Below are 72,089 nucleotides of genomic sequence, written 5' to 3'. Positions count from 1 at the left end.
CTCGGTGCACTGACTGAGGGTGGGTGGTTCACGAAACCAGTGTCTGAGCAAACATTGAGTTTTGACTACATACGATATTGCAGTGCCTGTGTTGTTCAGAAGTACGATGCAATGTTCCTTCGGATTGCTTGCTTGTCCAAAGAACATTACATCTTTCTGAACAATACAGGCATTGCAATGTCATATTTATCCACCGAAACCAGGCAACGACATTCAGTTAAAATGTCCTCGCCTGTACAGGAATTAAATAATGTGAAAGAGTGCAGGTTGTGACGTTTCAACGATGACATAGGGAGTTTGGATCTGGAAGTGGTTGGATAGCCTGTGGTAAGACAGCCGCTCGGGATAAGCGGAAATCCGGGTTCGAGTCCTGGTCCGGAATGAATTTTCATTGTCGTCATTCCATAATACAGTTGATGGTTCTCAGTATTCGCAACTGCGAATACATTTCAGGCACTGAGCTTCGGCGGGCTGTGTTTCCTGAATTCGTCTTAATATTGTTCTCTGTGCGTGTATTTCGCGCACATGTTTGCGTATCTACTTTATGTTTTTGCCTTGTGGTGATCAGTGTCTGCCTTGACCATTCTTGTGTTTGTTTTGTCTTCACCTGTGTGGTCTGCTGAACACACGTCTGTGTAACCATTTTGAGTTGTCGCCCTGTGTTGCTCACTGACTGCTTTGTATTCCATCGTATATTTTGGTATTACTTGTACTATGAAAACACGCCTGCCTATCTATTTTAAGCGTCTTGTGTTGATCAGAGTCTCGCTTGAGTTTTGCCGTTGTGCGTTTCGATGTTAAGATTGGCTTGTAAGGAACAACGTATATCTGTTATCTCGGTTCATCCATTAGGCTGAGTCGGTATCTTGAACCGTTAATTGCAAAAGCCTCCAACTAGAGCTGTTCTCATTGTGTCAGTGATAGTTAGTGCCCTGATTACCAGCAAGCCTACTGCCGTATTCTTCTATTCTCTTGTTAGTATTGGCCAGGCTGAAGTCCGCGGAGTTATAAATGGGCTACTTCCCCATCCTACACTGAGAACGTGGATAAGCTACGGCTAGTGCTGTCTTAGGATACTGGCTCAGTTGTAAATAGCTCTATTGTCATTGAAGCTAAGATCATCGAATGAGCGCCCTATTATAAGAGTTAGCTTGGGTGTAGCTTAGTGAAACGGCCGCTACTGTGTTTGCTAATTCATAGCAATCATTATTACGAACCGGCTACATGGTAATATCTGAGTGGGGTAACTAACTGTGCTATGGGTGTGGTTTGGTAATGGTAACCGGCGTTGATAATTTGGCCTGTGTGGTAATCAATATCATTAGGTGGCTGCATCTTTGTGAAGTGCCATACATCGTTTATGAGAATCTTAGTTATTACCAAGCGTATGATTACCATGTAAAATGCATTGTTGCGTTGACATTTAATGTTCACTGATTTTATAACTTTAACTTCTTGAACTGTTTAATTAAGAGTGGTCAGTTTCTGCATTCATGCTTGGATATTTATCAGTTGTGAATTGTACTTGGTGCATTTTAAAAATAACAGTTGCCAGTCAGCTGTGCTGTTAGCGAGATTACATTAGTTATTCAAGTCTCTGTTTTAGCACAAGATCCCTTGCACATTCCTTTCGTCTTCCACCCTCCGCAATTCAGAGGTTCACGCCGACATTGTAACCATCGCAGAGCTGATACAGGTGGGTCAAGTTGTGACGTATGGCGCCGGGTTCACTTTGAAGACGTCAGGTTTTCGAAATTCGTGTCAGATCCCGAAGACCGAAAACTACTTTTTCATGAAATTTGAAACTGAGAAATAAAAATAATAGATAGTCTTAGTCTGACCGACTCTCAGTCACAAATGACACAGCTTATAACATTCGTAAGAGTCGCAGACCTCGCCCATATCAAATAACATGGCTCAAGGTGTGTGTCAGTTTCTTGTGTGGGCAGCAAGCCCTCTATCTGCGTTATTATATGAAGCTGCTATAAAAATATTGTTGCTTATTATATCTGAATACTGTAAAATCGTTAGCGCAATTATCATGCAAGAACATCTAACTAACTTATAATCCTAGGGGAAATCGACTCTCCCTAGAAAGTACACAGATCTATAATTACACAAGACAGGTTACCGCAAATGGGTTCAAATGGCTCTAAGCACTATGGGACTTAACAACTGAGGTCATCAGTCCCCTGGACTTAGAACTACTTAAATCTAACTAAACCTAAGGACATCACACACATCCATACCCGAGGCAGGATTCGAATTTGCGACCGTAGTAGCAGCGCGGTTTCGGGCTGAAGCGCCTAGAACAGCTCGGCCACAGCGGCCGGTGGTTAGCGCAATGTTCGTTACCCTCTCTAAACGATGACCGATGGTAATCAAGGACCATTGTACACAACATCAACACTGAAACAGTGAGAAAAACAAACTTAGGTACACAGCAGATTGTATTTGTTATTAATAGTTCGTGTAACCATGAATAGTTGTAGGACAATTAAAGTATCTTGAAATCTAAATGGAATGTAAGTATAGTAGGTTCTGATTTGGTCTAAGTATTGGACGCAGTTCTCAAGAAATTGACAGGAACCAAAGTTCCCTAATATTTCGATTGAACTGAAGCAAAAGGACGCTGACACTGTGCGGAGATGCCAAATTACATGGAAGACTGCACGGAGAATACGCAACAAGGTCTCTTTACCACAGCAGGTTTGGAATTCAAAGTTAATGACACAAAATAATAACATATAATCACATAGACAACTCAAGTTTCATGCCAAAATAATTACGAAGCTAGCTGTCAGAATATGGATCAAGCTACTACGGAATGCAACACATAGACTTCTTAAGAACAGAAAAGTCTGCATCCATCAGCATCTTATGGCGCTGGGAGACCCAGTAGAGTGGCGGTCAGGAGACGAATGGCTGCCAACCTTCCTTCTCTGCCCTGAACTCCACCCTTTCAAACATCCTACATTGAGGGACGACTCATTGCTGTTGCCAAGGAAACAGACGAGAATATCACTTATTTCACGAAAAAAATCCACTTCAAAAAGCATGCGGTTGGTACCAGCTAGGAGCAGTGTCTCTTCATTTGATCGGCTTTTTCGCGCGAAGCACAGTGGAGGGACGACATAGTCAATCGGATAAACACGATTTTTTCAAGTGAAAGCAAATGACATTTTCGTACTGGGAGTCTTGCGTCCCATCGTTTGTTGTTTACGCAGAAAATACAAAAAGAAGATGAATTATGCTCTGGGGCCAGCAGTAATGGCACACTGCCTATCCGTAGTGAGGGCAGGTGCCAGCTCTGCCCACAAAAGTATGAAACGACTTGCATCTTCTCTTCCTTGAAAACTGCCCATCTCCCTGAGGAGGCTAGCCTTTCCTTATGAGATTCACTGATTGCCTTCTGCTGACAAAGAGGAACCTGAGACCACACACTGAGTGGATCTTCCCAGGCAGAAACATGAAAAGCTTTCCACGCACGCTCCAATGTCCAGTACTCTCAATAAAATAACTACGAAATATTGGCAAAAAAAATAGCGCTTAGCGATACGTAACAGTAATGTTACAACACCCTTTTATCCCTTTTTTAAAAAGTGTCAAAATCCCCAAAATTGCGTTCCTCGTTGGTGACCTGGCTTAGGTGTCCTAGTAAAAATGGTTCAAATGGCTCTGAGCACTATGGGATTTAACATCTGAGGTCATCAGTCCCCTCGAACGTAGAACTACTTAAACCTAACTAACCTAAGGACAGCACAACATCCATGCCCGATGCAGGATTCGAACCTGCGACCGTAGTGGTCGCGCGGTTCCGGACTGAAGCGCCTAGAACCGCTTGGCAACAGCGGCCGGCGGTGTCCTAGAAATTAAGTAACTCATATACCTACTGGAACCAAAAAAGATCTGCCAGCAGTCTTCTCACAGGATAAAGAAAACGGCAAGGCATCATATTGCCTTCTTGGTTCATAATAAACATATTACATCAGGATAAATATTGTAGTTTGAACATAAATAACATATATTAGCAATACTAAAATACAATAGAGTGTTGATTATCCTAACTAATTGGAAGAGATGAGTGTTCGGAAAACTGATTCATTCAAATAATCCAATGGTATACTTTTATTTACCAAATTCTACATACATTTATAATAACATGAATCTCTCTTATTATTACAAAAGTAAGTACAGTAGGAACGTGTTTGGTACAACAATGTAATCAAAAACCAAAATTTTGTATGTACAGTACATACATATAGAATTAACACTTTAAAAATCCTTTATTTTGGTCTGCCTTAGCAAACGTACTCCCTTACAGGCAGCTATGTCATGCCCTTTTCTTGGGACCGGCATCTGATACTGATCACTTTCATCTTGAGCTTCAAAGAATAGCAAGGCAATATCTAAACGTCTAAACGCTTAAGGAACATCCAGTTTATTTTCATCTTCTTCTTGTGGACCACTAGTTGATGAGATTTCTGGCAGTCTCATAAGTGATGAGGTTACAATTTCGCTATCCTAAAAAAATTTGGTGCCCTGGATCTGCATCGTTAACAGTCATCCATTCACATTCACGGCAACTGAGTTCATTTAGCATATTTAACATGTTGAGCATTCTGTTCGTCTTTTTCAACCGTTCTTTGAGAACTTTCCGCTGTATTTAAAAATTTATTCCAGCTTTTTTTCAGATTCTGTACCTTTACACTATCCCATGCTGAACCAATCGCGTGGGACGCATCTGTTAAATCAATATTTTTATGATTTTTAAGATAGTTGCTTCTCCTTGGTCTTCTCTTTCTAACAATAACTCACGTAACAATTCTTCTCTCTAATACTGTTTGAAAGTGTCAATAACGCTTTATCCATAGGCTGTAATAGGGATGTTACGTTATGCGAAAGAAACATTTTTATTATCTCGTCCTTTTTGTTTAATATATTACATTTTTTTCCTTTTGCTATTCTTTAACTGATGAAGGATTTACAGAGGGTACTAAATTTCCATAAACCATTCCATGAAAATCGTACTGTCCATCCAGGTGCTCTTTTGTGAGGTGCAAACAACAGGCCAGTTATATTAAATTGTTTAAAACAATGCGCTTTCTTACTTTTATCAATGACGAACATAAGCAATCGATGGCTGCCAGTAGCATTAACACAAGGTAAAACAGTAATACCATCGTTGCATATTTTCTGACCAGGTGCTAGTAATTCACAACTTAAAGCAAGAGTTTTTCTTGGCAAAGCTTTCCAATTTCCCGTTTTGTCAGAATTATAAACGTCTTTGAGATCATAATCTTCTTCCCTCAGTTCGTCCCTCAGCTTGATTTTAATAGAATAAGCTGTTGAAGAATCAGCAAACAGTTTTTTCTGCTTGTATTTGAAGCTCACGAGCATCCTGTCTTGGCTTAAAGCTTTTTAACGAGCCCGATCTTGCTTTAAAATACGATGGCCTTTTCACATAGAATAGGACCAGAGACTGGGTCTCCTTGTGTGTGTGTTTTTTTTTTTTTGTGTAAACCACTCGTAAACAGCATCATCTAGATCCTGTACGAAATGAGCTTCAAGGCTATAAACTACACTCCTGGAAATTGAAATAAGAACACCGTGAATTCATTGTCCCAGGAAGGGGAAACTTTATTGACACATTCCTGGGGTCAGATACATCACATGATCACACTGACAGAACCACAGGCACATAGACACAGGCAACAGAGCATGCACAATGTCGGCACTAGTACAGTGTATATCCACCTTTCGCAGCAATGCAGGCTGCTATTCTCCCATGGAGACGATCGTAGAGATGCTGGATGTAGTCCTGTGGAACGGCTTGCCATGCCATTTCCACCTGGCGCCTCAGTTGGACCAGCGTTCGTGCTGGACGTGCAGACCGCGTGAGACGACGCTTCATCCAGTCCCAAACATGCTCAATGGGGGACAGATCCGGAGATCTTGCTGGCCAGGGTAGTTGACTTACACCTTCTAGAGCACATTGGGTGGCACGGGATACATGCGGCCGGCCGAAGTGGCCGTGCGGTTAAAGGCGCTGCAGTCTGGAACCGCAAGACCGCTACGGTCGCAGGTTCGAATCCTGCCTCGGGCATGGATGTTTGTGATGTCCTTAGGTTAGTTAGGTTTAACTAGTTCTAAGTTCTAGGGGACTAATGACCTCAGCAGTTGAGTCCCATAGTGCTCAGAGCCATTTGAACCATTTGGATACATGCGGACGTGGATTGTCCTGTTGGAACAGCAAGTTCCCTTGCCGGTCTAGGAATGGTAGAACGATGGGTTCGATGACGGTTTGGATGTACCGTGCACTATTCAGTGTCCCCTCGACGATCACCAGTGGTGTACGGCCAGTGTAGGAGATCGCTCCCCACACCATGATGCCGGGTGTTGGCCCTGTGTGCCTCGGTCGTATGCAGTCCTGATTGTGGCGCTCACCTGCACGGCGCCAAACACGCATACGACCATCATTGGCACCAAGGCAGAAGCGACTCTCATCGCTGAAGACGACACGTCTCCATTCGTCCCTCCATTCACGCCTGTCGCGACACCACTGGAGGCGGGCTGCACGATGTTGGGGCGTGAGCGGAAGACGGCCTAACGGTGTGCGGGACCGTAGCCCAGCTTCATGGAGACGGTTGCGAATGGTCCTCGCCGATACCCCAGGAGCAACAGTGTCCCTAATTTGCTGGGAAGTGGCGGTGCGGTCCCCTACGGCATTGCGTAGGATCCTACGGTCTTGGCGTGCATCCGTGCGTCGCTGCGGTCCGGTCCCAGGTCGACGGGCACGTGCACCTTCCGCCGACCACTGGCGACAACATCGATGTACTGTGGAGACCTCACGCCCCACGTGTTGAGCAATTCGGCGGTACGTCCACCCGGCCTCCCGCATGCCCACTATACGCCCTCCCTCAAAGTCCGTCAACTGCACATACGGTTCACGTCCACGCTGTCGCGGCATGCTACCAGTGTTAAAGACTGCGATGGAGCTCCGTATGCCACGGCAAACTGGCTGACACTGACGGCGGCGGTGCACAAATGCTGCGCAGCTAGCGCCATTCGACGGCCAACACCGCGGTTCCTGGTGTGTCCGCTGTGCCGTGCGTGTGATCATTGCTTGTACAGCCCTCTCGCAGTGTCCGGAGCAAGTATGGTGGGTCTGACACACCGGTGTCAATGTGTTCCTTTTTCCATTTCCAGGAGTGTATGTCGATAAGTCGATGGATCAGCAGAATCAAGCTTAGATATAATATTTTTGTGATGCTTGTCTTTTGTCATTTTTTTTATCTATAATTGGCGACTTAACAACCTTGTACTCATTTGATAACTGGTTGCAGATTCACCCTCCCCTAACATTTTATTAATCTCGTATTTATCTCTCACAGAAACGACAACACAGTTACATTGAGACACGTTACATCGCAAATTTGCTTTACGCGACAGAATTAACGCAGCTGATCGAAACAAAGCACAGTTTCTATCGTTGACAACTCAGCTTTGTGTGTACGTGTGTATGTGTGTGCGCGCGCATGTGGCGTAACCACTCTCTCTTTCCGGTGAGTAATTAACAGATATTTATTTCATTCCTTCTTCTAATAACACGTTTCAGCCAGGCATTTGAATAATATTTCAGCAAAAAGCATTTAAAAGGAGAAGAGTGGTAACTAAGAGTAAAGGAACTATAAGAAATTAAACCTCAACACATTAGTTTGTTTCATAAGCCACAAACATTCATTGTACGCTCGTGTTCAGATCTATTCTGTGAGGAACTCGTCCGTTAGCAATATTCGCTTCCATGTGATGTGTAGTTGTAAATTGGAAGTTGAGGCATTATTAAAATTGTGTTTTATTCAATTTAGTCTAACAAGTGAATTCGCTGTATGATTGGCATTGGTTCCAAAGATCACCATTTGTCCCAAAGTGTGATAAATCAATAGAAATACTTGTTTCCGGAGATAGTTAAACAGACTTAAATTATTAACAGATAAAGAACATGGACAATGAACAGCACTGAAGTGATAATACTTGACATCTGATTTCTGAAATTTTAGCGTAGTGAACATTACGCTAATCACTAGTCAGTTGAGAGATTTTCGAAGGAAGTAACAGATTCTCTGATTTGTCCGCCAATCAAGCAACATGGGACGAACATTATTACATTTCATACGATCACTAATGGTGTTCCGAAAAGACAGACTAAATACGGTTGGCGGTGGCGTGTTTGTTGTGGTAGACGTAGTTTCTCTTGTCGCGAAATTGAAGTAAATAGTTCCTGTGAGTTAGTATGGACATGGATCATTGTTGGCAACCGGAATAAAATAATAACTGGATCCTTTTCCCGACCTACCAATTTAGATGATACAGTTGCTGAAAGGTCAAAGAAAACTTGAGTTTGATTTGAAACACGTACCCGACTCATAGGAATATAGTTGGTGGTGACTAATTTACCTTCGATATGTTGGTGAAAATGTAAGTTTAATTCCGGAGGTACGCATAAAACATCATCCGAAATTGTACTAAGCGCATTCTATGAAAATTATTTCGAGCAGTTAGTTCATGAGCCCACGCGAATAGTAAACGGTTGTGAAAACACACTTGACCTCTTAGAAACAAATAATCCTGAGTTTATAATGAGTATCAAAACGGATACAGAGATTATTGAACACAGAGTTGTCGTAGCGAGATTGAATATTATAACCCCCAAAGCCTCCAAAAATAAACGAGAAATATACCTATTCAAAAACCCAGATAAAAATGGTCCTGACGCTTTCCTGAGAGACAATATTCATTCCTTCCAAATTAATAATGCAAGTGCAGACCAGATGTGGCTTAAATTCAAAGAAATAGTATCGGCAGCAATTGAGAGATTTATACCAAATAAATTAACAAACGACAGAGCTGATCCTCCCTGGTGCATACAATGAGTCAGAACACTGTTGAAGAAACAACGAAAGAAACATGCCAAATTTAATCAGACGCAAAATCCCCAAGACTCGCGACCTCGAAATTTAGCGCCGACTTCAGTGCGAGGTGCTTATAATAGTTTCCACAACGAAACTTCGTCTCGAAACCTGACAGAAAATCCAAAGAAATTCTGGTCGTATGTGAAGTATGTTAGCGGCAAGAAACAATCAATGCATTCTCCGCGCGATAGTAATGGAGATACTGTCGAAGACAGTGCTGCCGAAGCCGAGTTATTAAACACAGCCTTCCGAAATGCCTTCACAAAATAAGACGAAGTAAATATTCCAGAATTCGAATCAAGAACAGCTGACAACCTGAGAAACGTAGAAGTAAATATCCTCGGTGTAGTGAAGCAACTTAAATCACTTAATAAAAGCAATTTTTGTGATCCAGACTGTATAGCAATTAGGTCCCTTTCAGAGTATGCTCATGCATTAGCTCCATACTTAACAATCATATACAACCGTTCGCTCGACGAAAAATCCGTACCCAAGGTCACACCAATATTCAAGAAAGGTAGTAGGAGTAATCCACTTAATTACAGGCCCTTATCAATAACGTCGATATGCAGCAGGATTCTGGAACATATATTGTGTTTGAACATTACGAATTACCTCGAAGAAAACGGTCTATTGGCACACAGTCAACAAGGCTTCAGGAAACATCGTTCTTGTGAAACAACTAGCTCTTTATTCGCATGAAGTGTTGAGTGCTATTGACAATGGATTTCAGATCTATTCCGTATTTCTGGATTTCCGGAAGGCTTTTGACACTGTACCACACAAGCGGCTTGTAGTGAAATTACTAGCTTAAGGAATATCGACTCAATTGTGTGACTGGATTTGTGATTTCCTGTCAGAGAGGTCACAGTTCGTAGTAATTGACATAAAGTCATCGAGTAAAACAGAAGTGATTTCTGGCGTTCTCTAAGGTAGCATTATAGGCCCTTTGCTGCTCCTTATCTATATAAACAATTTGGAAGACACTCTGTTCAGCCGTCTTAGGTTGCCTGCAGATGACGCTGTCCTTCATCGACTAATAAAGTCATCAGAAGATCATAACAAATTGCAAAACGATTTAGTAAAAATATCTGAATGGTGCGAAAATTGACAGTTGACCCTAAGTAACGAAAAGCGTGAGATCATCCGCATGAGTGCTAAAAGGAATTCGTTAACTTCGGTTACACGATGAATCAGTCAAATCTAAAGGCCGTAAATTCAAATAACTACCTAGAAATTACAGTTATGAAGAACTTAAATTGGAAGGAATACATAGAATGGGGAAGGCTAACCAAAGACTGCATTTTATTGGCAGGACACTTAGAAAATGTAACAGATCTATTAAGGAGGCTGCCTGCACTACGCTTGTCCGTCGTCTTTTGAAATAATGCTGCGCGGTGTGTTATCCTTACCAGATAGGACTGACGGAGTACATCAAAAAAGTTCAAAGAAGGGCAGCACGTTTTGTATTATCGCGAAATATGGGAGAAAGTGTCACAGAAATGATACAGGATTTGGGCTGAACATTATTAAAAGAAAGGCGTCTTCCGTTCCGACGGAATTTTCTCACGAAATTCCATTCACTAACTTTCTCCTACGAATGGGGAAATATTTTGTTGACACGAACCTACATAGGGAGAAACGATCACCACGATAAAATAAGGGAAATCATAGCTCGTACGGGAAGATATAGGTGTTCGTTCTTTTCGCGCGGTATGCGAGATTTGAATATTAGAGAATTGTGAAGGTGGTTCGGTGAACCCTTTGCCATGCACTTAAATGTGTTTTGCAGAGTATCCACGTACATATAGATGTAGATCACTAATTTGCCTATTGCAAGACATTCGAGGGAGATAATTCAATTCAGAATCTTATTAATCCAACTTCAAGCTCCGTTTTAGCTTAGGCTTGGGTAATCATCGATACAGATTGTTGTGCAGCGCCGTGCACTGTGAGTTTCTGAACAATTCAGACGCATTTTATTTTATTTTTTTTAGACTACAGCCCAAAGTGAAAAGCGACGATAAAGCAGACTGTGTCAACTTGTGCCGCGGTTCTCCACCGACTACACGGATAACAGGGTGCCCACAAATACGTTAGGTGACTTGTCGTCGTTAGTAAGAAAGCAAGAACTTCATACATAAAATTTCACCATAGTACTACTACTACAGCAAGGAAAAGGAGGACCCGGTGCGACTGAGGACGGTACGAGCGAGTGAGTAACAGTTCTGTTAAGCGGTTGTTTGGTTGACTGGCGTTCGGATAATTGACATTCCGCTGTAGTATCAGAACTCTTCTTACCTCAAATAATAAGTTATGTTTTAGCCTGAGGTTCGCAGAGAGGGCTTGATACTAAAAGCGTAGTTTCGATCGACTTAACGGACGAAATTTTCATGTTGTATTATATAAAATTTGAGTCTAACGTACAAAAATGAAAGAGATTTGAAGTAGGAATCGCTTTTTCTGAAACAGTGAACAGCCGTCGTAACATAATGTTGTCCCACATTGTGATGTCCTGATTAAAGTAACAACATCTCATAAATTTGCAAAGATTTGTTAATTTTCTTAACAAGTTATATCACTCATTGCTCTGATTAGAAAATCACACAAAATAAAAGGGAGTTCAATGGCACCTTAAAAACCCGAATACAATTGCCATCTAGTAGTTATGACCTATTTACTTATTTATTTACACGTTAATTTCCGTAGGACCAAATTGAGTAGCAAATCTCCAAGGTCATGGACATGTCGGTACATTAAATTACAACATACAAGTAATAACAGAAAAAATAAATGTTTATGAACCTGAAAAAAGTCAGTCCATAAGTTTAAGTAAACGCAATCAACAATACAATTAGAATTGGCTTAATTCTACAAGGAATTCCTCGACAGAATAGAAGGAGTGATCCATGAGGAAACTCTTCAGTTTCCATTTGAAAGCGCATGGATTACTGCTAAGATTTTTGAATTCGAGTAGTAGCTTATTGAAAATGGATGCAACAGTATACTGCACATCTTTCTGCACAAGAGTTAAGGAAGTCCGATCCAAATGCAGGTCTGATTTCTGGCGAGTATTAGCCGCGAGAAAACTGCTTATTCTTGGGAATAAGCTAATATTGTCAACAAGAAATGACAGTAAGGAATATTTATTTTGAGAGGCCAACGTCAAAATACCAGGACCCGTGAACAGGGGTCGACAAAAGGTTCGTGAACTTACACCACTTATTGCCCGAACCGCCCATTTCTGAGCCAAAAATATGCTTTTAGAATAGGAAGAGTTACCCCAAAATATAATAACATACGACATAAGCGAATGAAAATAAGCAAAGTAGACTAATTTTCGGGTTCAACAATCACTCAGTTCTGGTACCGTTCGAATAGTAAAAATGGCAGTATTAAGTCTTTGAACAAGATCCTGAACGTGGGCTTTCCACGACAGCTCACTAGCTATCTCTATACCTAGAAATTTGAACTGTTCAGTTTAGCTAATCATATGCCCATTCTGTGAAATTAAAACGTCAAGTTTTGTTGAATTGTTAGAAACTGTAAGAACGGAGTCTTACTGTGATTTAGAGTTAGTTTATTTTCTACAGGCCATGAACTTAGGTCATGTTCCGCACCATTTGAAACCGAGCCACTGTTGCACACAATACCCTTTACTACCAAGCTAGTGTCATCAGCAAACAGAAATATTTTAGTTACCCATAATACTAGTGGGCATATCAAATGTTTCAAATGGCTCTGAGCACTATGGGACTCAACTGCTGTGGTCATAAGTCCCCTAGAACTTAGAACTACTTAAACCTAACTAACTTAAGGACATCACACACATCCATGTCCGAGGCAGGATTCGAACCTGCGACCGTAGCGGTCGTGCGGTCCCAGACTGTAGCGCCTTTAACCGCTCGGCCACTCCGGCTGGCAAGAGGGCGTATCATTTATATAAATAAGGAACAGGAAACAGGAGTGGCCCAACACTGATCCCTGGGGCACCCTCCCCCCCCATCTCCCCGTGACACAGTACCCCACTCAGACCCCAAGTCACAGCCGTTATCAACATTGTGAATAATGACCTTTTTCTGCCTGTTCTAAAGTAAGAGGTGAACCAATTGTGAGCTACTCCCCGTATTCCGTTATGGTCCAACTTCTGGAGCAACATTGTGTGATCAACACAATCAAATGCCTTAGTTAATTCAAAAAATATGCCAAGCATTCGAAACCTTTTGTTTATCCCATCCAGTACCTCACAGAGAAAAGAGAGTATAGCAATTTCAATTGTTAAACGACTTATAAAGCCAAACTGTACATCTGATAGCAAATCGTGTGATATAAAGTGATCAATTATCCTTACATACACAACCTTTTCAATAACTTTTGCAAACACTGATTTAATAGAAACAGGTCTAAATTATCTGCATGATCCCTTTCTCCCTTTTTATAAAGCGGCTTTACTACTGAGTACTTCAATCGCTCAGGAAACTGACCATTCCTGAAGGAAAAATTACAACTGTGGCAAAATACAGGGCTAACATGCGCAGCACAGTACTTTAATATTCTGCTAGACACTCCATCATAACAATGAGAGTCCTTATTGACTCGATCTCCCTCTTCTCAATATCACAGAGGAGTATTTCAGACATCAATCTCGGAAAGGCATTTGCCAAGAAAGTTATATGATTTTCTGTAGAAACCAAATTTTTGTTTAATTCACCTGCAATCCTCAGAAAATGATTGTTAGATACTGAATATATATCTGATTTATCAGTAACAGAAATATTTTTTGCTGCGAACTGACTTATTTCGTCGACCTTGTGCTGCTGACCGGACACTTCCTTCACAACTGACCATATGGTTTTAATTTTATCCTGTGAAATAGCTATTCTATTTGCATACCACACACTCTTTGCCTTCCTAACAACATTTTTAAACACCTTACAATACTGTCTGTAATGGGCAACTGTAGCTTGATTGTGACTACTTCTAACATTTTGATATAATTCCCACTTCGTTCTACATGATATCCTTATCCCACTAGTCAGCCACCCGGGATGCCTATTACTGCTAGTACCCCGTTTAGAACGTTCTAATGGAAAGCAACTCTCAAAGAGCGTGAGAAATGTGTTAAGGAAAGCATTGTATTTATCATCTATGTTATTGGTACTATAAACATCCTGCCACTCTTGTTCCTTGACAAGGTTTAAACAACTCTTTATTGCTGTTGAATTAACTTTCCTACATAGTTTGTAATTAAATATGACATTTGTTTGAGTACAAAAGTCTTTTAGTGTTAAAATTTGTGCATCGTGGTCTGAAGGCCACTCACGCTTTTACTAACACAATGCGTCTAGTTATGAAGAATGAATAAAAATATTGTCTATGGCTGTGCTACTGTTTCCCTGCACACTAGCTGGAAAAAATCCAGTTTGCATCAGGTCAGATCATATGAATTTAGGAGATCTACTAAAATCGTTTTTCTTGCACCATCGTATACAAAATTAATATTGAAGTCACCACATATAAATAATTTCTGGTATTTCCTACAAAGTGAATCAAGGACCCCCTGTAGCTTGAGGAAAAATGCTCTGAAGTCAGAGTTAGGGGACCTATAAACAACAACAGAAGTTTAGTTTCACTAAATTCAACTGCCCCTGCACAACATTCAAATATCTGTTAAGTGCAGTGTCGTGATATGTCTATGGACTCAAATGGAATACTGTTTTTTACGTACATAGCCACTCCCCCACTCCACAAGGAACTCCTTGAGAAACAGCCATCTCATCTTTATCCTGGTAAATTAAGCCTCTGAATTGTCCAATTATTTAAGTGGTGCTCTGATATACAAATAATTTCATAGTCAACATCTATAAGCAGTTCACTAACTTTATCTCTAATACCTCTTATATTTTGATGAAATATGCTAACTCCTTCTCTTCTGGGAAACATTACATCCTCGAAAGGTGATCCCTTAGTTAGAGGGACTTCCTTTAAGCAGGTATATCTGTCAGCTGACTTCACTCTAAAAAAAAGTGCAGCTCTAACTCCAACTACTACAGGAATTTTTCCATGAGTGATCCTCACTACCACCACCACCACCACCACCACCACCCACTACACTGTCACCTATGAACTTAGCCAGCCTCCCCTTTCCATACCTATTGAGGTGCAGGCCACACCAAGTGAAAGCCAATCTACTGCTGGACCCAACTGGCACCACTGAGATGTGACCCATGCCCTCTGTCATGAACGCCCTCTCCAGCCCCATGTTAACGCGCCTAACAGCCGCATTAAGGTGAGGCTGATCATGACGCTGAAACAGATGCACGAAATGCACATTAGTGCCACCAGTTTGAGCACCTATCTTTACGAGGTCACCACCTGCATCATATTCCCCGTCCCTATCAAGATTTTTCCCTGCTCCACCCACTATCACTGCCTGATCCTCCTTCGTAAAATTCCTCCATAACTCCCCTATGCTGTCAGTCACTTGAGCAAACCCTGTACTTAAGCTTCACAATGCTGGAGACCTGGTACTCGCTCCCCAACACTTCCTGCAACTGCTGGCCCACACATCTACCATCAGAACTACCTAGCAGCAGAACCTTCTTTCTGTTAAACTTTGCAACTGACCTAGGCCTCCTAACTGCTGAGGACTGCTGCGTGTTCCCTGCATCTACAGCTACACGAGGCTACTCTCCACTCAACTCTGACAGTTGGACAAATATATTGCATATACGTAAAGTAAAACTGTCTGAATACCTCCTCTTCCTAGCTGCCTTCTTGCCAACTACCAGTTCCCATTCCCCACCACCCTTCACCCTCCTCAACCTCTCTAGTTCCTCCTTTGAGCGTTGTAACTGCACCTGAAGGGCACAGATCTTACGCTGCTTCTCCTCTATCAACTTATTTCTACTACAGATTCTGCATTCCCAGGAGAGGATCTCACTAAAATGGCCACTGGCTTCCCCACTGCATTACCTCCCAAAGAAAATGCTTTGAATAAATCCCACACCGTAACCCACTACTTACAAACTTACGACAGAGTTCATCCTTCTCACTCATGGTAAAATTTTACAGTTACTGAAAAAAACTGTATCTCTTGCATGGTCAAATGGTGGCGTCTGCAAAGTGTATACAATGCAAAATAAATGATTATGGAAAATTATTTACATTACATCTGGTTCCTAAGATTTTTTCAAAATATAATTGTGTGTGTGCATAAAATTTTTGTTCACAAAAATGGATTGTCTTTATGATGGTATAATATGCAGATTTAACAGTGGAAATTTTTTTCTCTGAGATGCAACTCAATTACATTATGTCGTTGCGCATAGCTGCGTTTCTTCGAACGGGCAGCCACATCTGTTACTTAAGTTCGCCAAAGCTCCTGTGTGTGTCAATACCTGTAATGCGCTGGTCAACTCGGCGTCAACAAAAGTTGCGCGCGAGCAGTTCGTTTGTGTCCTGCTCAAGCCCAAGGGACAGGGACGACATCTACTCTGCCTGCTTCCTGAGAATTTCCTCGCGTCTGTCTGCAGCCTGTCTGCTTCTGTAGCAGTCATAAGACGCAATTATCTGAGTAGCTCGCGAATACAGAAATACTTGAAACAGTCACAATACTCACTGACGGAAAAAGATACCAACACCGAAAGATAATTAACTTAGAGTAAATAAATTTCTGAAATGCACTCTTCCAGGCAACATACTTAAGTGACTAACATTGCAAGATTACTGGGTAATGTAATAAAAAAATGGTTCAAATGGCTCTGAGCACTATGGGACTTAACTGCTGAGGTCATCAGTCCCCTAGAACTTAGCACTACTTAAACCTAACAAACCTAAGGACATTACACACATCCATGCCCGAGGCAGGATTCGAACCTGCGACCGTAGCCGTCGCGCGGTTCCAGACTGTAGCGCCTAGAACCGCTCGGACACTCCGGCCGGCCAAGGTAATGTAAGAGCATTGCAAATGTGAAATGCTGGGAAGTTAATAATCATTGCCAGAATGTTCAATGCAAGCATGCAAACGTGTTGTACAGGTACTGGATGTCAGGTTGTGGAATGGAGCTCCATTTCTGTTGCACTTTGTCAGTCAATACAAAGACGGTTAACACTGGTTGTGGACGACGTTGGATTTGTCGTCCGATGATGTACCATGTATGCTCGAAAGGAGAGAGATCTGGTAATCGAGCAGCCAAGGCAGCATGCCGACGCTTTAAAATGAGAGTTTGTATGTGGTCGAGCGATATCCTAGTGGAAAACACCCCCAGGAAACATGTTCGTGAAATGCAGAACAGTAGGTCGAATGACCAGAGTGACGTACAAATTTGCAGTCAGGGTGCGAGGGATAACTACGAGAGTGCTCCTGCTGTCATACGAAATCTCACCCTAGACCATAGCTCCCGCCATAGGTCCAGTGTGTCTAGCACGCAGACAGGTTAGTTATAGGCCCTGCACTGGCCTCCTACTAACAAACGGCCGTGACTGGCACCGAGGTATAACGCACTTTCATCAGAAAATACAACAGACCTTCAGCCTGCCCTTCAATGAGCTCTCATTTGACACCTTTGAAGCCGCAAATGGCGGTGATTTTGTGTCAGACGAATGCAAGCTACAGGGCATTTGGCTCGGAGCTGGCCTTGAAGTAACCGATTTGTAACAGTTCATTGTGTCACTGTGGTGCCAACTGCTGCTGTAATTGTTGACGCAGAAGCAGTACTATGCGCCAGAGACATACGCTGAATACGACGAGCAGGCCGCTGTGGCCGAGCAGTTCTAGGCGCTTCAGTCCGGAAACGCGCTGCTGCTACGGTCGCAGGTTCGAATCCTGCCTCGGGGATGGATGCGTGTGATATCCTTAGGTTAGTTAGGTTTAAGTAGTTCTAAGTCTAGGGGACTGATGACCACAGATGTTAAGTCCCATAGTGCTCAGAGCCATTTGAACCATTTCAATATGATGGTTTTCCCTCTCGGCAGTGTCACTTGGCCGTCTGGAGCCCAGTCTCCTTGTAACCGTATATTCCCATGTCCATCGCTGCCACCAATCATGTACAGTGGCTACATTCCTGCAGTATCGCAGAAGGAACATCCATCCCCTCGTAGCCCTACTACACGACTTCGTTCAAACTGAGGTGTTGAGAATGGCATCTTTGTCGCCTTAAAGGCATTCTTGACCGACATCAAGTCACCAGTCCGAACGGTACGTAACGCTCATGGCCGTTACAGCGTTTATTTAAAGCAAATGCGATTTGCATCCTTACAATGGCACTACTAGCGGCACTTCTATGCGAATAGCGTGAAATTTGAATACACGTCATCTTTCAGATGTACAGACACGCCTACCAACTTCCGTTTATTTCGAATATCTCCTTCGTGTTGTTTCTGATTTTTTTTCCGTCAGTGTATAATCAAATAGGCAACTCAAGTTATGTGTCAGAACAGTTAAGTAGCTGACTGGTCAGAATATGGACTGCACTGCTGCAGAATGATACACTTTCTCCAAAAATAGCAAAGCGTGTGCCCATTAATACCAGATGTCGGGTGGGAAACGCAGTAGCATGGCGACCAGGAGATGAATGGTCGCTAATCGTCTATCTTCGACCTCAATTCCTACTTCAAAAACGTGTGGAGGGACGACTCAATACTCTTGCTAGTGTAAAAGATGATAACAGCGCTTATTTCGCGAAAGAAGAAAACAGTGGAATGCAGCAGAAACTTCCCGCTCTTGGCTTACGAAGTGCGCTTCAACAAATACAAGTTTCGTACTGGCCCGACGCAGTGTCTCCTCTGTTGGTCAGCTTCTTCGCTCCAAGAAAAGTGGGCGTGAAACATTCGATTGAATAAACAAACCTTTTGAAAACAAAAGCAGACGACTTTTTCACCCTGGGTGGGCAGTTTTGGGACGTCTTAACCATTGATGTTCGTGCAGAAAAGGCAAAAATGTCCTGCTCAATTAATTTTTTGGGGACGACAGTGGCAGCAAAGCGTCTTCTGTCCTCAGTAAGGACATGTATTATCTCTGCCCACAAATGCACGAGGCAGGCCGCGGCTCCACTTCCGCACAAACTGCCCATCTTCCTGGTAGTCTCGTCTCTCCTAATAAGATTCACTGAGTGCTCTCTGTCGACAAAGAGCAACCTGAGACCACACCGTTAGCGCACCTTGCCAGTGAGAAAAACGCAAAGTCTTGCAGGCTCACATGTCCAGTACTCTCAATAAAATAGTAACGTAGAAGTAGTAAAACAACATGAAACAATATCACTTAGCAACATGTGACTGTGATGTCACAACGAATACGTTTAAGTATCGCTAAATACTAATCTATAATCATTATACACTAAGCTCATCTCTAGCAGATCAATGTTCGCAGAAAGAGAACTTGGGATATGTGGGTGCGCCTTGATACAAACATTTCATTGTCTCAAATTCCATTACGCATGGCAATACGTAAATATCAAAGAGTGACAAATTGTTGATTAGGATGGATGTATCATCAACTAGCGCTTCATATCTCTGTTTTACTGTTTTGGAAGCTCCTCTGTGTGTACTACTATGAATGAAATATCATTGGTTTTCGTTTTGCAATCCAGATGTAAGTTCTCTTTTTCTACACCGGAGGATTCGCCAGCTGTTGTTTCACCACTGGCAAGTTAAAATATAAGAAAAATCTTTGCGCTCAAAATTGATTCACCTTATTTAGTGCAGCAACCACGTTCTTTCGTGGAATGTTTTGATTACGGTTTCATTTTTGTCGTAATGTGTTACGCCCACGAGTGATGAGCATTATAAACCTACTCGCAAATCGTCGATAGTCGAATACCAACAAATTTAAAACGATCCAGGCATTAATAGGAATCTTTTTTTCCGCTATTGCTTTTGATAGAGGTTTAACAAACTTGGTACCCACCTTGCACAAAGATTTCTCATTCGTAATTTTTAATGTGAAATGTTAGATTGCGTCTTTTTCTTTTACGTTTATGTATTTAACAATTTCGTGCATTGCAGCCACTGACCGTTCAGTAACATTTTGTACTCTTTCTCGGTGTTTTCATCTGTGGTCGTAGTTCCCAGCTGCCCTATGAGAAGAACTAAGATTTTTGAATTCAGCCTCCCATTACTTTACCTTCGCAACCGAGCAACATACCTAATCTTATTCTTGTGTATATGTATATTCTCCAGGTAAGCAGGCTGTCCGAGTAATTCCTACTACAGTTATTGATTTTTCAACCAAATACCAGGCATCTCGTAGATGGGCAGAGAGAGTCACAATTGGAAATATTTGGGAGAGAATTTCCATTTCCGGTATTTGCCCAACGACCAAGTGAAATCTCCCGAAAATCTCGATCTGACCTGGGGGAATAGAAACTATTTTTAATTTAATTCTGCGTCACTATGTCCAAGATAGCCTAGCGTGCGTGATGGTGTGTGTGTTTGTGTGGATATAGACACGTGTAGTGTGCTGTATCTGTCTCGCTGAAATATATGACCAACATAGTGAAACAAAATTTCGTATGTATCGAGACTTTTCCACATAGCCCTCGATGGCATGCTAAACGACGTGAAAACGATTGTCTAGCTCAGTGGCAGTTTAAGAGTACTGGATTGAGATTGTTCCTGTACTGGGCGTGTTCTGTTGCTGCAATGAATGCCATGTTGATATATCTTTGTGTGTTAAAGGATGTATTCATCGGCAGAAGACCACAAGCCGCAGCCGCAGCCGTTACACGGGGCTCTGCCGCCTGCCTACGGGGTTGGTGGCCCCTCCAGTTCGTCACCACACACAGCTGTTGTGTTTACCACAGCGTGTAAGTACAGCTTCGTAAGACCTCGGGTCACATCGGTGTGCCAACTAATTTTCATTATCTGTATAGGTGTGTGTGTGTGTGTGTGTGTGTGTGTGTGTGTGTGTGTGTGTGTGTGTGTGTGTGCTGGGAATGGGGGGGGGGGGGGGGCAAATGAAATAATTCACTGATTTCCTGTAATGTGAATTTAGTATACACCATACAGCTAAACCGTTAAACAACTTGTGCACCTATAGTGTGGGGTGGTGTGTTAGGCAGTCAGTGCCTCTATTGTGCTACAAACAGAAATAATTCATTAATACCGAAATTCCTAAATATGGGCCCAGTTTTATAGTTTCTGCTTTCTGTAAACAATTTCGTTCTTTGAATGTGGAAGAAGATATCATTTAGCTGGGAAGAAATTAGTCTAACTTTGCCATAAGTCCATTTACGACCAGTGGTTCAGGTTCAGTGTAGGCTGCCATAGCAATCGGCCACAGATTAGCCTCTAATTATTATTGCTATGTTGCAACCACTGTGCATCACATGTTAAGGAAAAAAGAGAAACATAGTAACTTTGAAAAAGAAGGGGGCATTTGTTTAGTTTCTTTTTAGACTCCAATAATTTTACAAATAATTTGCGAATGTTTTTTATTCTTCATTTCCACAGTTCTGGAACAAATCCTTTCATGTGATCCATAAGAATTATTTTTCCAGCCCTGTCTTTAACATGGAGGAGTAGAGCATTTCTCAATATGAGGTGGTTTTTAAGTCTTCTTAAATCCTTGAATGACCTCTTAGAGGAGCTGATGATAAACTGTCATACTCAGAATGAGCTATCGGATAACTTCATAAAACATTTCGTCAGCCCTAGCACGTTCAGGATGAAGTCTTCTTTCAGTAGAGAATACATTGCACCAGTCGTAATGATTCGCAACATTTCGAACTGTGCCTGAAGTCTGTCAGAGTCTTCAGTGTTCAGTGTGTTCTTCAAGCAACTCTACCAAAAATTTTTTGAAAACATAGTCAGCGATCTTAAAATTTGATAAAATTAAAATTTAAAACAGTCTTGATCGCAGTCATGTTAAAACATTTTTTTTGGAGTGAGTGACCGGTTTCGGCTCTGTGAAAGAGTCATCTTCAGACTCCAAAGCAGTGGATGGGCACTCCTAGATGAGTTCCGTCGACACTCGACACTCGTGTAACTCCAGAGCAGTTATATGAGCGTGGAGGGTCGACGGTCACTCACTCCAACAAAAGCTGCTCTTCAGCCGAAAGACATAGAACAAACAATAGAAGACATTTAAAAAGAACAAAGGAGAGAATATGGTGGACATAGATATAAAAAAGGGGAACATCATGGAAGGCAATAGACAAAAAACGGGGGTGACCATAAAATGGAGATTAAAAAACTGTTAAAACTGTTTAAAAGTAGCACACACAAAAAGCCACACACTGCGACAATTAAAAGAACGCAAGGCACAGTATGACTGGAGCATGAAAGGTATCGACGGATGGTGTAGCACATAACAAACACTGACGGCGAGCCTCAAGGCAGTACACAATTGCCGGCCACGGTGGTCTAGTGGTTCTAGGCGCACAGTCCGGAACCGCGGGACTGCTACGGTCGCAGGTTCGAATCCTGCCTCGGGCATGGATGTGTGTGATGTCCTTAGGTTAGTTAGGTTTAAGTAGTTCTAAGTTCTAGGGGACTGATGACCGCAGAAGTTGAGTCCCATAGTGCTCAGAGCTATTTTTGAAAGTACACAATTAAAATCACACCTCTTGACGCACAGGAGAAACAGCACTAAACACAACACTGATGTGGCACACTGACGATGATCAAAACAGAGGATCTTCCAGGCACAAGGAGATGAGGGAGACTGGAAGAAGGGAGGGAGGGGAAGAGATGGCGGAGATGAGCGGGGGGCGCGCTGAAGAGGGCCAGGTAGGGAGGGATGTGGGAAGGAGAGGAAAGTATGGGGTGCAGGGTCACAGGGGGGGGGGGGGAAGGAGGAAAATCCGCTCTGGGAGAAGGAGGGAAGAGGAAAAAAGGGAGCCCTGGGGAGAGGGGGGGGGGGAACCCCCGGGGGGAACCCCACCCATTAGCATTCTTTCTTGTGGGGATTAAAAGGCGCAGACTATAAATCAGTCGAAGCGAAGGGAAGGACAGGACAAAATGTAGTCGGACTTGAAGTTTAACATTGCCTGACAGCTGATGATTGTTCCAAGGATACGATAGTTTGATTCCTTTATAAAATGAATAAACCAAAATACTAATCGAATATTTGCTGATGTAAGCATAATTTTTATCGCTTGGCTTTTCCATTAGATATTATGTACATCGATAACGGTAAATGAATTTCCCAATTTGACGACCCTCTCCATGTTCATAAGCATTTTCCACGCAACGTGTTTGTGTATAAGTATACAGGGTGGTCCATTGATCGTGACCGAGCCAAATATCTCACGAAATAAGCATAAAACGAAAAAACTACAAAGAACGAATCTCGTCTAGCTTGAAGGGGGAAACCAGATGGCGCTATGGTTGGCCCGCTAGATGGCGCTGCCATAGGTCAAACGGATATCAACTGCATTTTTTAAAATAAAAACCCCACTTTTATTATATATTCGTGTAGTATGTAAAGAAATGTGAATGTTTTAGTTGGACCACTTTTTTCGCTTTGTGATAGATGGCGCCGTAATAGTCACAATCATATGGCTCACAATTTTAGCCGAACGTTTGGTAACAGGTAGGTTTTTTAAATTAAAATATAGAAAGTAGGTATGTTTGCACATTTTATTTCGGTTTTTCCAATGTGATACATGTACCTTTGTAAACTTAGCATTTCTGAGAACACATGCTGTTACAGCGTGATTACCTGTAAATACCACATTAATGCAATAAATACTCAAAATGATGTGCGTCAACCTCAATGCATTTGGCAATACGTGTAACGACATTCCTCTCAACAGCGAGTAGTTCGCCTTCCGTAATGTTCGCACATGCATTGACAATGCGCTGACGCATGTTGTCAGGCGTTGTTGATGGATCACGATAGCAAATATCCTTCAACTATCCCCACAGAAAGAAATCCGGGGACGTCATATCCTGCGAATGTGCAGGCTATGGTATGGTGCTTCGACGACCAATCCACCTGTCATGAAATATGCTATTCAATACCCCTTCAACCGTATGCAAGCTATGTGCCGGACATCCATCATGTTGGAAGTACATTGCCATTCTGTCACGCAGTGAAACATCTTGTAGTAACATCGTTAGTACATTACGTAGGAAATCAGCATACATTGCACCATTTAGATTGCCATCGATAAAATGGGGGCCAATTATCCTTCCTCCCTTAATGCCGCACCATACATTAACCCGCCAAGGTCGCTGATATTCCACTTGTCACAGCCGTCATGGATTTTCCGTTGCCCAATAGTGCATATTACGCCGGTTTACGTTACTGCTGTTGGTGAATGACGCTTCGTTGCTAAATAGAACGCGTGCAAAAAATCTGTCATCGTCCCGTAATTTTTCTTGTGCCCAGTAGCAGAACCGTACACGACGTTCAAAGCCGTTGTCATGGAATTCTTGGTGCATAGACACATGGTACGGGTGCAATCGATGATGATGCAGCATTCGAAACACCGACGGTTTTGAGATTCCCGATTCTCGCACAATTTGTCTGCTACTGATGTGCGGGTTAGCCGCGACTGCAGCTAAAACACCTACGTGGGCATCGTCACTTGTTGCAGGTCGTTGTTGACGTTTCACATGTGGCTGAACACTTCCTAACGTAACTATCCAGAGAACGGTCCGGACATTTGAATGATGTCGTCCAGGATACCGAGCACCATACATAGCACACGCCCGTTGGGCATTTTGATCACAATAGCCATACATCATCAAGAAATCGACCTTTTCAGCAATTGGTAAACGATCCATTTTAACACGGGTAATGTATCACGAAGCAAATACCGTCCACACTGGCGGAATGTTACGTGATACCACGTACTTCTAGGTTCGTGACTATTACAGCGCCATCTATCACAAAGCGAAAAAAGTGGTCGAACTAAAACATTCACATTTCTTTACGTACTACACGAATATGTAATAAAAAATGTGGGTTCCTATTTAAAAAAAAAAACGCAGTTGATATCCGTTTGACCTATGGCAGCGCCATCTAGCGGGCCAACCATAGCGCCATCTGGTTTCCCCCTTCAAGCTAGACGAGTTTCGTTCTTTGTAGTTTTTTCGTTTGATGCTTATTTCGTGAGATATTTGGCCCAGTCACTATCAATGAACCAATCTGTACAGGCGTCATTACATTGTGCTCTCACTATTTCTAAGGGGAGCATTCAGCATGCTGAAAAGGCAGCAAGAGTACTTGTTACTGCTAAACTTTGCTAAGGGCAGTCCACTCTCTGCACCTGTACATGGTGCATCTTTGCATTGAGTCTCCGTGTCATGTGTCATCTTTGAGACACCCAGTGGAAGACAATGTGTGACACCGACTTATCAGCTGCTAACCAGATGATACCTTTACGCCGGAGAATACGAATTACTAACATTCAGACGTTTCTTAGTTTCTAGTTATCCGCCCATTCCGTTGAGCGCAAATGGGCATTATCGCCGCGGATTCGTGGCACTTCCGACCAGCCAGTTTTAAAAAAAAAAGTTCAAATGTGTGTGAAATCTTATGGGACTTAACTGCTAAGGTCATCAGTCCCTAAGCTTACACACTACTTAACCTAAATTATCCTAAGGACAAACGCACACACCCATGCCCGAGGGAGGACTCGAACCTCCGCCGGGACCAGCCACACAGTCTATGACTGCAGCGCCTAAGACCGCTCGGCTAATCCCGCGCGACCCAGCCAGTTTTGTACAAGAGCTTTCCCTAACGGTTGCGGCCTTCTTTGACGCGACAACTGCAACGGTATTCACCTAAATGTTGTACAAGAACAGTGGTTTGTTGGGATTTACCTTATAGATGGTAACATTGTTAAAAGGCCCAGATACAACGATGACATGTGCAGATGTCGGAACATTTTTAAAGGTTGGCATGTCTGAAAACAGAATATTTTGCAGGATACCACTTGATAATCGCCTTGAACAGAAATTTCAGTAGTGAAAATTCATAACCTCAACAGTCACTGGCGATTATAGTGTCTTCCAAAAAGTGTTACGTGACTGTGAAACCCAGCCATGAGAACTGAAACGAACCGTTTTCTTTAATGCGACCTGCGTGACGTTCAAGCACACGGGCCACCTGTGTAGAACGGTTTGCAGAATTCCTAGCACGAATATTAAATCGCTAACTTCGGTATTCTGTAAGCGATTAGGACGTTACGTGTGGACAGCCTACCCTTTACATTCCACTTGTGCCACATATTGGTGTTTTGTTGTCCATTTGTAGAGTATTTACACAACTGAGAATTTCAGATCGATTTAGTGATGACAGTCTGATCTGAAGCACAGCGAGAGGTCTATGTTGGATTGAAGGTGAGAGTCTGGATGTGAGTTGACGAAGCCAACTAAGGCAAATGTGAATTTTTTGTTATGAAGACAGACACGCAGCGCGAGTTTCAAGTTGGGTTATAAGCTGATAGCTTTAGTGGAAATAACATCATGTAACACCTTATGCAGTTGTTCGACTAATGCTTTATTTTGCGATTGGTTTCGGTAAAAGACCGTTATCTAACACTAACTTTTGTTAACAGCAAGAGCTAAAAAAAATATGTCAAAAATATAATACTCATAAATAATGTTCAACTATGCAGACACTCCACGTATTTACATCTGAATGAAAAAACATTTTATAAATATAGACTAGTTAGTCGAGTTCAGCTGCACTTCATTAACACATGTACATTGTGAGATTGCTCTGACGTTCCATGTGACTATGTATCATGTGCGTATTGCCAATGTGTGAACTAATGTCGTCTAACCAAGCACTATCAGTGCAGCTTTAATAGGCCTGGCCTGAAAATGACCTTGGTAGTTCGAAACTAGTTGTCAGCTTAATAAAATGCAACTGTGACGGTATTACGATGAAGAATTTTTTACATTATTGCTCTGCTACACACCAACAAATAATCAGTAAGTGAAATCAAATTAAGCATGCGTATCATCAAAACCAGCTGCAAATTAAATACATTTTGAAATAGAAGCTGCTGGAAAATAACACAAATTTACATTTCCAAAACGGGTAAAACAGTTAAGACGTTAAAGAAACTCAATTCATTTGCAAGTATCGCAAGTTCTATGGTAAAAGGCCTTCTGTTTCAAGGTAGACGACGGTACACAACAGAGCAAGTATGGCTTAACTGTACTAATGTTATATAAATATAAATATATGAGATCCACATCGCAGTGGACAACGGCGCTCAGGCTGATGCCGTGTTCCTTGATTTCAGTAATGCATTTGATACCGTCCCGCACTGACGTTTATGAAAGAAATACGAGCTTACGGACTATCGGAGCAGACTTGCGATTGGATTCAATACTTTCTTGCACACAGTACTCAACACGTCGCTCTTAACGGAACAAAATCGACAGATGTAAAGGTAATATCCGGAGTACCACAGGGAAGTGTGATAAGACCATTGCTGTTCACAATATATGTAAATGATCTAGAAGAAAGCGCCGGATGCTCTATAAGGTTATTTGCAGATGATGTAGCTGTCTATACAAAAGTAGCAAAGCCAGAAGATAGTAAGAATTTGCAGAATGACCTGCAGAGAATTAATGAATAGTGCAGGCTCTGACAGTTGACCCTGAACATAAATAAATGTAACATATTGGGCATACATAGGAAAAGAAATCCACTGCTGTACAGCTACACTACTGATGACAAACATCTGGAGACAGCGTCGGCAGTAAAATATCTAGGCGTAACTATCCAGAGCGACCTTAAGTGGAATGACCACATAAAACAGATAGTGGGAAAAGCAGACACCAGACTCAGCTTCATCGGAAGAATCTTAAGGAAACGTAAATGCCACGAAAGAAGTGTCTTATAAGGCGCTTGTTCACCCTACTCTTGAGTAATGTTCATCTATTTGGGATCTCTATGAGGTAGGACTGATAGAGGAGATAGAGAAAATTCATCGAAGAGCGGTCCGTTTCGTCACGGGATCGTTTAGTTGGCGAGAGAGCGTTACGGAGATGCTAAACAAACTCCACTGGCAGACGTTACAAGCGAGGCGTTTTGCATCACGGAGAGATTTACTATTGAAATTTCGGGACAGAACTTTTCAGGGAATGTCGGACAATATATTACTGCCCACCACATACATACGAGGAGGAAATTCGAGAAATTAGAGCCAGTACAGAGGCTTAGCGACACTTATTCTTCCCACGCACTATTCTCCAGTGGAACAGGGATGAAGGGATCAGATAATTGTACCGAAAGTACCCTGCCCCTCACATCATGAGGTGGCTTGCGGAGTATAATGTAGATGTAGATCCAAATATTTATAAAAATATATAGCATTTTACTCACCATAAAATTCCCTACCTGAAGAGCTTACAAATATATTCCAAATAGCTGCAGTATATTATACAGCACTTAAAGGCATTTAATGCGAAACGTTGACAGACGGTGCATAAATCACAACCTCATATCTAACAACAACAACAAAACTGCACAAAATGATGTGATTCTAAAAACAGTCACCTGACTGAAGTACCACCGAAAGCTATCATTCGTTCGTAGATACAGTAACCTCTAGGTACAAAAATCTCCCCTAAATAAAATAAAAAGTGGATCTGAAGTTTTCCACATTACCAACCGAATACTAGTAATCATATTCCAGTCTTTCTACATAAATATTGGGTTTGAGAAAGTAGAAAACGCAGTTAGACGTTAAATAAAGAGAGTACACGGAGAATTTCGCCTATCACATTGTTTTCTTTCTGTTACTGACACTGTTACAGGTAAATTTTATAGTAATTTTCTAGTCCTTCATTACCCGCTCCCTTTGCAGATGTGCAAGCCGTTTGTAACTTGTGAGCCAAACTTCAACTATTTACTGACATGAGACCTGTGTGCCATACCTGAGCAGCATACGGACACCATATGAAACACTGTAGGACCGTTTGTCTTTCGGTAAATCTGTCGATGTGTGATGACCATCTCTCTAATCTCTCATATCTTGTTGACAGAGTTTGGTTTCTCCACATCAAAATGTTTTCCATGCATAGGGGACTAGATCAGTCAATTACACTACGTATCTGATTCAAAATTATTGACTGTGCAGACACATGTAAATATTTTTTCTTCTACACAATTGTAGTCTTAATATTTAAACCCTGCTGGAAATTGATTTGGTATAACAGAGGCTACAAAGCTACAAACGGGCATTGTCCTCGTCGGAAATTCGCTGCTGGAGTAAAATGCGCAACATCTTCAAGGGCAGTGTTCAGTGGCACCTAGGTATAATATATGTATACTGTGGAGTTGTAATGTTAATGGCAATTTTTCGTTCACCGACGATCCAAAGACCAACCCTTCGTGCACGTCCTGGAAGGCAGGCAACGCCGCCAAGAACGGGATGGCCTACAGGAATGAATTATGCTGTGAACGCCCTGTAGGAACTCCGAAAAGTGGCAGCTAACGGCTCTCAGGCAAAGGTGTGATAGGCCTAGCTGCCGTCAATGGATAAAAAAAAAAGCTTTCAACAATGGAACTAGCCACGGAAAGGATGAATATAAAAGACAACGACCCGGCAAGGCAAACGGACTACGAATTGTAACTTTGAACATTGGAACATTGACAGGAAGGACAGAGGAGATAGTGGATATGACGGAAAGGAGAATGCTGGGTATGTTAGGCATGGGAGGGACAAGATGGAAAGGAGAAAGCTGTAGGGGACTGAGGGAAAGTTGCAGATTGTATTGGGGTGGAAAGCAAGAAGGAAAACAAAAGGGAGTGGGACTTGTTGTGAGCGATGGTCTAAAAGAAGAGATACAGAGGATAAGCGACAGGATAATGAAAATCAGAATATGACAAAGGGAAGAAGTATGGAAGTGTTTCAGATGCGTGCCCCGCAATTGGGCTAGTTGAATGGACAAAAGTTAATAGTCCTAGGAGAGCTGAATGCACATGCGGGGACTGAACACAAGGGTATGAAAATGTTCTGGGAACAGAAGGATTGGGAAGCAGAAATGGAGAAGGAAAGAGATTGCTGGAATTCTGCAAGGGAAATGGTTCAGTGATAGGTAACACCTAGTTTCGGAAGAAAGAGAACCAAGAAGTGACGTGGTACAGCAGGAATCTAGCACAGAAATCTTTGATGGGTTAAATGCTCTATGATTGGGAAACGAAGAAGACTGTAACGGAAGGTGCTACCATCTTAGCTACCATCTGAAGCATTGGATATTGACCACCAGCTATTTCCGATGAGCAAGAGAATCATGAAGGAATGGAAGAAGACAAAGAATCAGGAAAGGATGGTTCAAATGGCTCTGAGCACTATGGAACTTAACTACTGAGGTCATCAGTCCCCTAGAACTTAGAACTACTTAAACCTAACTAACCTAAGGACAGCACACACATCCATGCCCGAGGCAGGATTCGAACCTGCGACCGTAGCGGTCACGCGGTTCCAAACTGACGCGCTTAGAACCGCACGGCCACACCGGCCGGCTCAGGAAAGGATACTTCGAGTGTGGAAACTGAAGGAAAAGGAAGTCAAGGAGACTACCAGGAGGTTATAAGGGAAAGATTACCAAAGGATGAACAAAAAAACAGGAGAGGAGGAATGAGGACAGTATAAAAGGGCTAAGGTGGAAGTGGCAGTAGCTGTATGCGGAAGAACAAGTGGTAGAAAACGGTGGAAGGAGACGCCATGGTGAAACGAAAGACTCAAGGGGGTAGTGGGAAGGAAGAACAAGACATTCAGACAGTGGCTTCATGTAAAGGAGCGAATTAGCAAAGGAGGGAAAAATAATAAAGAAGAAAAAACAAATAAATAAAATAGTGGCTGAGAGAGAAGAAAGTGGGTGGTAGAATGGGCAAAGATGATGGAGGAAGATACCAGAGGAAGTAAGAAAGTACTATATGGAATGGTCAAAAGTAAGAGGAGAGGCTTGAGAAAGGGTGCAGCAATGAGAGATAAAATGGGAAAGACGTTAGTAACAAACAGACACTGATGATACTGTGGAAGAAGTACTTTGAGCACTTGCTAAATCCGACCTCTAGACTTGGAGATCAGGATAATAGACTAAAGGGGGTCGAAGTAATCTGTTTGGAGAGGGGAGGCGGGTGAGGACCTGACATGAAAAGAAATGTAAATGGCATTGGACAACATGAAAGGGGGAAAAGCACAATCTATGAACGAAGGGGAGGCTGGGACACAGTGACTGTATCGCCTGATGACGGTGGTGTGACATGAAAAGAAGACTCCAGAAGATTGGAAGACAGTTCTAATAGTCCCTATATTCAAGAAGTGGAGCAGGGAGGATTGTAGACATTACGAATGGTTCAAATGGCTCTAAAAACCATGGTATTTAACATCTGAGGTCATCAGTCGCCTAGAACTTAGAACTAATTAAACATAACTAACCTAAGGACATCAAACACATTCATGCCCGAGGCAGGATTCGAACCTGCAACAGTAGCAGGCGTGCGGTTCCGGACTGAAGCGCCTAGAACCGCTCGGCCACAACGGCCGGCGTAGACATTACAGGGCAGTCACACTGATACCACACTGCGCCAAGTTACGCGGAAAGATCTTGGAGCAGCAAAATTTGAACATCAGGAATAATTTGAGAGAAGAACGGCATGGCTTCAGACCTGGATGATCAGCTTTTGACCACATGTTTGCAGTGAGGCAGCTCCAGGAGCGCCACTACGGTTTAGGGAAATACCTTGTGATGGTCTTTCTTGATACAGAAAAGGCACCTGATAGTGTCTGTAGAAGACAGGTCTGGAAATCACTACAAAAGAAAGAAGTGGAAAAGAGACAACAAGCAGGGAGGAGGAGATGTACTGTGCAAGTCTGAGTTGTGTGAAAGTGGGAAATGAAAGAACGTATTGGTTCCAGCACATAAATGGTATGAAACAGGGTAGTGCATTGTCACCTCTGCTCTTCATTGTGGTATTGGATAAGACCAGTGTGTCAGAAAAAACGAGAAAATGAAAGCAGTGACCTTGTTCAAAAAATGTTCAAATGTGTGTGAAATCTTATGGGACTTAACTGCTAAGGTCATCAGTCCTTAAGCTTACATACTACTTAACCTAAATTAACCTAAGGACAAACACACACACTCATGCCCGAGGAAGGGCTCGAACCTCTGCCGGGACCAGCCGCAAAGTCCATGAATGCAACGCCCTAGACCGCTCGTCTAATCCCGCGCGTCGCAGTGACCTTCGTAGTAATTTTATGATCTGGGGAAACAGGGAGGAGGAGATTCAGAAATACCAGGATGCTCGGGATGAAACTCTGCGACAGTATAGAAGGAAATTTAACGTAAACAAATGTGAGATCCCGGTTACAACTAGAAAGAAATATAGGCCATCTAGCATAATATGAAGTGGAGGTGAACAAATGAAGAAGGTGGAAAGTGTCAGCTACTTGGGAAGTGTGACAGAGGAAAATAGTAGAAATGAGAAAGAGATCAGTGAAAGTGGCAGACAGGCAGAAGCATTCCTGCAAACTGTAAGGAGATTGGTTTGGAAGAAAGTTGTGTAACAAAAAAGAAAAGAAATAATGTATGGGCACTACCACATCCCAGTATGGATCTGTATCTGAAACGTGGGCAATGAAGAAAAGAGGTATAATTACATTACAGGCATATCAAATGAAGTTCCTCTTAAGTAGGACAGGAGTTAGGAGTTACAAGGAGAGACAGGATGGGGAATGAAAGGGCAAGGGAAATAATGAAAGAGGAGTCCTTGCAGAGCAGGATAGAAACGCGTAGGCTAAGGTGGCGTGGGCACTTAAAGAGAATGGAAAGCAAGAGGATTTCCAAGAAGGTACGTGAAATGGAGATGCGAAGGAAACGACGAAAAGGAAACCCAAGGGATTGATGGCTGAAAGGTGTGGAGGAGTGTGGGGGAAAAGAGTCGAGGACTGAACCAGAGTGAACACAGAAAGTTGGTGGGAAAACAGGATTTGAAGGCGAGGCTTACGTTCCAAACATATCTAGCCTGGGGCTGGAACTTGTTCAATATGATTATTATGATCGGCGACCATATGGCGCTGAGGGGGCATGTCTGTTTTGACTCTGTAGACAGTAACTGTGCTGAGTTTAGAGATACACATTGTTTGCAACGTTCTTTCTAAGGTACAACCATGCCTATCCCTCCCTCCCCCCCCCCCCCCCCCGCTCCCCCTCTCCCCCACGTTGACGAGCACGTACTCGTGTTGAACAACTCCAATCATTTGAACGGGGTCGCATTGCGCGTCCTGAGACATGTGGATGGACGTGTCGACGGACTCCTGCATATGCTGCGCGACGTGTACCGGTGGTGCTTTCCTGGTTTCATCAGTGTTCTGTGGAACATTTTCACATCTGTAGACCAGGTTATGCACGTCCACGCAATCCAGAGAAATGTGAAGATCGATTCATTATGTGAGCAGCGGTGTCCGATCGTACATCATCCAGGGACGAAATCTGGGCACATGTTGCATCTACTGTATACCCAAGAACCATTGGAAGCCGTCTGTTTGCGGCAGGACTATGACCAGGTGCTCCCTGGCAAGGCTACCACTGACACCACGACACCACCAAGCATAGCTACTCTAGTGTCATGAAAGAGTCAGCTCGAGAACAGAATGGAGTTCTGTTGCCATCAGTGCTGAGAGTAGTTTTTGACTTCATGCGAGTGATGGGCGTACACGTGCATAGTGTAGGCCTGGTGAACCACCTACTCCGAAGTCCACGGCACACAGGTCTCTTTCCAGGCTTCGTTGTGTACGGGCCATTAGTTTCAACTCGCGGACACATATGGTGTTTCCGCAGTGTTCAAACAACTAGTGTCCGTTACATTCCACAGGCTGTTATCGCCGTACTACTGTCATTTCTTCCAAAGGAAGGTGAAATGCTTTTCAGCAGGCCAATGCACGTCGCAATACAGCTGATAAAACGCATTGTGCTTTTCGTGATGGAGAACAAAAGACTATGGGCAGCGAGATCAACAGCTCTCTTGCCAATTGAACACGTATGGGAGATGGAAGCGTTCTCGATAACCTGCAAGAACCATTGCAAAATTGCACAAAAGGGGAAGAGGCGTGGGCCATCCTATCGCAGGATGCCATTCGGCACCTTTATGGCCATTGACGCCTGAGAATACTTGCCTGTGTTGCCGCCAGAGGGGGGTAAACTGTATGCTGATGTGACTTTTTGGAAACCGCTTATTGAGACGTGTGTGCCATTTGATCTGAATTTATTCTCTTATACTTCTACAAAGATGAATTACGTGTAAGATCTCTTGTCAATAAAATAATGTTGCCTTTGACAGCGTTGCATTTTTCCTACAGTGTACCACTTACAAAAATCCTCGCTAAATTAACTATGATCAACGCTTGTATCAGTATCTTTCTGTAGTTACAATGAAACCATCGACAGATTAAAGCAACACAGCTGGGCAAGAAATGAGGGTGACGAATAAAACTTATTCTTGTGTAGCGGCACAGTCATTGAACACATTCATATTGCTCACCCAAGAACAATACTATGATTGCACCTTCAAATTTTGTGTCATTGGCTGCACAGAATGCGATTTCAGATTACGAATACTTTTTTCTGTAGGTAGGTTGGGGGATCACCATCCCTTCCTCCTGCTCGATATGCTCTTTCAAATCTTTACATCTATTTGTATAGTTACTACAACATACGTGTACTTACATTTGGAACCTTAGTGTTCATGTCGGCCGCGGTGACCGAGCAGTTCTGGGCGCTTCAGTACGGAACCGCGCGACTATTCGAATCCTGCCTCAGGCATGGATGTGTGTGATGTCCTTAGGTTAATTATGTTTAAGTAGTTCTAGGGGACTGATGACCTCAGATGTTAGGTCCCATAGTGCTCAGAGCCATTTGAATCATTTGAACCTTAGTGTTCGTATAGTTTCTGACCCTCCCCCACACAATACTTTCCGTAATCACCAAATTAATTATTCCGTAATGCCTCAAAATGCGTCCTATCGACTCATATAGCTCACTTCTCGCCGATTCAAAAAATAAACAAATAAATAAAATAAAAGGTTCAAATGGCTCTGAGCACTATGGGACTTAACATCTGAGGTCATAAGTCCTCTAGAACTTATAACTACTTAAACCTAACTAACCTAAGGACATTACACACATCCATGCCCTAGGTAGGATTCGAACCTGCGGCCGTAAAGGTCGCGTGGCTCACCGATTCGATTCAGTGTGTAGTTACGCCTCCGTCTCGGAGTTCCTGGTGCATCGCTTGAAGTCTGACTCGCGGTCGTAGCCGTGCAAGACAAATTACGTGAGATAGTGCTGCTAAGGTTAAGTAGGAAACTTTTATTGGCGGATCGGGATTAATTCACTGTGCTGCTGCCTAACCAAATAATCGTCCAAAGAATCTAAAGTTAGGCTTTGATCCGCAGCACAGGGCTATCTTGCTCCAAAACCATTATTAATGCCCTATATCTCTCACAGTAAATTAGGAAAGACTGCGGAGTAAAAGCAGTCGGTTGGATAACGTACAACTCTAACATTCAGTGCACCGCCTCCATCTGTTTCCTTGCAAATTCTACCGACAATTTCCGTCAGGACACAACAGGGTAAGTGAGAATGCCAGAAATAAAAGTTAGTTAATACCATCTTCGGCTAACCAACGATTCCATATACTGCTTTGCGGTCTTTACCTGCTGGACACGTGCACACTCACTAAACTGGAACACTCGTTTAGCAAATGGGAAAAATGGCTAAGCAGAATTCGGTGTCCATGTTTAGGAATTATTCTAGCCTTACAGTCTCAGAAAATTGGCTTTGTTGATAGTGAAAGATCACTAACCCCAATTTCAGAAAAATAACATTATTATGAAGTACCACCTCCATCAGATAAGGCACACGAATTATCTCGTACTCCCAGGAGAGCTACCATTAGACTCCTGGCGTCAGGAGCTCCAAGCAGCTCCATATCTTTCTTTTGATTTATTTAGGCTTTTGCAGCGAATTACTTTGACGAACAGATTGCCAGAGTTCCAGCTGGTAATTTTCTTTCCCCACTGATAGCACTTCTCTTGAAACAGCTGCTTGCTGCCATGAAGTGTCAAAAGTTTGTTTACACCAGCAACTGGAAGACACCTGTATTCATGGGAAAGTCACTCTCATCAAGCCGGCCTCTTAAGATGGAACAGTGGAAATGGCAACCCCTTAGTTTCAGAATGGACAAAGGTATATCTACGAGGTGCCACAAGCCGGCACTTGTGTCTCTCATAACCGCAATAACACAAGCTCCACAGTACACACTACGCCCAAGGGTAGAGGAAACTTCAACACAAAGGGATCTCCTTACTAGCTAGCGCTAAAACCCAATTCATCAATCGAAAAAAAAAAAAAAACTACCAAGAGGACGACCCACTGCGCTACCGTGACTGATTTGTTGAAACGTTTCTTTCAAGTTTCCTCGGAAATCCTACTCGTACCTGCACTGTAGGGCGTCTTAGCGATATGTGGCGCATAAGACAGTTCAAACGACGTGTTTCCCTGAAGATTTAGTCAGTTTCTAGGTCACGAAGTCCACTAACTTCTGACTTCATTTAGTTAAACGCTGTAAAACAGCAACTCTGCCAAAAGAGTTTGAAAGACTCCTACGCCTTTTTATATTTAATCTGCGTACGCAGCAGATATGATATCTGTATCAGTGCCATGAAAATATTATCCTTCGTATACAAAAATGTGGCACATAAATGAATATTAATGTAACTTCTCTTCATTTTATGTAGGAGATTTTGAACAAACATTTAAATAATACATTATTATTACCAGTACAGCTAAGCCTGTTAACACAACTTGGAACTGTACTTCATCTTCCCTTATAGTGATGGAGCGTGCGATGGAGAAGTAAACGCAACGACGTATAGTCTCGCGCCTACTTGTATAAGGCGCTAGTCGCAGTTGTCGCTCTCAGCCTGTTCAGAATCAGCACGTGTCTCAGCAGTTCAAATCTACTTTATACTTTGCTGTAGTATGCATACAATCTACCGATGCCAGTTTATCTGAATAACGACTCCACTGAAGGCGGAACGTATTTACTTCAACGTGATAGCATCCGCTACGACTTTAGACAACAAGTGAATGAGCACAAAGGAAGCTTGATGAATTATTTTGCCTTTGGGATGAGAAACATTTGAGGAGTAGTTGGAATAATTCTCGATTATTGCTCTAGAAAACCATTATGTATCTCATCACAGAAACTACAGATGCCCACCATGGAATCACCATTACTGTACATGATCAAAATTAGAACAAATGGAACCCCATAAAATATATAATCCCTGTAGTAATATATACAGAGTGACCATTATTGAACTATATGAAAAAAACGCAAATTAGTTACATACTACGGCGTGCACACACTTTAACCAACAAGTGAACGTCACTTCAGGTATTCGGATTTAGGCTAAGACATCTTCGATGTTCCTGCCATCATTGGCGATGATGTGGCGCAGACGAGGAGCGAAATTCTGCATGACCCGTTGAAGTGTCAGAACATCGATGCTGTCGATGACCTCCTAAATGGCTGTTTTCAGCTCAGCAATGGTTTTAGGGTTATTGATGTACACCTTTTCTTTAATATAGCCAAACAAAAAGGCGCCGTATGTGTTCAGGTCCGGAGAATATGGCTGCCCATCGAGGCCAATGCCAGTGCCCTCGGGGTACCCCAGAGCCAGAAATCGGTCCCCAAAGTGCTCCTCCAGGACACAAAAGACTCTCCTCCTTCGATGGTGTCGAGCTCCGTCTTGGATGAACCACATCTTGTCGAAATCAGGGTCACTTTGGATAAATCATCTTCCAGAACCTTCACGTACCGTTCGGTAGTCATCGTGTTATCAAGGAATATCGCACCGTGTAAGAGGTCCGAGCAGATGTAATTTTATGCAAGAGCTCCGAGCAGATGTAATACAGATGTAATTTTATGTAAGAGGTCCGAGCAGATGTAATTTCGATGTATTGCTCATGCGCTGCCTGCGATATGCAAGGTATAAGAGAATCACTGACCAGAGAGCAGTGTTGACTCAGTACGAACTGTGTAGCTGTAGCAGTACGTTGTGGCTAGTCTGCGCTTGTGTGGAGTCTGCTCTACTCTGGACTGGTGTATCGTGTTGGCTGGCCGGTCGCAGTGCAGCGATGCCGGACCCTGAGTATTATTGTATAAGGTAAAAAACAGCCTCGCGCATATCTAGTAATGTATCTGAACTCCCATGTAAATCTTTTAAAAATGTCCTAATAATAATCTTTGTCATATAAAGTAATTTCTAACAAGCATTCATTTCAATTAAAAGAATTTACTAATTTCTCCAATCCATGATCATTCCGATTGTTGCATAAAGAAAAATCAGTTGCTTCCTTTCATAAATGACAAATATATCGGCCAGCATTGTACAGAGCTGTGCCGGAAAAAGGTTATTGTAAGAGCAGGTAGTTGACGACTTTATTGAGGTAAGAATTTTTGTTTTTTTATGCAGAATGATCTTACAGGGCCATGACGCAGCACTGCTGTTGTCCAAAATTTACCAGGTTACTGAATTTATTTTTTATTACGAGGTTTAGGAATTTTTCTGTTTCGAGCTTACATTAAATGGTTCAAATGGTTCAAATGGCTCTGAGCACTATGGGACTCAACTGCTGAGGTCATTAGTCCCCTAGAACTTATAACTAGTTAAACCTAAATAACCTAAGGACATCACAAACATCCATGCCCGAGCCAGGATTCGAACCTGCGACCGTAGCGGTCTTGTGGTTCCAGACTGCAGCGCCTTTAACCGCACGGCCACTTCGGCCGGCCCATTAAATGGGAAACAAATTTTGTGTGGAGGTTAAATCGGAATGAATTTCTGTAGGGAGGTTATAAATGGGAACCAATTTTGTTCTGAGCTTATACTAAAATTAGAATCATATTCATATTCATTATTATTATTTATTATAATTTTGTGGGGTGCTTATACTAAAATTAGAATCATAATATTATTATTATTATATATACAATTTTTTGTGGTGAGGTTACACCGTGCTATCAAGGAATATCGCACCGATTGCTCCGTGGCTGGACATTGTACACCACACAGTCAACCACTGAGGATGAAGACACTTCTCGGTCGCGAAATGCGGATTCTCAATCCCCCAAATGCGCCAATTTTGCTTATTGACAAACCCATCCACATGAAAGTGGGTTTCGTCAATAAACCAAACGATACCAAATGCACCAATTTTGCTTAATGACGAACCCATCCATATGAAAGTGACTTTCGTCAGTAAACCATACCATACCAACTCCCATCATGCCCCACGGCAAACCGTGCAGTTTGAACATCCTAACGCAAACCGTTCACGGGTTATGAGGATTTTACTTCATATAGTTCAATAATTGTCACTCTGCGCTAATTAAGTGGGGTGTCCTACATTCATGGGTGAGTTAATGAAAGTCCGATGTTGATATTTCAATGCAGATTTTTTTTCGCTATGAACAATGGATTTTATCTTCGCCACAAAGAAAGCATATCTCCAAAGCAGAAAATTACGCGAATGGAACATTACGCAAGCAACGCTCTCATCATAAAACCCCATATTTTGAAGTGTAGAAATGACCATCTAAATGCAACTTTAGACAAAGTCATCGAATCTGAACCAATAGAACTACGAAAAATGCAGGCAGCAACCACATGATGCAAATAACCAATCAGTCGGCGAAAAGGTAAGTGTTATTTGTCTCTCATCACTCACCTCATAAGACTTCCTGCAAACGTTGCGTCATTTTGACTGGATCTACGAGAAATACGAGCCCCACAAAGTTCTTGTGACGTCACACTATAAACCGGTAGGTAATTGGAAAGGTACCTTTGTCGTGTGCTAGCGAGAGCCTGCATGCATTTAAATGCGCAATAACGATGGAATTACATTTTCCTTGAGACATGGGAGTCCTAACGTTATCTTCTTGAATAATAGAAGCTGAAGAAATGAAGTACTATTTGTGCAACGGCTGGGACTTAACCCTAGGCACATCTGCCTAGTAAACGGGAGACACAGGTTTTCTACAGGTTGGGCGACAAGTGCCAGTACATCCTAGTATCGAATGCTAATTCATTTTATTTGTTTAGAAGACGTGGTTATTTATGTATTTAGTGTCAAATATATCGATATATTCTCCAAGAAACTGTAATCACATTTCATTATGCCACCATGTTCTTCTTGTCACATTTTTGAACATTTCCGGTGGTGTAGTGCGAAATGCATCGTCAAGAACATTGCAAAGTTTTGCGTTAGCGGCATAACGACGTATAGGTATATGCGCCTTAACAGCTCCCCGTAACGAGCTGTCAGGTGTGGTGAGTTCAGGACTTCTTTGTGGTCATTTCAAGGGAGCTGGTATTTACGATAGACGAAGACCCGTCCGCCGTCCTGCGAAGTGTTCATTTAGAAACTCACGCACTACCATAGCGTAGTGAGGAGGCGCTCCATCTTGCTGCAACCATATCTTTTCTGTGAGGCCCTTTTCTTGAGACTGGGGTATTAACCATGTTTGTAACATGTGTAAATAATTTGCACCGTTCACAGCCCCTTCAAAAAGTACGGTCCAAGCAGATGTAGTGATGTAGCCGCTGCCCGTATCACTACATGAGCCACAGTCTTTCTTTAACTTGAATGTGTAATGAGGGTGCTCTTTGATCCAAACGACAATACTTCTAGCAAGTGAGCTGCTATAAACGGCACATTCATCTGAAAACATAACCTTGGTCGGTTCACTGTTTTTGGAAACTGAGTTAACAAAGCACGACATGTTAAAACGTGCTCATTCTGGTCTGTATCCGATATCTCTAACGTTGGACTAAAAGTTCTGAACTTAAGGTATTTTTTCTAGTGATCTCGCATTGTTGTCCTCGGTATACCGAGTTAAATAAGAATTCCAAAACTGATTGTAACAATTGATAAGAAATAACATAGCTACCAATCCGCTTAATATCGCATCATACTAAGCAGGGGTTACAGGGGTACTGCGACTTTTCGCCCACACTGTAGCTGCCTTCGAAGTGAAACTTCCTCTTTGAAAATTAAGAATGACAGTGCTGGAAAAGCTCTTACGTTATTTGATACTGAAACAGCTGAGTAAAATTGAACGTTCTCAGACAGTTTTCTCTTTACTTATTCTGGTCTTCACAAGACTGACACACAATATTTTTAGCGCAACGCAATCTGACTTTCAATAATCCCTACAAAAGAGTAGCCCTGGCTAACAATAACCTATAGCTTTCATGAATCAATTACCTCACAAAAATCTTCGTTACTCAAACTACTGCAATACAGCGAGCGCCAATACTGCCAGCTAAATAAAAGACTGTAACTACTGAAGGCGCTAACTACTGATGGCATAGTTAGCAAATGAAAGATTTTGATAGAGAACAAACAATGCATTTACGTTAATAGTGTTCAAAAGTCATTATATATATATATATATATATATATATATATATATATATATATATATATATATATATATCCAGTCTTACAAATTTCGTTTTTCTGACGGACACACGTCCAGATCGTCCGCTCATAGTAACCTCTCAGAACTCTGGTAACTTTCTCCTCACATCCACCACTGCTGGCGGCTCACCTCCAACTGCCCAATGCTACGCGCTGTTCACATCCAACTAATCAACGCTACACTAGCGAATATTCCAACGATGAGTCCAACCAGCCACAGACTGCACACAGCGCAGTCAGCGATTTTCGTACAGAGCACTACGTGGCGTTACCAACATAAAAACCTAAACAGCCTACTTACAGAATGTCTCTCAGGAGACACAACGCATTTTCAGGGTCGCAGAGCAGTCAGGTTCTTGAACGGAAACGGTTGCATGATCGTCACAAGAGTTTTGAAAAACAAAATAAATCAAAAGAGTTTATTCATTTATTGTAGCCCACTTTCTTGATGAGTACAAAGACTATTGTACACTACAGGCCATTAAAATTGCTACACCAAGAAGAAATGCAGATGATAAGCGCGTATTCATTAGACAAATATATTATACTAGAGTCCACACCTCGTGGTCGTGCGGTAGCGTTCTCGCTTCCTGCGTCCGGGTTCCCGGGTTCGATTCTCGGCGGGGTCAGGGATTTTCTCTGCCTCGTGATGACTGGATGTTGTGTGATGTCCTTAGATTAGTTAGGTTTAAGTAGTTCTAAGTTCTAGGGGACTGATGACCATAGATGTTAAGTCCCATAGTGCTCAGGGCCATTTGAACCATTTTTTATTATGCTAGAACTGACATGTGATTACATTTTCACTCAATTTGGATGCATAGATCCTGAGAAATCACTAGCGACTGGCGTATTGTGACGAGCCAGTTGCTCGGCCACCATTGACCAGACGTTTTCAGTTGGTGACAGATCAGGAGAATGTGCTGGCCAGGGCAGCAGTCGAACATTTTCTATATCCAGAAAGGCCCGTACAGGACCTGCAACATGCGATCATGCATTATCTTGCTGAAATGTAGGGTTTCGCAGGGATTGAATGAAGGGTAGAGCTACGGGTCGTAACACATCTGAAATGTAACGTCCACTGTCCCAAGTGCCGTCAGTACGAACAAGAGGTGACTGAGACGTGTAACCAATGGCACCCCATACCATCACGCCGGGTGATACGCCAGTATGGTGATGACGAATACACGATTCCAATGTGGGATGTCGCGAAACACGGATGCGACCATCATGATGCTGTAAACAGAACCTGGATTCATCCGAAAAAATGACGTTTTGCCATTCGTGCACCCAGGTTCGTCGTTGAGTTTACCATCGCAGGCGCTCCTGTCTGTGATGTAACGTCAAGGGTAACCGCAGCCTTGGTCTCAGAGCTGATAGTCCATGCTGCTGCAAACGTCGTCGAACTGTTCGTGCAGATGGTTGTTGTCTTGCAGACGTCCCCATCTGTTGTTGACTCAGGGATCGAGACGTGGCTGCACGATCCGTTACAGCCATGCGGATAAGATGCCTGTCATCTCGACTGCTAGTGATACGAGGCCGTTGGTATCCAGCACGGCGTTCCGTATTACCCTCCTGAACCCACCGATTCCATATTCTGCTAACAGTCATTGGATCTCGACCAATACGAGCAGCAATGTAGCGATACGATAAAACGCAATCGCGATAGGCTACAATCCGACCTTTATCAATGTCGGAAACGTGATGGTACGCATTTCTCCTCCTTACACGAGGCATCACAACAACTTTTCACCAGGCAACGCCGGTCAACTGCTGTATGTATATGAGAAATCGGTTGGTAACTTTCCTCATGTCAGCACGTTGTAGGTGTCGCCACCGGCGCCAACCTGTGCGACTGCTCTGAAAAGCTAATTATTTGCATATCACAGCATCTTCTTCCTGTCGGGTAAATTTCGCGTCTGTAGCACGTCATCTTCGTGGTGTAGCAATTTTAATGGCCAGTATTGTATATAAAATTTTGTTTATGTGAATCTCTGTGCTAATCAATTTCTTTTTATGTTTCTGCTATTGTCGCTCTCTCGTTACGTGGATACCCATGCGCTGCTCAACGTGTAGCTATCAAACAGCGCATTTTTCCAGTCTTAACTGGGATTAAATGAAATTACTGTATTGTCTGCACTTAACGGGGGTTCACTCTGTTACAAGAGCAACATGTTGTTTCGCGTTGCAGCTGTGGCGGTGCCGGCTCCGGCAGTGGGGCCTGGCCCGAGCCTCGTGCTGTGCCCCACGTGTGGCAGACACGTGCAGTCTGACGTCACGGTGAAGGCCAGCACCCGGACGCATCTGATAGCCATCCTACTCTGCATCGTCGGGTGAGTGCAGTCCGCCATCTGCTGCAGAGGGCGGCGGCAGGTGTTGTGCCAGTGTAGCTTGTCTTCCATAAAGTCCCGTAATCTAACTGTATATACCAGTTCTAAATGGTTTATCCACCATTGGTCGTGACACAGATGCTACGCAGGCGAGGTCGCTACTGTACACAAGTTTATATAAAATGCACTGTCTCTGTTGTTCTAAGGTACTTTGCAATGTCCTTTACGTCTGGTAAACGGACTTCGACTTTAATCATACGTCTCTTCCTGTACGGGACTCACAGTACCTGTCCGAGTATAGGGTACAGGCGAAACGGTAACATACGGAAGTTTGGTCGGTCTGGGGAGTGTTCTTGGGTCACGGCAACCACTCGCAACAAGCCGAAGATCCAATTTCGAAACTTGTCCTGACAAAAGTTTTCGCCGTCACCAATACATAGTGTAGCCAAAGATCTGCCATATTCGCAAATGCGAATACGATTCTCATACAGCACATAAATGTGCAGAATTTTTCGCAGTTCTGAGTGGAGCGCTGGGGTATTTAACTGACGAGACTGAGCTGACTACCATTTATTAACAAGGACCACGCGGTTACAGAATTATCAGCTCAGGAGAACACGCTGGGCACCACGGTTTCTTCAGCCATATGCGTCGATCTCCACCCGCAGCTAAGACAGCCATAGGGCAACGGGTCACTTACAAAGTTCCCTGAGCCTTTAACCACAATGAGCAGTAGTTAATCCAACAGTGATACCGAGAGTATCAAAGTACTGTGGGTAGTTAAAGTCAAATAACAAAAGCAATCTCATTTGCTTTAAGCTCTCAATAACTCAGACAAAAAAAATTAAAAAATCTGTTCTGACAGACTGATTGAAAATACTATCTTTAAAGTATATATACCCATTAATAAAAGTTTTACTCAATGAAACGTTACTCAACAAAAATGATCAAAAATTAAGTTTAATTACTTTTGCCCCGTGGAGATAAAGCACTCACAATATACGTCAACCAAATACAACGAACGTACGCAAACATTGAACATCAACCACTACAAACCACTCACATACAACATAATTAGTAATGCCCACTGCACCGACTTATCATGCAGCACTGCGCCTTAACTAGTTGCCGCCCAAACACCACAATCCAAACAAATCGTGCAACGGTATTTGATGGCTCATCGCAACATAAGATAAAGGTATGCTAAAGAATTCTTGTTTCCTCTGATTAAAATTACCTAAAATCCAAAAAAAGTAAACGCAGAAATTTAAATCACCCCGGTGCACCACTTCTAAGATTAAATAGCTATTCTAAATTTATTTTATTTATTTATTTATTTTTACACGCTGGCGCACCGCGCCTTAAGGACTCGATTTTACTTAAAATCGTATGGCACGCCACTACCACTGAATCTGTAATCCCTATAGTCCTAACGGCGTATAGCGGTGTATACGGAATACCTAGCCTAAGTGGAAGCAAAGAGACAGGCAACGGTACCGAGACATCAATATCCCGCAGTGAATCCGAAGTCGTCCAATGGTCCCTAAAGGAGGGTGTTTGTGTTTCTGTTCGTGGCAATCCGTCTTTCAGACGGACATGTTACATTCGGTGGTCCCTTGTGAAACGTCCCCTTTGAACAATTATACAAGACCGTGCTTTAACCCTGACACACAATATTTTTAGCGCAACGCAATCTGACTTTCAAAAATCCCTACAAAAAATGGCCCTGACTAACATTAACCTATACCTTTCACAAATCACTTACCTCACAAAAATCTTCGTTACTGGAACTACTGTAATACAGCGAGCGCCACTACTGCCAGCTAAATAAAAGATTCAGACTACAGAAGGCACTAACTACAGATAGGCATAGTTAGCAAATGAAAGATTTTAATAGAGAACAAACAATGTATTTACCTTAATAATCATAATATATATAGCAGTTCATGACAAATTACAAAACTCCGCCATCTCTCTCCCCACATCCACCACTGCTGGCGGCTCACCTCCAACTGCGCAACGCTACGCGCTGTTCACATCCAGCTGCCTAACGCTACAATGGCGAGTATTACAACAGTGCAAAGCACCCACAGACTGCTACGTAACGTTGCCAATAAGAAAACATAAACAGCCTACTTACATAGCCCCCATGCTCCCCACAAAAAATTTTACAAATTGTTTCGGGCAGTGGCCAATAATGATTTGATAAAAATTTTTTATAATTACAATAACAAAGATATCAATTGCACACACTTATTGATACAATGTTGGTCAAAAGCTAAACTTTCTCACAGTCCATAAAGACAGTCCTAATCGTTCATCACAGTAAAATAGCAGTGTTTTTCTGAAAGTCTGAGCAGTAAAAGAAAATGCACACGGAAGTAGTGGATTTCCACACAGTCTTGAAGAAGTAGTGTTGTCCTTCAAACGGAAAGACAGTACTGACTCTTGACATGCAGACAGGTAATGGGCCACAACAGAGCAAACCCACAGCAGAGTCATTCGACGTTTTGAAGAATATTGGTAGGTAGGTCATCACAGAGCAGACCCACTAAAGTCCTTGTAGAAATAATGGTATTGGTGGGCCATCAAAGATGCTGACCCACTGTAGTCCTTGTAGAGATGGCTAGCAGCCATCCGTTGCGACTGTGCAGGTGCACAATCAACATCGAAGATTCTTGCGGAGAATATAGCAAGTCCATAACCACCACTTGTGCACTCACAAAGTTTTTGGAATTGTCCTTAGAACCAGCAATACTGTTATCCAGTCCCTTGCTGAATTATTAACACACGTGCAAACACTATTAGTTCCTACTTCTCACATATTGTCCATATACTATGACCAACAGAAACGTGTGCAGTGAAATGGAACTTACAAGTTACTTAATTTGATGACCTGGTGTCAATTACAATTTTATAACATAAGAAAACAATAACAAAGGTACAAAATACATCATTAAAGACATAATAATACAGATAACATTTGTAGTAATACAGGCTTTACAAAAGAATAGAAATAGATATATACATCAGTGTTACAGGAATTATGACAGAAGTAAATACATAAAAGATCAGAATAACTTTTGAAATATCAACTTCACACATGAGCATTAAAACAAAACAGAATAAATAATGTCTAAACATCTTTGCAAAGTAAATAACATATTATTAATGCAAATTATATTTGAGGATAACAGTATTCCTCATCATAGTGAATGTAGCTTAGTACTAGAACAGAAAAAAATTTCTATGAAACAGTACACAGAGACAGGAAGAAAAGAAATACACAAGGGTACACAAACACATAGTGGGATGACACAAAAGGAAAGGACAGGGTTTGTTTTACTGTAGTATTTTGCAAACAAAACTTTCTTTACTTCTTGGAGATCTCCCTTCATTCATCATTATTCCCAAAAAGTCCTATCTATACCTGCTTTCTGTATTCTATTCATATTTCTTGCAAAATAATTATTTCTCAGTGCACAATACTCATTTCTACCAAATCTGTTTCTTATATCTTCTCAATGCGTTTCTTCCAATTCATCGGAACTCATTCTCTTATATAGTCTACCCCTCTTAAGCTAACTTAAATCTACTGAGCTCAGATGCTAAACTACGGGACGAGGCAATGCAGCAGCACAAAACAAGTAACACAAACATCAATGACAAAAAATTCAAACTGGCAAAGCAATTGCAATATTACAACTAATATAAGGCAACGTGCAGCAAACAAGAAAAATAAATCTGGCTTAGCAGAGTAACACAAATTAAAATTCAGTAGCACTATGCCTGGCAAACAGCAGCTTATATCTAAATATGACAAAGCTCAAGCAGAAAAAAATATTACACTGAAAATGACCATGTCTAATACCTATGTCACATCTTAACACTAGAGTGATGCATCACAATTTATTCTAGAAAAGAAATTACCAAGTCATTAAAAATAGTATTTATGGAATTCCTGTGAAGGGAAATGTCTATTTGTGCTCTCTTTTCCAAGAAAGTTTATCAGAAACATTCTTTACTTGGTCTGTAGACAGAAAATAGTGATATCAGTACATCTATTAAATTTTATAATAAGCAATGCTGCAGTGCAGCTAGAAACTAGATATGAAAGAAAATGAGCAAATATGTACAAAGGAAGGCATGAAACATCATTCATTAGCCATATGGCATTTCGTAAGGTAGTAAAAAATTCTCTCAATTCTCGAGAAAGACGCTTGTCATAATCAGGTGTGCAGATGTAAGTATCTCTCCATGTCATGAGCGTGTCGTATTTGCGGTGCTTTCTACAAAGGAATGTCAATAGCGAGGATAATGGCCTCCCCTTTTTTTTTCTTTTCTACCTGTGCTCTGAAAAGGCATGCACTAATGGCTTCTTCTCCAGGCGTCTGACACAGCTGGGTGCCCACGACGCATTACGTGCAGCTGGTCACTTAATTTTCTTACGGAAATATTTACGACAGCAGTTTCCGCTACAGTGGCAGTCTCATATAAAAAGTTCACAGGTCGAAAATTTGCGTTACAAATGTGTAGAAACAAAATGCTATTGATATAACAGTGTCCAAAAAATTTTCGTCGGCATTGTGATACATTCACGCATATACACACATTTCATAACTCTTAAAGTACGATTCTTGGTTTCCAACATCCTTTTTCACAAGTCAGAGTCCCTAACCACTACTCATTATTCCTTACCTTATTACACATATACATATTCGTCGTCGTAAAAATAACATCAAAACACCTCAGTCAAATCTCAAAAACGTCGTAGCTTTATGCAATAATTTCAAAACCTAAAGAAAATTCTCTGCTCATTTCAATAGTGTCATCTACCTCAAACGTACTCTAAAAATCATGATCCCATACCAAATACATCATTCAAAGCTCCCATAGTATCACAATGATTCCGAAAAAATATGAACAGTTTACAAAGTACAGACAAAATACAGTTTCATAAGTGTGAAGTTACCCAACTGTGTAATTGCGTAAACATGTGTCACTGATGTAGTAAAAAAAATGTTTATCTCTCAGTTAAATGATCAGATAGCTGTGTAATTCTGTGTTAGAGAAATATGGTACCGATGTGTAAAGTTGTATAAGCAAATACCATATTAGCTAGGGCTCCTTGTGCTTGCCAAAGACATGGTACACAAAGTAGGCATGTACCCCCCTGAGGATAAATGTAATTATATCCTCAAGTGTTACAGATTACAGCAATGGAATGAAATGTATCACGGAAAACTTTCTTTGTAATTCAAAAATCTTGAAAAATAAATGGTTTAAGTACAAAATTGATCACTCAAATGCGTGTCCTGTAGCGCTAAATGTGCGTCTTGCTGTAAGATAATTCTGTGGAAGTGTCGTAGTTATCGTCCTCTGTAAGCAAAGTTCTGCTGAAGTCAATGTACTTACCTCATCATAAACGAAAGTGAAATGCTTTGCGAATAGATATCGTAGTTATTATGTTTATTGGCGTGATGAAGAAAGTACTGTACAGTAATGTATTGTTGTGCCACGAAAAAGGCTGTCTCATTGTTGCTATACCACAGAAGTTACTACTAAAACATGTTTTACTTTCCAGAATAATACAGAAAAACTGTGCAGATATGAAACAGAATCACCGCAAAAGCAACATTGTAAATTGTCACTCATTAGTAGCGTCGTGATAAAATCGTGTAGGTGTCACATAAACTAACCACTGTGTCATCTGGTATCTCTCAGAAAGCACCTTGAATCCATAATGTATTTGCAAGTAAACCAAAATGTTGCATTAAAATCTCATTAGCAGTACTGGTAAATGTTCTAAGTATGTGATCCTTATAGTCATTACATGATAGTGGAACTAACAAGCAAGAATGTACACACACAATAACACTGTGTCGTTTGTTCACAATAACAATGCATTCGTAATTTCTGTTTAAATAAGTTCTCTTGGTTCTTGACTGGATATTTAACTTCAAACATTGTTGCATATTAACAGATTTTAAGTCTGACAAAGCATACTAGTAATGTAAAGTGGCAAAGACTAAGTTAAAAAGCAGATTATCTCTCAATAAGCGGTTTTATATGTGAAGTGTGGTGAAATCCTTTACTCTTCATAGTACTCAGAGTTTGAACTTGAATGCAATTGTCATGTGGTATACGTCGGAAAGGAATGCTAAATCTTTTCTCAAGGTTAGCGTCTGTGTTATTTTTCTCTGAGCCAGCCGGCGCACGTGGGTGCCTGCGGCGCGAGTCATTGTCTGTCTCTTTGTTGGCGCGCGTTGTTATTGGGATTAGGAGACCTAACTTCTACTAATTCGCCTTGGCGAGAGGGCCCAGCTCTGTTAGAATCCTGCCAGTTCTGATGCAATTCAGGTCTGTCGTTATGATTATATCGTCTGTCGTCATGTCGGTAGTTCCTGTAGTTTCTTGTCTGTCGGTCATGTGGTGGAGAATTTCTCCCGGAATCGTAACTGCGCGCTGAACTGTTGGGTCTGAAGTTATTCTGTCTCCCGTAATAATAATTATTTTGGTTCCCATATTGTCTGTTTCTCTGATTGTCTCTGTGATAGTCATTACCGCGGAGAGGCGATCATTCCCTGTAATTATTACTCTGCCAGTGGTTGTCATACAGGTGGTGTCTGTTTTGGTCACCATTTACGATGTAAGAATAGGCTTGTCGTGTCCAGTTACCGTTTCTGTCGTCACGGAATTGTGACAGATGTGACCTGTAATTGTTGTGTTCCTGTTTTCACGTTCCGTGATTGTCAGTGTCAATTTCCAGTTCTTGTAACAGTCCCTGAAAGGCTTCAATGTCGTCTTTGCAACGTCCTGCTAAAATAATATGCTGTAAATGTTCAGGCAATTTGAGTAAGCAAATACGGATGAGTTCTGAGGGGCTGTATGGGTTTGAAAGATACTGATTCTTATGCAACATGTCTTCAAAATATTTGACAAGACTGGAAAATTCAGATTGTTCAAAGTGTTTCGTCATCTTGATGCTATGTTTTACTCGGTCTTGTGTAGCTTGAGACCAATATGCTGAGAGGAAGGCATGGTAAAATTCTCCTTCACTGTGACAGTCGTGAATGACCGATCGCATTCTTACAGCTGGTTCATTCTCTAAGTAGCCACACATAAATTCTAATCTGTGTTCTAACGACCAGTTGGGAGGAAAACAATGAGAGAATTGATGGAGCCACGCTTGTGGATGAATGTCGTTGGCAGAATTCTTAAATGTTTTGAATTTACGTGTAGTAATGAACAGCTTATAGTCAAAGTCATCATGTCGGCGAGTCGCATATCGGTCATTGTTACGTCGTTTCGGCGGTTCCATTTCAAAATTCGGTGCACCTTGCCAATTTCTTTCATAATTTCCGAAATGCGCTGTGTTATTATTTTGTGGCTGTTCCGTATTTCTATGTCCCTCTTCCTGTATTGGGGCGCGAGTGTCCTCTGAAATACGTAATTCTTGTATTAACTGTGTCAGCTGATCTTGTACTTCCCGGATTTCTCTTTGGTGTTGCGTATTAATCTGATTCTGATTTTGTTTGAATTTCCTAATTTGTTTGCACTCTTCTGTGTCATTCAGATTATCATCTACCTTCGTAGATAAATTAGTGACATGATCCGAAAGTTCGGCTACTTTCTCCGATAGTGAACACATTTCCTCAGTGTGTTTTTCTGAACCAAGTTTCAGAGTGTCCATTTGTGTTGAAATCGAATCTACTGTGTCCTTTAAGTTTTCTTCAGTTTTTGCAAGTTGCGTAACCGAATCGGTAGATGCAACTGAGTCAAATTTAGCTTGCAAGGTGTCGTGATTTTCATGAACAATAGTTTGCAGTTCTTTTATGGCTGGTTTGTGATTCTGTAATGCATTTTCATGACGCGAAAAAATAGGTTGGAAATGCTCACAAATTTGTGTTTGTTACGTCATTACAGACTTTTTGACATTTCGATTCGATGTTATGTAACTCAGTAGTTAAATCTTCACGTGTTTGTTCAAGCGTGGTGTCTAACTTTTGAAGATTTTGTTCCATTGTGTCTAACTTTTTAAGATTTTGTTCCACTGTGTCTAACTTTTGAAGATTTTATTCCACTGTGTCTAACTTTTGAAGCTTTTGCTGTGTTTGTCTCTATTTTGTTTCATTGTGTCTAACTGTTGCTGTGTTTGTCTCTGATTTTGTTCCATTGTGTCTAACTTTTGAAGATTTTGTTCCATTGTGTCTAATTTTTGTAGCCTTTGTCCCATTTGTTGCATTAACTGTAATAACAATGCACTGGTGTCTGAAACATGTTCCTCAGTGCTTTTCGGCAGTGAAGTTGCACCGGCAACATTCACATTTTGACAAGCAGAAAATGTTTCTTGACTCATTTGAGAAAACGGTGAGAACCCAAAACCTGAGTCTACAGTATTTGCAATATTGTGTTCTGTCATTCCCGATTCCTGAGACGAGCTGTTGCCGACCGATCGATCGATAACGCTTCCCTGTTCACTACCTGTTTCACTGTCTACACCATTATTTGACGCCCGCTCCATTTCCCTATGCACAGTTACCAAATTACTACTTTGAACATTAGTAAATTCATTACTCGGCGGCGCTGATAAGCTACGCTCGTCGTCACTATTATTTCTCAATTTACTTTGGAGCCTAGTGTTACGTTTTTCACACGCCATTATTGCCACAATATTTCACACGATAACACAGAAAAGCACAATTTGAAGAGCAAAATAAGATAACACATAAACATAGAAATGGAAATAATGTCTACTTAAATACTTGGTGCAAATCTACATGCATGCCACAACTGTTTTACTGTACAACAATGAAAGACTGCAACTACAAAGGAGAGTTTCTCTACAATTACGCACTAGCAATAAACAAAATCTACACTAATTACACAAACTACAAGGAAAAAATCAGAAGATTCCAGTGAGGTATCCTCGGCTAAGGGTCGACATATGAAACGTCCCCTTTGAACAATTGCACAGCTCTACAAAATAATTTTTTTTTTCTTTGCCAGGGAAGTTTGAACGAAAATGGGATATTGTTATGATACTCATTCCGAGTATATTTGTACTTTTTCCAAATTGGCTCTGGTTTTTGAGATATAGGTTATTTGTGGAAATGAGAGTTTCATGTGGATAATATCGACTGCAGGGTCCATATATGGTGTAATGTATTTGCTACCTGTTTTTTAATTAGTGATATTGTACTATCTTTATTAAACAATTGTGCTCAGGGAGCGCATCTGTGTGGTTGAGGATTACATCATGCAAACATCACACTGTCAGCATGTGTTCAGTCCTGTTGTGCAGTGCGTGTGTTGAAGATATTGAGGGTTGTGCAGATTTGAATTCGGCGGTACTCGACATTCATTTGTTGGCCGAGGTAATCCCCGCAGCAGCCGATAGGTAGCGTTCAGTGTAAACAAGAAAAATGGCGATGGTCGAAAGTCACACACATGTGCAGTGCAGCTTCAAGGAGATAGAACCTTTTCATCGTGACGTAGCAAATAACAGGTGAGTATTCATTTCACACAAAACAGTTAATGATGTTTGTTGGATGTGATTGACATGCAAATACAAGAAAGTTCTGCATAATATGTAGTATTTGTGCAATTTTGTTTTAGGAAAACATGAGTTCTTCGCGCCGTCTTTGCGTGAACCATCCAGATGAGTTCTGCTACATTTGTGGTGAATACGTTCTTCAAAAGAACAGGAAGAATATCACTCCTTTTGTGAAGGAAGCGTATCTGGCATATTTCGGAATTAAACTTGGAGATCAAGACAAGGCGTGGGCACCCCATAAAGTTTGTAAATGTTGTGTGGAGTGCTTATGGCAGTGGACAAAACGAAAAAGGAAAAGCTTAAACTTCGGAGTGCCTATGGTATGGCGAGAGCAGAAGAACCATTTAGATGATTGCTATTTTCGCATTGTTAATGTGAAAGGTTTTAATAGGTTCAAAAAACGAAAGTGGGAATATCCCGATTTGGAGTCAGCAAGAAGACCGGTGGTGCACAGCAACGATGTTCCTGTACCAACCTTCACAACATTACCCACGCTAACATCATCAGATGACGATGTGCACGGCGAGGAATGTACAAGTAGTGGTTCGGAATATGAAGGACGTGAGACACAACCCCAGCAGTTCGACCAGAAGGAGCTCAGTGACTTGATACGAGAACTCAATCTTTCAAAGCAAGCATCAGAACTCTTAGCATCCAGGCTTAAGCAAAAGAACTGTCTTCATCCAAGTGTTAAAATAACAGCTTACCGGACAAGAGAAGAAAACCTTCTTCCATACTTCAATCAAGAAGAGGTTATAGTGTATTGCAGCAATATACCTGGACTTTTACTTGAATTGGGGCTGCCGGAATATACACCAGAGGACTGGCGTCTCTTCATAGACAGTTCCACTAGAAGTTTAAAATGTGTTCTCCTACACAATGGCAATCGTTACGCATCTATTCCAATTGCCACTCAACAAAACTTTGTGAAGCATATGCTAACATCAAGATGGTTCTGCAGAAAATTCAGTATATGCAGCACCAGTGGTTGATTTGTGTTGATTTGAAAATGGTGAACTTCTTGCTTGGACAACAAAGTAGATACACCTAGCACCCATGTTTTATCTGCATGTGGGATGGTAGGGCAAAGCACGAACATTGGAAGCAGAAAACATGGCCTCCAAGGGAACATATGGCTGTTGGTGAAGCAAACATCATTAATGAACCTCTGGTTAGTAGGGACAAGATTGTTCTTCCACCATTACATATTAAGTTAGGACTAATGAAGCAATTCACCAAACCTTTAGACAGAAATGGTAATTGCTTCACATACATCTGCAATACGTTCCCTGGACTCAGTAGTGAAAAACTTAAGGCAGGAATATTTGATGGTCCTCAAATTCGCAGGCTCATCAACGATACCAATTTTACAAGTGTCATGACTTTCACTGAAGCATCGGCCTGGAACAGTTTTGTCGCTGTTGTAAAATGTTTTTTGGGCAATCATAAAGCTCCCAATTACGAGGAACTGGTCAAAAACATGCTCACTAACTTTCAAAACTTAGGAGCTAACATGAGCATAAAATTGCACTTCCTTCACAGCCACTTGGATCGATTTCCTCGTAATCTAGGTGATTTCAGTGAGGAACAAGGAGAGCGGTTCCATCAAGATACGAAAGGAATAGAGGAAAGATATAAATGAAGATGGGACAGGCATATGATGGCAGATTATTGCTGGAATCTGCAACGTGACTGTTCTGAAGAGACCTATAAAAGGAAAGCGTGCAGGAAGCGGTTCGTCATGGACGGAAAATGATATACTTATAGAGAAACTTTTCAATTATGTTTTATACGTGGACAAATGCCTATCAGGTTTTCATAGAAGCTATTTATAAAGATTATTTTCTTTTTTCATTGTAGTTTGTAGCGCTCGAGTTCAGTATTAGCAATTTTTTCTAATTTTTTGAATAAATCATGCATTATCTCAAAAACTAGAGCCAAACTGCATAAATGGTTGCTATATTCGTCCTCAGCACCACTAACCCATCCTAAAGCCACTCAAATATCCTTGGCAAGAAAATGAGTGTTGACCAGTGTTATACAAGACTGTGCTTTAACCCTGACACTCAATATTTTTAGCGCAACGCAATCTGACTTTCAAAAATCCCTACAAAAAATGGCCCTGACTAACATTAACCTATACCTTTCACAAATCACTTACCTCACAAAAATCTTCGTTACTGGAACTACTGCAATACAGCGAGCGCCACTACTGCCAGCTAAATAAAAGATTCAAACTACGGAAGGCACTAACAACTGATAGGCATAGTTAGCAAATGAAAGATTTTAATAGAGAACAAACAATGTATTTACCTTAATAGTCATAATATATATAGCAGTTCATGACAAATTACAAAACTCCGCCATCTCTCTCCCCACATCCACCACTGCTGGCGGCTCACCTCCAACTGCGCAACGCTACGCGCTGTTCACATCCAGCTGCCTAACACTACAATGGCGAGTATTACAACAATGCAAAGCAGCTACAGACTGCTACGTAACGTTGCCAATAAGAAAACATAAACAGCCTACTTACACTTGGAAGTGTTCGAAGGTAGTGGACAAAGTACCGTCGCGGTATTTCGCCGCTTTCGCTCGTTTAGCACACATACTGTAAGCTGACTCAATACGCATTCATCACAGACACCTCTGTAAGTTAAGAGAGCCGAAATGGTGTCAATTAAAAGATTTGCGCCAAGGCGTGAGCTTTACGCAGGGTAATAAGGATTCATTGTTGTATACACTACTTCTAATATGCCATTTGTCGATTACTTACTGCTATCTAATGCAGATTTGTACCCTGTATGAGAATTCCAGCCGACCTCTCTGACCGTGTGGTTCTAGGCGCTTCAGTCCGGAACCGCGCAACTGCTACGGTCGTAGGTTCGAATCCTGCCTCGGGCATGGATGTGTGTGATGTCCTTAGGTTAGTTAGGTTTAAGTAGTTCTAAGTTCTAGGAGACTGATGACCTCAGATGCTAAGTCCCATAGTGCTCAGAGCCATTTGAACCATTTGAGAATTCCAGTAACAGCAAATGTTCATCACTGTCATACTCAGACAGAACTGAATTAAAGGCAATGTTTTTGAATAAAACTGAGATTCTTCGCGACTGAGAGTCTTCACATTAAGTAAAAAAATCCGACTTTGGTTAGTACAAAAATAACGATTTAAGGAAAGTTTTTAGACAAAATATACCTGCACGCACCTCGGACCAGACGCTTATGAAATATATCTGTTTTCATTAACTATTTTTCGGACCTTTTCAGCCATATTTTCAGATGAGGCATGCCGACGTTTTCATATTCAAAATTATGGCATCCTTTTGGGCACTGGAGGTTTTAACTCTACGACTGAAAGACAATGACACTGGGACTCAAGAGTAGGATTTTAAAACCATTACCGTCCCCACTGCCACAGAAAGTAAATGAACTAACCTTTCGATGCAGATTTCCAAATTACAAGAGTAGATTACTGAAGAAACGGTCGGTCGCAAGCATGATGCTATAATTTTGAATTAGTAAAGTTTTGGATGTGTCATCTGCAGATGTCCTAAAAAGGCGCGAAAATTAGTTTATGAAAATAATGATTATTTCGTTTGTTCCCTGTAGACGTATTTCATTTGATGTACAGTCATGGTGATCTACAGGATCCATATCCGATGAGCGTAATTTCAAGTCTTTATAGATGAGACACGAAGAGATGAAGCTCAAACGCCAAAATGATCAAAAGGCTAGTGGCGAGAGAACTCTTCTAGATCTGTTCGGCGTATATAAGTAGTGTGTTTCTGTGGATTAAAGCGTATCGCTGAAGAAGCAGATGAGATATGGTGAAATCCAACTCTGGCCCATAGCCTAATCGCCTTGCACTGCATCAAGCCAGTTCCGAAATTACCGTCCCAGTCGACGGATATATTACCACCAAGTGTTGTCCAACGCCCTAGTACCATAACGCGGATCGGATGGGTTCGGAAAACATGCCAGCGCATCGGTGGGCATTCTGGTGATCAAGAACTGTTCGCCGCAACTTCTCATCTACTCATCGGCCAACAGACTGCTATGAAAACTTCACCCTCAGTATGCTCGCCGTCAATCTCCTCTAGGTCATACTCAAACACTCGTTACTGGACACATAATACATAAAACTTTATATTCTTCTTCCGCGAAAGTTATTGCTCTCACTTTATTTTAAGAGATATGAACGATTTGTTATGTAACTCTTGACATCAACGCTGAAGAATCATGTACTTGAGGGTACGTACTGATGTATCCTCCACTGGAATTTCTGCCTGTTTCTGCCAGAAGTACTATGCATTTAGTAACCAACACCTTCGTCCTTTGGTGCTTGGTAGGAATGCTCACATCTAAATACAATTTCACTAAACCATCCTACTCTGCAGTCTTCCCACACTTCTCTTCACGCTTTTTACATTTCTCAATTGCATCGAGTACATCTTCTGTTCTTAGTATGTGGGAAATCATCTCTTATTCCTCAAGCCATCTGCCCCTTCATGGGACATGAGTTACCCAGAGGGAAGGAGAAGTTTGACACACCTCTCTTGGTCTGGAAACTCCTCTGTTTACTTCTAGGCTCTGTGGCCGCCTTACCCCCTCGTACTTCAACCATTGCCAAGCAAGATTCTGACTGGGTCACTGAATTAAAGGTCATACTTCTCAAACGTATTCTGTTACCTCTATTTTCCGTCCTATGTGGTGCAATCAGCTGTTGTTAAGCCAGCCATATACCGCCTTGATTAAAAATACACTCCTGGAAATTGAAATAAGAACACCGTGAATTCATTAGATTTCAAATTTAATGTGGAATAAATAGCAGTACCATGAAATTTCTTTAGAAGTTCTTCTAGTGTCTGTAGGCGATCTGTTTCATTAATAATAATGTCGTTGATGTGACGCGAATCAAGTACGAGACGAAGTGAACCATCGTTTTTCTTAACAATATGGAATGGGTTTATGTACGGACTAACTGCCGGTTCAATAATTCCTTGGTCAAGCATAGCTTGCAATTCTTTCTTAACTTGTTCTCTGTGAATATACGGAATGGGATAATGTTTGGCTTTAAATATGTCGTGCTGTTTAACTTGAAATTCATACATAAAACCGGACATAGTACCAGGGACGTTGTCAAAAACTGGAGCTTGCTGTAAAAGAATTTTGCGTAGTTGCGTGCGTTCGTCGTCTGTATTTGCACTGCTCTGTTTAACTTTATCAGAAATCATTTGCATAACGTCATAATCGGCTTCGTCTGGAGTATTATAGTTGTGTACGTACATATCTGTGAACAATGTGGAATGACAGTCTAGGTTACGTGATGCGGAAATGACCTCTGTACGATTAATTGTTTGTTCTTCTGCAGATAAAGAGTGCTGAAATTCTAAAGCCAGTTGTACATTTTCATCCTTTAACATTAAATAGGAGTTTTTAAAGTCAATAATTGCGTCGTGTTGTACCAGAAAATTCGTACCTAAAATAACGTCTGTTGTCAATAAGGGAACAATCCAAAAATTTGAGTGAAATGTATGACCTGCAATACAAAATGATAAATGTGTCTGTAATTTTACATCTACTCCTTTACCAGATACTGCTCCTTTTACTTTAGGTTTGCCTAATGGTAACGTAGGATAGGTATTCTCTTTGTTACATTCGTTGAAAGTTTCCTCATTTATAACTGACATAGGTGATCCAGAATCGATTACTGCTGAAAATTTGGATGAGCCAATCTGTACCTCAATGACAGGGTGGGAAATGGTTTTTTGAATAACTGGTATTTCCTGCAAAAGAGTGTCTCGGATGTCGTCAAAAGTAATAACATTTTCGTGAACAAGATTCTGCGTGTCAAAAGTATTGCTTGCGTTGCTGGAAGATGCAACCTGTACTGTATCTAGTCAAATTCTATCTGACGTGGTATTATTTGCGGGAGGATGCTGTGGCATTTCGATTATTTGAACTGTTCTGTTACTTCGACCTGACGTATTACGTTCGGGATGATATCTACTGTCTGGTTCATTCATGATAATCTGTTGTTGCGGATGATTTTGCTGCTGGTAAGACCGACTGTTATTAAACGTACGCTGAAAATTGTGCTCATTACTTTTACGTCTGTCATGATAGTCATTTCTATATGGTGCATTGCGATACGAGTTGAAATGGTGTGATTTCTGCACGTAATGATTTCCTTGTTGCTGTGCGTTACTATTTGGCGGACCCGACGCTATGCGTGTAGGCGGCGAAACATTAAAGCTTGGTTGACCTTGCAGACTGCATTGTTGGTTTGGTATGCTAACTGGTTGGTTTTGTTGCTGTTATTGGGAAAAACCTCTATTGTTACCAAAATGTGGTTCCTGTTGATAATTTTGACGATACTGATAATTAAAATTTTGTCTGTTATTAGAGTTTTGGTGGTTGTCGTTCCTGAAGCATCTATTACCTTTGCTATTGAAATAGCGTGGCTGATCGTAATTGCTGTATGCTTGTTGACCTTGGTTATTATATGAAAAATTTTTGTTTATGAAGGAATAATCTGATTGCTGAACTTCCAAAAGCTGTAACAGATCTCTGAATGCCGAAATATTTTCTTTCTGCTGACCTGTTAAAAGTGATACTCTTAACGATCGTGGTAATTTAGAAATACATAATTGAGTAAGTGCAGATTCACTGTATGGTTCACTTAAGTACTGGTTTTGTTGGACCATGTGTCCAAAAAATTGCGTGACAGTGGAAAAATTTGAGTTCTCATAATTCGGTAAACAAATTAGTTGATCCTTGATTCCGTGCTGTGTCGTCTTCGACCAATACGCTGACAGAAAAGCATTCTGGAATTCTTCTACCGAGTAGCATTGTCTCGCGATCGGTCTCATACGAGTTGCCGGTTCGCCTTCCAAAAAACTGCAAATAAATTCAAGTTTGTGTGTTACAGGCCAAGTCGGTGGAAAAGCAAAGCTAAATTGTTGTATCCAATCCAAGGGGTGAATCTGTGTTCTGTCATTTTTAAATGCCTTAAATTTTCTCACGGATAGAAAGTGCTTGTAATCAAAATTTTCGTCTCTGAATGTCTGAACAGGTTCATGATTGTATCCTAGTCTGTTTGTCTGTGACTGCGGAATCTAACTCACGTACTCTCTGTAAATTACCTGCATTATACATGCTGTGTGAGTGTGATAAATGTTTGGAATGTGGCATATGCTGTGCTGTGTTAGAGGCTGAAACATTTTTCATCTCTGTCACTTCTTGCTGTAAAGTTGACAATTTTCTACGTTATGTATTACTGGAGGAACCTATCTCACTGATTGTCTGCTGTAAATTTTGGAATTCGGGTGTTTGATTAAACGAAATTGGTGAAGTATCGTCTGATTTGGTGTCATTATTACTTTCGATAACATCAATACGACTGGCCAATTCATCATATTTTTCAGTCAGTACTTTTACCTGATCATCGTTTTTATTATTACAAGCGTTAATTTGTTTTTGTATTTTACGTGTGGTTTCGTTCAATTTTTTAACGTCTGCTTTGATGGCATCGGGATCCTGTATTAGTTCTAATTGTTCAAGTCTGTCGGTCACTGGCTGAAAGTCTACTGTGTGTGTGTCTGTTTTTGTTTTAAGATCAGAGATTTCATCATGTAATTCGGTGTTCAACTGATTGATAGTATTAATTTCGTCTGATACTGTAGCAATATTGTTGTCTACGTATGTTTTTGCTTTCGTAAACAATTTACGCTTATCTTCCTGTCTCTGTGCAGTAATTGTTTCCATGACTTGTCGCTTTACTTTATTCTGTTCCTGTATAAATTTACGGTAACGCGTTTCACTGTTTTGTGGGTGGTGATTAAAACGTTAGTCAATTTCGCTGTTCTGTTGGTCAAATTTCGCGTCTACTTTCGCATCCAGTGTACGTGAAAGTTCTGCCGACATTAATTTAAACTCGTCGCGTAACTGTGTTGCGTTTTCAGAGCATTGTTTAGCGACTGCACTAATTGCAACTCTAAGTAATTTAGCTGTGGCTGCATGTGTATTACTTAATTCTTGAACCACAGATCTAATTTCTTCACTACTACTCCTAGCACAAGCCTTAATTTCCTCACGTAATTGTTCTTTAGTATCATGACATTGCGCGGCAACGACTGTAATCTGTTCACTAAGTTGTTTGTTCTGTTCATTTAGGTTGTTGTGTTTTTCATTCAACTGTTTGAAATTTTCATTAAGGTTGTCTTGTTTTTCACTAAGTTGTTTGAAATTGTTCTCTTGTTCTTTCTTCGATTGCTTGAAACTTTCATTAAGTTGTTTGAAGTTGTCGTCTTGTTCTTTCTTCGACTGTAGCAATACTGCCATAATTTGATCCAAGCCAAAATTAGCGACTCTATTTTCTATGCTGTGTAATGGTGTATGTGCATTTGTCGCGTTTTGTATAACCATTTGGTCATTCTCTGATTCTTGGACAGGTTCGCCAATTGAATGTGCATTGTTAGTCACTACCTCAGAATCAAATAAATCTGACGTATTTTGACTACATTGTTCATCTTCGTGAGAAAAATTTATCTGTTCACAATTCAAGTTTTGCAAACCGGGTGTGTCAAACTGGGCAGCGTTCATTGTATCGGAACGTGCCGCGTCATCATTTGTCGCATTTACTGTGGACATAACAGAATGTGTTTGTTCACCATTAGGATCAAAATCATTACTAGTGATCGGCATGCACCGATTATCTGTAATTAGGCAATTATCACTATTAGACTGAGTGTCGCTAGTATTATCTGTCAAACTATTTGAGTCGACTATTTCACTCATTGCACATCGCGATGTACTGTTAACAGTTTTTCGCGGCATTCTTCACAAATCAAAATTAAGCACAAAATGAAACAAAGTCAAAGCAAAAATGGAACAAACACAATTACAACAATGAGCAATAAATTGCCGATGATCTGTGAAAGAAAGAGCGACAAATTAGTAAATGCGTTGCGACAGATGTAAACTACATTTAAGTAAATAAGAGCAGATATATGACTACTTCTCAGAGATTCACAAAGAATACGATCGTGGCCGGTTGTCGCCAAGTGTAACCTCCCCACAAAAAATTGAAATACACTCCTGGAAATTGAAATAAGAACACCGTGAATTCATTGTCCCAGGAAGGGGAAACTTTATTGACACATTCCTGGGGTCAGATACATCACATGATCACACTGACAGAACCACAGGCACATAGACACAGGCAACAGAGCATGCACAATGTCGGCACTAGTACAGTGTATATCCACGTTTCGCAGCAATGCAGGCTGCTATTCTCCCATGGAGACGATCGTAGAGATGCTGGATGTAGTCCTGTGGAACGGCTTGCCATGCCATTTCCACCTGGCGCCTCAGTTGGACCAGCGTTCGTGCTGGACGTGCAGACCGCGTGAGACGACGCTTCATCCAGTCCCAAACATGCTCAATGGGGGACAGATCCGGAGATCTTGCTGGCCAGGGTAGTTGACTTACACCTTCTAGAGCACGTTGGGTGGCACGGGATACATGCGGACGTGCATTGTCCTGTTGGAACAGCAAGTTCCCTTGCCGGTCTAGGAATGGTAGAACGATGGGTTCGATGACGGTTTGGATGTACCGTGCACTATTCAGTGTCCCCTCGACGATCACCATTGGTGTACGGCCAGTGTAGGAGATCGCTCCCCACACCATGATGCCGGGTGTTGGCCCTGTGTGCCTCGGTCGTATGCAGTCCTGATTGTGGCGTTCACCTGCACGGCGCCAAACACGCATACGACCATCATTGGCACCAAGGCAGAAGCGACTCTCATCGCTGAAGACGACACGTCTCCATTCGTCCCTCCATTCACGCCTGTCGCGACACCACTGGAGGCGGGCTGCACGATGTTGGGGCGTGAGCGGAAGACGGCCTAACGGTGTGCGGGACCGTAGCCCAGCTTCATGGAGACGGTTGCGAATGGTCCTCGCCGATACCCCAGGAGCAACAGTGTCCCTAATTTGCTGGGAAGTGGCGGTGCGGTCCCCTACGGCACTGCGTAGGATCCTACGGTCTTGGCGTGCATCCGTGCGTCGCTGCGGTCCGGTCCCAGGTCGACGGGCACGTGCACCTTCCGCCGACCACTGGCGACAACATCGATGTACTGTGGAGACCTCACGCCCCACGTGTTGAGCAATTCGGCGGTACGTCCACCCGGCCTCCCGCATGCCCACTATACGCCCTCGCTCAAAGTCCGTCAACTGCACATACGGTTCACGTCCACGCTGTCGCGGCATGCTACCAGTGTTAAAGACTGCGATGGAGCTCCGTATACCACGGCAAACTGGCTGACACTGACGGCGGCGGTGCACAAATGCTGCGCAGCTAGCGCCATTCGACGGCCAACACCGCGGTTCCTGGTGTGTCCGCTGTGCCGTGCGTGTGATCATTGCTTGTACAGCCCTCTCGCAGTGTCCGGAGCAAGTATGGTGGGTCTGACACACCGGTGTCAATGTGTTCTTTTTTCCATTTCCAGGAGTGTAGATACTCCTCAATGCAACTTGTGACGAATCTACAACCATTTATTTCAACTGTAAGAGATGTTGCTGACCTATTTGTCACCTGCAAAGTACTGCAAGTTTCTGCTTAACCAATTAACGTGTTTTTCAGCTAATTACCTTTTATAATTATTGTTCTTAATTGTCTGAATCGTTTTATTATCAACTTGAGTGTGTGCGATATTATGAGAGCACGCAGATATTCCTTTACGAACTTTGTTTGGCCAACTACCATTCAGTATTAAACTTACAAGGACTTTTTGTAACGGTTTTGACTGAGACAGCAGCTTCTGAATTTTATTGGTGTGGTTTTTTTGTACACTTTCACTTTTAAAATCATTCCTTTGTGTGTTTTTTACATTATTGCCTGATAGCATTTGGATTGAATTTAGTGTTTCAGCTGTTGTTATCTTTACTTAGTGCACTTCCATAAAGGGGAATACAGTGATACACCGTGCTGTCTGTAGTCATCTCGCGGCTTGTGGCAATTGTGTCAACTGTTATGGAACCTGACCTGTAAAATATCATCGCCAAGTTCTGAAGAAACTTAACTTTGTTACTAACTTTCGTTTCAGAATAATACGCTGTCTCTGATATTTGAAATTGTCCATCTAACTGCACGATATATATTTGCCGTAACACACTGCAAATGTGCCAATCTTGACCTGTTTTGTTACTTTTTGGATGTTGTGTTTTAAATTTAATTTTTATTTGATTCTACATCACCAAAAGATTAAAAATCATTGTACTGGACTGTCAGTTCACTTTTTGATCTTGCTAATCTTTAATTGGCATGGTTTACGCTGGGCTGAATTTATCAACCATGTTATATGGCCTTTTACAGACATTATCTGTAACATATTTTGATAGTCATAATTCTTAAGCTTAATGTATTATCTCTGAAGTAATTATATACTGTGATAAAATTAGTAGTAGTGCTTTGACAAAAGTCTAAATTACATTCTTCTGTTAGTAACATAAAGGAGGGAAGTAACATAGAGAAAAATAAATTAATCAGACTAGAAAAATGGATTGAGCGTAATGCACTAAAATTTATAGTATTTAGAATGATCCTAGAGTTCATCAAGTACAAAAAATACATAATAATTTTGAGTGTGTTGACTGTTTCAGGTGTTGGCTTTGCTGTTGCATTCCATACTGTGTAGACAGCTGCCAAGCGAAGAATCACTATTGTCCAGACTGCAAGACATTCCTCGGAACATATGATTAGTAGCCAGAGCGTTAGCTCGGGTGAGCAGTGCATTAGTAATGTATCTTTTGCAAATATGTGACTGGAAACTATCAAGGGAATGTATGACTGAGTTACTATATTATTACCGTACATTTCAGTGGTTGGATGCTGCTGGTTTTCAGTAGGAAAATATTCAACAAATCATTTTAAAACGACTTTTTTGTCCAAGTAAGGCATTAGCGTTACATGATGTTATCAACCTTTTTTAATATCTGTGTCTTGAGTAATTACGTTATTTATTGTTAATTATGTATGATTTTATATTGTACTGAAGAGTTTTATTAAGTGTAAAGCATTACCTACAACATTATGCTCTATAAGCTGACATTTAGAAATGTTTCTATTACATACAAAATCTATTAACTAATGTCGTTGAAACATGTAACTGAATGATTACAAATAAATATACAAACTGAGCCATATTATAATAAAAATATTTACGAATTTCATTTACTACGGCGATGAAGAGCCCAATAGTCCAAGGCGAATGGTATTGAGGTGAATCCAACGCCTGCTGGAACAAACCATTACTAGTCAAAGATGAAAATAATGATTCCCCTTCTTCAAGTGCAGAATTTTCGTAATATATATGCATATACATTCACATGTTATGTTAATCCTAACTTCGACAGACGTCACTTTGTGAGAACCACATGCTTTTAGGACTATTCTTAAACTACTTCCTGCAACTGCAACTGCACAGTGCTTTCGGGCTGTTCCATATAAAGGCTTTCAAATTAAGACGATATTGCTTACATCTGACTGTCACAGTTTGCCTACCCGTTACGTGGACTTAACCAAACAGACAAACCTGTTTGCCTGTTGAATTTACAAAAATTTGTCTTTTATCTGCCGCTGGCGTTTCCGTCGCAGCTAATGTACTGCAGACTTTCTTTGGATCTCGGTAACCTTTTGGTTCCTTCTCTGTTTTCTAAGCTTACGTACTAGCTGACACATTAGAAATGTAAATGAATTACTGAAACCAGGATACATTTAGTGCTGTAAGAGCTACAATTTTTCACTGGCTAATGGCGCTATAGGTGCACTGAGTTATGTCCATAGGTATTGAAATGTATTTTTAGGCTACTACAAATGGAAGACTATGTAGACCAATAGTTATGCGTCCACTCGACAGACGAGACGTACTTTTCCTTTTGGTGACACTCCCGGTTAAACCACTACAAAATATCAACTACTGTCTTGTCTGTAATGCAAATTGCCTATGGAATACTTATACTAACAATAACTTCCTTCTTATGAGTTTATGTCTTTCCCAATATTTCCAGAAAATTACATCGCACTACCAGCAATACTGTTCGAATAATTGATTTTTCATATTCTCTAATAGTTTCGAATCTCCTGACAGCCAAGTACTAAAAGCTCAGACATATACACCGCATATTAGTACATCCTTTTAGAGGTTTCTAGTTCACTCAAAATTCATTGTTGCATATGGAGTGCATGTATGATTACATTTATAAACCAGTAGCGCGAGTTGTTATGGGGTACAACGTATCAACCCATGCTGAAACACCCATATTAGTATGTGGTGTAGCTTCCATGGGCGGGCGGCCGGAGTGGCCGAGCGGTTCTAGGCGCTACAGTCTGGAACCGCGCGACCGCTACGGTCGTAGGTTAGAATCCTGGCTCGGGCATGGATGTGTGTGATGTCCTTAGGTTAGTTAGCTTTAAGTAGTTCTAAGTTCTAGGGGATTGATGACCTCAGCAGTTAAGTCCCATAGTGCTCAGAGCCATTTGAACCATTTTCGACGGGCGGCAGTGCAGGTGCTGACTCTGGCATCCAGTCGATCTTGTAAATGGTGAATGTCGTCCTGGAATACGTTATTCCATGGCTGCTCGATCTGTTCACGTTGTAAGAGTTGTTGGTTGACGAGCCTCACGAGTCACTTCTCCTCGCATCACATCACGCACGTGCTCAATTGGAGACGAGTCCGGAGATCATCGTGGCCAAGCAAGTTTCTGCACGTCTTTCAGAGAGCTTTAAGTCCTATGGGCAGTGTGTGGGCGAGAGTTATCCTATTGAAACAAGACAGCACCTTCATGTTGCAAGAACGGCAAAAGAACAACAACATTCTGCATATACCAAGCTCTGGTTAGTTTCTCCTCCAGGAACACCAAAGGAGAACGAAAGCTGTAGACTATAATTTCCCGTAACATAAGGTGTGAGATGAGGCCATTGTGTCTTGGACAGATGCACTATACGAGACAGCACTCACCAGATCTACGTCATACGTGCAAACGACCATCACTCGTGTCCAGGCAGAATCGCTGGAGACTACGACCCGCCATCCCATTTTCCAAGTGATCCTCTGACGCGACTACTGGAGCCGTGCACGTCAATGATGTACCGTGAGTGGAAGATGGGCTAGAGGTGTGTGTGCCCATAGTCCCTCTCATAATAACCGCTTCGCAACAGTTCGTGTTAGCACACGAGGGTCCACAAACCCTCTTATCTGTGCTGTGGTAGCTGCACGTTCTGCCACTAATGCCTTAAAAGTACGGTGATCCTTGCGGGCATCTATGCTGGATGGACGTCCAGAATCTCGTTTATGGTGTGAGAATGTTCATGTGACAACTGATACCAACATCGTCAGTTAGTTAGTTTGTTACGTGTTCCATTGTTCAATAGCACGGAAAACCGTTATGATGTGGAACGTGTGAAACACACAAGAGATGCACACAGGAAACAAGTTTTTTTCTTTTCTCTTTTTTTGTTTACATTATAGTGTTATACCTAAATATTTCTATTATCTATCCCATTCCCTTAAAGGGCACAAAATGCATATATTATATCTCCAGGTTTTTTTACTCATATTCAAGAATTCATGTATGGTATAGAAGGAGTTGTCGAGCAGGTATGATTTCAATATAGAATTACAGTTCTGTCAGAACTCATCTCCCTGGCTAAATATCTAGTGCTAAAACCCAATTCATAAATAAAAAAAAAAAAAAAATACCAAGAGGACGATCCACTGGGCTACCGTGAGTGATATGTCGAAACGTTTCTTTCAAGTTTCCTGGGAAATCCTACTCGTATCCACACTGTAGGGCCTCTTAGCGATATGTGGCGCGTAAGACAGTTCAAGCGACGTGTTTCCCTGCAGATTTAGTCAGTTTCTAGGTCACGAAGTCCACTAACTTCTGACTTCAGATAGTTGAACACTGTAAAACAGCAACTCCGCCAAAAGAGCTTGAAAGACTCCTACGCCTTTTTATATTTAATCTGCGTACGCAGCAGATATGACATCTGTATCAGTGCCCTGAAAATATTATCCTTCGTATACAAAAATGTGGCACATAAATGAATATTAACGTAACTTCTCTTCAATTTATGTAGGAGATTTTGAACAAACATTTTAATAATACATCATTATGACCAGTACAGCTAAGCCTGTTAACACAGCTTGAAACTGTACTTCATCTTCCCTTATAGTGATGGAGCGTGCGATGGAGAAGTAAACGCAACGTCGTATAGTCTCACGCCTACTTGTATAAAGCGCTAGTCGCAGTTGTCGCTCTCAGCCTGTTCAGAATCAGGACGTGTCTCAGCAGTTCAAACCTACTTTATACTTTGCTGTAGAATGCATACAAGTTTGGTAAACATTTTTGGACAACAGTGATCAATAAATTGTTATATTTTGACTAAAGTTCAGTCTTGATCACGTCATGTATGTTTTAATGATACAAGTGACCGGTTTCGGTTCTTTCTACAATACCATCATCAGACCTGTGGATAAATTTTAAGAAATACTAGATACCAATCTTTAAATAAGATGAAAGTGTCTAATGATGTCAAATTTTAACAAGATAAAATAAAATTAATTATACCCTGGCTCCTTTATGATGGTAGGCGGAGCTCTCCTCGCTGCTACGCAGTCAACTGATGGTTATGAGTGCCGAGCACGAGTTTAAATTTGCAGAGGCTCCGCCTACTTCCTGTCACACTACTTCACAACTGCCAATCAGCGTTCATAATATGACGCCATCGTCAAAGTATAAAAGCAGGAAATACACTAATAACATAAAATTGACTCATTTAAATATCTGATTAACAGATAGTAAGTATGTCTACAGCTTATTTATATTTTGGATAAAAACAGGGAACTACGATGCGTAACAGTTGTGCCCTCTATGGGCAACCGTAATACTACTACAGTGCCAGTTAGATCAAAGATGTGAAAGTCCTTGGCGTTGTGGTATATATCGATTATACCGAGTCGCCTACATCACAATTGCATCTTTGTTGGATGCTGCAGAATCGTCTTAAAAATTTAATGAAAATGGGATCGTTGAAGTAACTAAAGACCCCACTCCAAAGTTCCAGTTTAAGAGAGTTCTGTGTAATATTGAATGATGTTTTCTAATCAAAGATCTTGAGTAATAGCTACAGTATGTTACATTTTAAATATGTCCTATGTCACTTGAATGATGAGTTCTGAGTAATAGTGAATGATATTTTGTAATAATGCATACATGCTGTGTCAATAATTTCTGTAAATAATATTTTTGTTATACTCTATAAATGCTATGCTAATAATTAACTCTCATTTTGAATGATGACTTCTGATGGTTTGTAACTGGACAATGAGTGCCAATAATTATTTTAAATATGTCGTATGTCACTTGAATGATGAAAAATGTTTTGTAATATTCAATACTTGCTATAGTTTAGTAGCTGGCCAATGAATGCCATTGTTTCTTATATTTTAAAGTTGTATTATGTCACTTACATGCTATTATATATGAATACCAGTAGCTTGATGCTACACACATTAGCTCCTGTTTTGAATGATGACTTCTGATGATTTGTAACTGGCCAATGAATGCCAATGATTACTATAACTAGATGAATTATGTAAATGGTATGCCATTAATTAACTCTTGCTTTGAATGATCACTTTTGAATAATGCATAAAAATGGTTTGTAACTGGCCAATGAGCGCCAATGTTCACTGTAATCAGATGACTTATGAATAATATTCTGTAATACTTCATACATAGTACAGAAATGTTTAATAACTAAGCAATAAGTGCCACCAATTACTCAAATCGGTTGATAGACTAGTGTAATTCTCAATGATGACTAGCATAAGACTTAATGTTCTTCACCCTCTGACTTAATTACCAGAAATTACTGCAATATCCGTTTGTCCTGTCTATCCTTATGATCATGGAGCACTATATTTGGTTTCTGCACTAATTCTACGTTGGTGAAAGAGTGTGGTGTTGACACATCATGGTGTCCACCACCTTGAACAGTGGAGATGTTATTATGGTTCCACTGTTTGGTGTACCTAATGTACTACCAAATGATAACATTGAATATTAATACGACACTTCGGTGTCTTGGCTACACTGATTAATACTTCAGGGAAGAGAACTTCAGATTGTCTCACTTGGTGTTGTGCTTCTGTAGAAAGATATGGACTTTCAGTGAAGCTACATGCAACCTACTGTGCTACAACCATGATGCAATTCTTCCCTTTCCTATCCTAGTTCTTGTAAAATGGTAAAAAAGTACAAAAGTGCGTGTGCACTTTATGTCATTTGTTAATATGATTTGTACTCATTGCAATGGTAAAAAGGTATACAGTGCATGTGCACTTTATGTCATTTGTTAATATGTTTTGTACTCATTGCGTATACATTTTGTGATTTCTTGATACGTTCTGTACTCAGTGCATGTGCACTCTATTTCACTTCATGTTCTGCTCTTATATATATATTTATATACTTTGTGACTGTAAACGTAGTTAATTAAGAAAAATTTGTTGCTCACGGCAAGTCCAATAATTGACTTACCATCACTGCCAAATTTTTACCCCCCCCCCCCCTGCCCCCCATCGGAGTGTTATGTAAGAGGTCCAAGCAGTTGTAATTTTATGCAAGAGGTCCGAGCAGATGTAATACAGATGTAATTTTATGTATGAGGTCCGAGCAGATGTAATTTCGATGTGTTGCTCATGCACTGCCTGCGATATGCAAGGTATAAGATAATCGCTGACCAGAGAGCAGTGTTGACTCGGTACGAACTGTGTAGCTGTAGCAGTAAATTGTTGCTAGTCTGCACTAGTCTGCACTTGTGTGGAGTCTGCTCTGGTCTGGTGTGGTGTATCGTGTTGGCTGGCCGGTCGCGGTGCAGCGATGCCGGAGCCTGAGTATTATTGTATAAGGTAAAAAGCAGCCTCGCGCATATCTAGTAATGTATCTGAACTCCCATGTAAATCTTTTAAAAATGTCCTAATAATAATCTTTGTCATATAAAGTAATATCTAACAAGCATTCATTTCAATTTAAAGAATTTACTAATTTCTCCAATCCATGATCATTCCGTTTGTTGCAAAAAGAAAAATCAGTTGCTTCCTTTCATAAATGACAAATCTATCGGCCAGCATTGCACAGAGCTGTGCCGGAATAAGGTTATTGTAAGAGCAGATTGCTGAGGACTTTATTGAGGTAAGAATTTTTGTTATTTTATGCAGAATGATCTTACAGGGCCATGACGCAGCACTGCTGTGGTCCAAAATTTACCAGGTCACTAAAGTTATTTTTTATTGTGAAGTGTAGGAATTTTTCTGTTTCGAGCTTACATTAAATGGGAAACAAATTTTGTGTGGAGGTTAAATGTGAATGAATTTCTGTAGGGAGGTTATAAATGAGAACCAATTTTGCTCTGAGCTTATACTAAAATTAGAATCATATTCATATTCATTATTATTATTTATTATAATTTTGTGGGGAGCTTATACTAAAATTAGAATCATAATATTATTATTATTATATATACAATTTTTTGTGGTGAGGTTACACCGTGCTATCAAGGAATATCGCACCGATTGCTCCGTGGCTGGACATTGCACACCACACAGTCACACGTTGAGGGTGAAGAGACTTCTCGGTCGCGAAATGCGGATTCCCAGTCCCCCAAATGCGCTAATTTTGCTTATTGACGAACCCAT

At 41.4% G+C, this 72,089-nt stretch overlaps 1 protein-coding gene across 1 annotated transcript; it reads left to right on the top strand.

Moving 5' to 3' along the window:
• Window positions 1-20,649: 20,649 nt before the first annotated feature.
• Window positions 20,650-65,241, top strand: LOC124593963 (lipopolysaccharide-induced tumor necrosis factor-alpha factor homolog). The gene is made up of 3 exons (XM_047132314.1): window positions 20,650-20,776; window positions 43,630-43,771; window positions 64,989-65,241. Exons 1-3 carry the CDS (start codon window positions 20,650-20,652, stop codon window positions 65,086-65,088), a joined length of 369 nt encoding a protein of 122 aa, XP_046988270.1. The 3' UTR covers window positions 65,089-65,241.
• The last annotated feature ends 6,848 nt before the right edge of the window (window positions 65,242-72,089 follow it).

Source organism: Schistocerca americana, chromosome 1 (assembly GCF_021461395.2).
Source record: "Schistocerca americana isolate TAMUIC-IGC-003095 chromosome 1, iqSchAmer2.1, whole genome shotgun sequence".
Lineage (NCBI taxonomy): Eukaryota > Metazoa > Arthropoda > Insecta > Orthoptera > Acrididae > Schistocerca > Schistocerca americana.
The sequence above is the reverse complement of the archived record's forward strand: the minus strand, read 5'-3'. Positions and strand labels throughout refer to the sequence as shown.

Bases quoted from the DNA above. Each gene is read 5' to 3' on its own strand.
- LOC124593963 (XM_047132314.1), top strand. From the start codon at position 20,650: ATGTATTCATCGGCAGAAGACCACAAGCCGCAGCCGCAGCCGTTACAC. The intron at 20,777-43,629 runs GTAAGTACAGCT...TTCGCGTTGCAG, and splicing joins TGTTGTGTTTACCACAGCGT to CTGTGGCGGTGCCGGCTCCG. The intron at 43,772-64,988 runs GTGAGTGCAGTC...TGACTGTTTCAG, and splicing joins ATCCTACTCTGCATCGTCGG to GTGTTGGCTTTGCTGTTGCA.